Source organism: Gymnoscopelus microlampas, assembly GCF_963454915.1.
Source record: "Gymnoscopelus microlampas genome assembly, chromosome: 3".
In the NCBI taxonomy this organism is placed as follows: Eukaryota; Metazoa; Chordata; class Actinopteri; order Myctophiformes; family Myctophidae; genus Gymnoscopelus; species Gymnoscopelus microlampas.
Window position 1 is genome coordinate 3,901,943 of NC_139940.1, and position 72,089 is coordinate 3,974,031.

The following is a 72,089-nucleotide window of genomic DNA, read 5'->3' on the forward strand; positions in this document are numbered from 1 at the left end:
AAAGTTCTCCTCAGAAGAGGGATGCTAGGGTTCAAGTGGTTAAGGTAAAAAAAAAAAACCTATCACACAAAGATTTGGCGGACCCCCTGTAGTAATTCTGAGGACCCCCTAGGGGTCCCGGACCCCCCGTTGAAGACCCCTGATGCAGCCCATAGCACCCCTGGATATCGGAGCGAGGTACAGGAGTGTTTGTTTGTTTGTTTGGATTTTCTTTCTGATTTATTTTGGGGTCTATTAATTGTTTGTTTATGGTACATTGGTATGTTTGGTATTTGCATTTTGAAATGGGTTATCAATTCTCTGAATTATATCAACTATAAATTCACTATTTTATTGTTGAATTGTACTTTGAAAGTGATACTCAGAAATGCACTGATTTTATTGTTGAGTGAAACTATGACATTATTTAATATGATTGTAATTAGTATTTATTTTCATAGTTTTCACGGTGTTCGAAACAACGCTTCATTCCGCGTTGAAGAAAAATAAATACACCAGTTAGACCATCCACCTCGTCATTATTCAAATCCAAGGGCCGCTATGTCACTTTTACTTCTACACCACTACATCTCAGATGCAAATATTGTACTTTTACTCCACTACAATTATTTGAAAACTTTAGTTACTTTTCAGATATAAATGATTACATGCTTTAACTACTTTAGCCCTATTTTATACCTAGGCTATTTGAAAATAGCCGATCCTACGAGCTTGTAGATCTGCTATTTTCAAACATTTTTTGTACTTTTAGTGTGTGTGTGTGTGTGTGTGTGTGTGTGTGTGTGTGTGTGTGTGTGTGTGTGTGTGTGTGTGTGTGTGTGTGTGTGTGTGTGTGTGTGTGTGTGTGTGTGTGTGTGTGTGTGTGTGCGCGTGTGCGTGCGTACACACCAAGTATACTGTGAGAAGTAGAACAATGATCCTTGTCCTCACAAGAGAAATGGTTGTTTTTATGATTCATTCATGATTTTTAGAGTCCAGATGGAGCTTAAAACTCAGGTTAATAATTCAAGTTATCATCAGGAATTTAAGGCTTAGGGTTATGCTTAATAAATGTATACTTAGTTGTGTGCCGGTGTCTAACACAATGTGGACTTGTAGATCGGCTATTTTCGGCTTCAATAAATGGCATTCATGAAACCACTGTCCTAAAATTAGAGATGGGGATTGTTCATTGCTATTGATTTATTGGTATCAAAATGTACTCAAAGTACCAAAACTAAAAGTACTAAAATGTTTGAAAATAGCCGATCTATACAAGCTCACAACGTAGATCGGCTATTTTCAAATTGGCTAGGTATAAAATAAGGCTAAAGTGGTTAATGTATGTTCTTAAATGTAATAATGTAATGTTTATTTATCTGCAAAGTAATGGCTAGTAACTTAAGTTTTCAAATAATTGTGGTGGAGTAAAAGTACAATATTTGCCTCTGATATGTACTGGAGTAGAAGTAAAAGTACTGAAAATAGGAAATACTCCAGTAAAATAAAAATACCTCAAAATTGTACTTAAGTACAGTACTTGAGTAAATGTACTTAGTTACTTTACACCACTGAATAAAGCCATGTCTTACTTTGCTTCGAGCATTGCCTTTGTGTTCCTTTGTGTTGCTAATGAAGCCTCTCACGTCATGGTTACTTCGCATTATGCAAAGTAGTTACATAGACCGCTAGATGGATCTATCTAGCCATATGGAGAACGTTTCTTTCTGATAAGGCAGCTGACACAGGGGATACAGTAGCCTGGTAAACCATCCCCCTTCCGGAAATACCATTTGCATTTGATTTCAGGAATGCAAATGAGATTTCCGGAAGTGGGATGGTTTACCAGGCTAGGCACTAGTCTAGGTAACCTCGCGTCACCAGTCTTTCCACCTCGGAGGAAAGCCTGGTATGCGTTACTAAAGACCCGTGTGATCCGGTCTAGGCCACGCCTACTGAAAAAAAAATGAAAAAAGAATTCCCTTTCCGGATTGTCGCGATCTGGTTTTGCGGTGCCGCTTTGTTTTGGTTCCCCAATCCCTATTTAAATGGAATAGAATTTCCCCATGGGATAATACAGACGCTAAATAGTCTCCGGAAAGTACACTCACATTTATATTTAAAAGATACGCTAAACCACGCCGCATCAAGGATTTTATTAGGACGGACCTATTTTGGGGTGAAGTCTTTCCGGTCACCTGATGACGCGGATGAAGTGCCTGGAGAAGTAGGGCTACTCCCGCTCCCGACCGGATCATAGACCCGCAAATATTTGCTTCCCAGGCTAGGCACTAGGGACATCTGGGCACCGCAATGTGAAATTTGCTAATCTTGTCAAAAATGTAAAAAAAAAATAATAATAATAATCTCTCTCTCCACTGTTTGAATTGAACATTCAGATATCATGGTCTAATGTGCAAATACATGGTGGACATGGACACATGACGTCACGGACACAAGTCCAGGTTTTACTGCGGACACACAGCAGCGATGGGACCACGCAAAAAAACATCGATTGGCATTGGGACACACAGTGCCAACAGACATCGCATTCGAGCCGCAGCAACAGCAGGTAATTATTTAATTTTGTCACCTTATTTCCTTAACTTGCTAAGAAATCGGGCTCCCTACTTTGCTTACATCAGTGTGTGTGCTGTGTGTGTGTGTGTGTGTGTGTGTGTGGCCACCAATGTTGGTGTAACTGTCGAGCGACGCTTTAGCCAATCAAAGAACGGAACGGGCCTCGATAAGTCACCAATGTTGGTGTAACTGTCGAGCTACCCACCCAAACAAACACAGACAAATGGCTGCGCATGCGCGCACCTTCCCAATTGTGGTAATAGATTAGACCTTAATTTTCGAATGTTTAAGTATGTTCTAATCATGTATACTTTACTTAAGACCATTTTTCAAGACTGATGGGTCAACGTTGACATTACATCCAGTTATTTATGGATCTGAATATGTTCTCCAGCGCCGTAGCGGTAAAAACATGTGAAACACGTTAATGGCACTCAATATTAACATCAGGGTTCTGAAAAAAAAAAATCACTCAGGATTTTTCGTTCTTGGCACTGAGGGCATTCAGAAAAAACTCGGAATAACTCGTTTTGTGGCACTGAGAGAGTTAATAGTGTGTCATTGTCATGACATGACAAATGTCATGTTATCTGTTGCCTAGAGTTCCTGCACCTCCCTGTGGGTAAAGAGAAGGTTTCCCTTGAAGAGCAGGAGAGGAACTCCAGTCTGGTCCAAGAGGAACCAGAAGCTCCACAGATTAAAGAGGAACAGAAGGAGCTCCTTCAAAGACCAGAGGAGGCTGGTGGGTCAACGTTAACATTACTAGCAGTGAAAAGTGAAGTTAATGATGAAAAAAGAGACACATAGCCTCTAGCCGGCACCTCAACTGAACACATGAAAACACAAGCTGATGTAGAGGACTGGAACATCACAACCAACTAGTGATGAGCTCCTCTCTTCACACTGTTCTGAATCTGACATCACTGATGACAGTGACGACTGGGAGGAGACCAGGGAAGGTCAGTCAGCTTTAAACAAACTGAAATCACACAAGACGTATGTAGTAGGACAAACGTTGTCTTTGAGCAACAAGCTGTCCCAGGACCCGAAACCATCACTCCATGAAACTCACTCCATGACGAGTCAAAAACGGAGGAAAAGCTTGTGCTGTACAGTTTGTAGCAAAAGCTTCCTTAAAAACAGTTATTTGATAATACACATGAGGACTCATACAGGTGAAAAACCCTTTATTTGTACAGTTTGTCAACAGAGATTCAGTTCAAATTCTTATCTGAAGTCACACATGAGGACTCACTCAAGTGAAAAACCCTTTACTTGTGAAGTTTGTCAAAAACGCTTCAATTCTAATTCTAATCTGAAGACACACATGATGACCCATAATGGGGAAAAAAACTTTATTTGTGAAGTTTGTGGACAAAGTTTCATGCAAAGACAACGTTTGAAGAATCACTTGAGAATACATACAGGTGAAACACCCTTTATTTGTACAGTTTGTCAACAGAGATTCAGTCATAATTATTATCTGCAGAAACACTTGAGGAGACATACCGGGGAAAAACCCTTTACTTGTACAGTTTGTGAACAGAAATTCAGTGAAACTCATCATGTGAAGACACACATGATGATTCATACAGGTGAAAAACCTTTCACTTGTAAAATTTGTCAAAAAAACTTCTATAGTAATTATAATTTAAAGAAACACATGAGGACTCATACAGGTGAAAAACCATTTACTTGTGAAGTTTGTGGAAAAGGTTTCATTGAAAGACATGAACTGAAGAGTCACATGAGAACACATACAGATGAAAAACCCTTTACTTGTGAAGTTTGTCAAAAAAGCTTCAAAGCTAATTCATATCTGAAGAAACACATGATGACTCATGATGTGGAAAAAAAACTTTATTTGTGAAGTTTGTGGACAAAGGTTCATTCGAAGACAAAATCTGAAGAGTCACATGAGAACTCATTCTTGTGAAAAACCCTTTACTTGTGCAGTTATACAGGGGAATAGATACATAGCTTTAGTTGTAGTTTGTAATAAAGGCTTTGGTCAAAATGAAACTCTTGGGAAATGTGGATCCATACAGGGGAGAAATCTGTAAATTAAAACTTTTTTTCCTTTTTTTTTCAAAGCAATCTGAATCGTCGATACATGTCAAAGACAACTTACTTTTTATCACTCACTCTAATCAAATGTAACAGTGACAAGCTCCTACATACTAGCAGAGGAATCCCACAATCTGATGATGTTTATTAAATTATTTTTTCTACATTATTTCCCGCATGGAAACTGTTTCTGCCCAAATGTTTTTGGGCCCCCAAAATGTTTTGGGTCGACACATAGTATGCACTGCACACACACCGGTGTTGATTTCGTCGACTAAATCTATGACGAAAAATGTTCGTCAACTACCTTTTTCCACTGACGAAAACTGAATAAAAACTAAGCTTCGATGACTAGAACTAGACTAAATATATTGGCAATTTCGGCAACAAATAAAAACTAGACACAAATGTTAGTGAGTGACTAGTGGAGAAGAGATCCAGTAGAACTAAAAGATAAGTCATTTTGTGTTTGGTTGTGCTCTGGTGTTGCTCTCTGACAATAGCAGATATTTTCAGCATGCAACCAAGTGTAAAATCCGCCATTACTACGGCATCAAGGCATCGCCAGAATTCATTTTAGTCGACTGTAGATATAGTCGACTAAAATCTTATGATATTTAGTCGACTAAAACTAGACAAAAACTAAAATATGACTAAAATTATATGGACTTTTGCAAAGGCAAAAATTTGCTGTCAAAATCAACACTGACACACGCTATGTGTGTTTGATGGTGACGTAATACAATTGTTTATCACTAGAAGTTCGGGCCGCTACGCGGCCCGAACGTCTAGCGTGACGCGTCGTTCACTTTGCAGTGCCACCTTACAGGCACCTCACAGTGTGAGAGAGAGTTTTGTGCTCTCCTAAATCCACGGCAGGCTTTGAAAGTACCCACTTCAGAAAGAGGTGACGTGCATCACCTCTCCAATGACCAAAACCCACTATGGAAGCCGTCGAACTGGTGCGATCTGACGGCATCCTAGAATTTATAGGTAGGATGTGATGTCATGTGATGTCATGCTGTCGTGAGATTACGTCACACTGGCGTTGTCATCGTGATGTCAGATTACGTCACACTGGCGTCGCATACATACTGACAACCGACATGGCGCAGGATTCAAATTGTATATATAGATAGATAGATGTATCTGTGTGGGTTAGCAGCTCTTTAGTAGGAACTCATTGTCTCTTGGGCCTTCTAGAGCCCATCTTATACATAGGTTTCCGCGCGACGTCATCACAGAGCAGAATGCGCAATCTGCACATGCGCGGGGTAGAACAAACCCGGAAGCGCCCTTCACTCTGATGTTGTGTTCGGGAGTTAGATAGGCATAATGCTGCTATTATAGGCATAATAGGCATAATGCTGCTACTATATACAAATAAAGGACAAACAGATCCAACTTCCGACAAATCATTTTTATTGAGTAAACAAGATATTACAAACTGCATAATTTAATCTACTTTCATTAAACCCGGTGAAGACCATTTCTTTTATGAATGGACATTTGACCAGAGCTGCTGCGGGTAATAGCGCCCTCTATAGGCTCACCCCTCCACTGCGCGCGCAGCATCCTCTCATGTTTACAAACAGGAAACCTGTCTATTATCTCTGGTTGTTTAGTTCTGTCTTTTGTTATTGTGTCGTATGATGCTCCTGTGTAGTCAATGAATAAAGTTGCCACCTTGTGTTACATCCGTCTCTGGTTCTGATTATTCTGAACCCGTGCTTGTTAGGAGAACCTTATCTTGTCCAGTTACATAACAGTTAATGTATTTAGTAGGATCCTTCACTCCTTTAAGTGAGGGTGGTGTACTTGTATTCATGAGGACAGTGTTTTGCTTTTATAAGTTGTGCCCTGATCAAGAGGTCTAAACACGGGCAGTAGCCTAATTATATTATTATATATTACATTTTATATTCCCTTCTGAGAGACATCTTTAACCTTTTTTATTAAAGTATTTGTTCATGTATTTCTTTTTATAAACATTTAGTGGGTGTGTGTTTATTACCAAGCTGAACGTTGAGGCTACGACTGTAAGCTGTGGTTTGACTTTCAGTGTGTTGTTTAAAAACGAATCAAGTTCTCCAATAAGCTCTTCAGACCTGCAGGAACGGATGCAGTCCACTAGAGGGCACGCTTACACAGGACAGGACACGGTTAAACTAATCTTAAAGGAGACATCCACGCATTTTAAGTGTTATCTTTGATGTGTGGCAAATCACTCACCAACGTAGAAATGCCCATTGAGTTACTCCACAGATCCCCCTGTCGACCCCCACCGTTGGCATAATAGGAGGCGCGAGCATAGCCCAAATTCGCCTATTTTAACAAATGCAAAGTCTGTTTTTTTTCTCCTAGCACTCACTGTGGAGTCCCATGATACCCTTACAGGCGTTGAAAGTCCCGACAAGTTAACTGCTAATAACAGAACGAGCTAACGCTCGTTGCTTGTTTCTCTCCGAACCTGGCAACCTGGTGTTGCCAGGCAGAGAGATAAGCAGCCAGCGTTAGCTCGTTCTGTTATTAGCGGTTAGCTTGTCGGGACTTTCAACGCCTGTGCGGATGTATCCTTTAAGTTTACCTAATAGACTTGTTGAGACACATATCGATCACACGTGTTCATGATATTACTTTAAGTGATGTAGGCTATACACATTTTCTTTCTTCAGGTATTGATCATGTGTTCATGTTATTGATTCAATGGATTTAGGCAATACACAGTTACAGCCATGTCCCCCCCCCCCCCCCCCCCAAAGTGTATGTTTTTTGTGTACAGGATTTTTGCTATTATTGAATTTGAATCCTGAAAAGTTACAGTTTTGGACACTGTAAGTGGTTATAGGTGAATGGTGGAATCCTTCAATCATGGTTGGTGCAGCTCTGATATTTGACCAGCAGGTGGCAGCATGTGCATGTACTTCACATAGAAGTCAGTGCATACTCTGCAGTAAACCACAGTAAAATGCTACTAGAAGGGAAAATCCACCCAGAAGCAGAACTTACATTATGTCTGTGACCATGACAGTGGTGGAAAAAGTACTGCAATTCTTTATTTAAGTAAAAGTACCAATACTGCACTATAGAAACACTGTTAAAAGTAAAAGTCCAGAATGCAAAATGTACTTCAGTAAAAGTACAAAAGTATTGGCATCAAAATGTACTTAAAGTATCAAAAGTAAAAGTACTAAAATGTTTGAAAATAGCTATAAGCTATATAGATCTATAAGCTCACAAGCTTGTAGATCGGCTATTTTCAAATAGCCTATGTATAAAATAGGGCTAAAGTGGTTAATGTATATTTCATAATATCATAATTTGTATCTGAAAAGTAAAAAATAAATGCCTCTGAGATGTAGTGGAGTAGAAGGAAAAGTATAGAAAATTGGAAATACTCCAGTAAAGTAAAAAAATACCTCAACATTGTTCTTAAGTACAGTACTTGAGTACATAGTTATTTTCCACCACTGCACAGGTTCAAGCAGAGAGAGCCTCACTGTAGTACATGGGTTTACCAGGTTCCAAGCAGGTGGACGTCATTCTAGCCACGCCCATGGAAACATGTCACCTCCTCCTGAGTGTGTTGGAGGAGGTGCAGCTAGACAAAAGGTGTTCTGTGTGTTCTGTTCTGTTCTGTTCATTTACAAATGATACGCATGCTGCCTGCACCTAACACAGGCAAGGGAAACACGCACGCACGCGCGCGCGCACACACACACACACACACACACACACACACACACACACACACAGAGAGAGAGAGGCAATGAAATGTACACCACTTTGCCCTCAGGACGTTGGCTTCCATTATTTCAGCAACAATTCAAAGCATAACTGTAAAAAAAACTAAAAGAAAGTCCCCGGCACTTTTCCATCCAAAGTGACGCCCTTGGCTTATATATTACAAATGAGTCAGAATGTGTCCTATAGGCTACAGCCTCCTGCTGTAATGATAAACATGTTGTTTAGAATAGCAGGGCTGTCACGATTACTACTATACTATATTGCATACTATATTATATTATATTATTGCAGTAATGTGATATATAGTGATATTTATGTACTATTTTGTACTCATTCTTGTTATTGTTTTCTTCTCTGTATTTATTTTCAGAACCACATACTCCCATTGACCCATGGTCATATTCACACTCAATGCCTGTATCAATCATCCACCTGCATGTATGTGCCTGTACCATACCTGGAGTGCTGATTTTGACTGCACATTTTGATTTAGTTTTAATCATGTTCTAGTCATCTGAAATGTTTTAGTTTATGTCTAGTTTTATTCGACTAAATATAAGATTTTTGTAGACTAAATCTACAGTTGATTTAGTCGACTAAAATGTATTTTGGCGGTGCCTTGATGGTAATCGTAATGGCTGATTTTACACGGGTTGCGTGCGGAAAATAGCCGATCTACAGGCTCACTGCGACAAGCTTGTAGATCTGCTATTTTCAGAGCGCAACACCCGAGCGCAACCAAACACAAAATGACTTGTCGTTTAGTTCTACTGGATCTCTTCTCCACTCGTCCCTCACTAACATTTTAGTCCAGTTTGTATTTGTTGACGAAATTGTCAATATATTAAGTCTTAGTTTTAGTCATCTTAGCTTAGCTTTTATTTTGTTTTTATTTTGTTTTCGTCAGTGAAAAAAGGTAGTCGACAAACATTTTTAGTCATAGTTTAACAAATAATTGCGATTAACAATGTAATTGTGTTTTTGGCGTTTGAACATTGGAACATGTGAATACAATTTAAAGGTTTTGTTTGGTTTTTAGGCTTCATGATCACAAATTGCACTGAGCAGATATGACAAATAACTTAAAGGTAGGGTAAGTGATATTTTTGGGTTAAAACAAAAAGTATTTTGTTAAAAGGTTAAAGCACTATATTGTGATAGTAATCATTGCTATAGAGTGTTTGTTCAGTAACAGGGGTCTCCCTGTCTCTTCAGCTCTTTAATAAACAGAAAATACATTTTCCGGTTGGTGTCAAAATCTCTTTTTAAGCTTAAATTTTATTGTGTTCCAGTTCCAATTTTGTTTGCTCATTTCTTAGTGTCATCACTTCCAATTTCACTTGTTTAATCTATATCCTGATTGAGTTCTCTGTCCTGATTGGATACACTTGGAAATGAAACAACCTGAAACGAAAATGCATTTTCTGTTTTATAAAGAGCTGGAGAGACAAGGAGACTCCTTATACTGAACAAACACTCTATAGCAATGAGTACTATCACAATATAGAGCTATTTAACACTTATTTTAACCAAAGAAAATCACTTACCCTACCTTTTAAATAATATACAAAGAAATGACTGACGCATTTAATAATATACTTTCAAGAAAATGTAAAAAGCTGATCTATAAGCGTGTTACTGTGTCGTATATAGACGTAGATTAAGCATAGTTTGTTTTGCGGGATGCCAGACACTTATGTCAGCCTATCTGGTGACAGCACGGACGTCAGTGTTGATTTTGACAGCACATTGTGATTTAGTTCTAGTCATAGTCTTTTGAATAACATTCCACATAGTTTTAGTCACATTTTAGTCAATGAATGTTTTTCTCTAGTTTTAGTCGACTAAATATCATAAGATTATAGTCGACTAAATCTACACTTGATTTAGTCGACTAGAATGTGTTTTGGCGGTGCCTTGATGGCGTCCTAATGACTGATTTTACACTTGGTTGCGTGCTGAAAATAGCAGATCTACAAGCTCACAACGCGTCGCGCTGCGACGCGTTGTGAGCTTGTAGATCTGCTATTTTCAGAGCGCAACGCCGAGCGCAACCAAACATAAAATGACTTGTCTTTTAGTTCTACTGGATCTCTTCTCCACTCGTCCCTCACTGACATTTTAGTCTAGTTTTTATTTGTTGTCGAAATTGTAAACATATTTAGTCTTAGTTGTAGTAACCATAGCTTAGTTTTTATTTAGTTTTCGTCAGAGAAAAAAGGTAGTCGACAAACGTCATAGTTTTTTCGTCATAGTTTTAGTCGACGAAATCAACACGAAATTATGTCATGGACATGATGAGGTTTCCACCCGACAGAGACGATGTGAATAACACGTCACCATTCAAAGACAAAGTAACACATTTACTCAAGTAGCCTACTGTACTTACTTACAAACAATTTCAAGGTATTTCTTTGACTTTACTTGAGAATTCCTATTTCTTGATTCTTCACTTAACCCCTGCTCATTTTGCTAGGATTGGATGGCTTAGGGTTGAGGACAGAGTACAGCAACTTGCTATGGGCCTGGTCCTCAAGATACACCACAACATTGGGATCCCCCTGTATTTGTCAAAATACTTTCAAAACGTTAATGAAGTCCACGATCATAACACCAGAGATGCAGCTCCACGAATCATGTTCAACCCAGATTTGGCTCAACAAAGGGAATGAACTCGTTCTCATGCTATTCAAAAAAATGTGGAATGCCCTACCAAAAGGAGTAAAGGAGTGTAAAACCCTACTCACTTTCAAAACTGCCCTTAAGATACACCTTCAGGAGGCTGCAATTCTAAAATGGCCCCTGTCTAAGTCTTAACCTATAAAATGTGTTGTTATACTCCACCCTACATTTCATTTCAAGGTAGATTTCAACATTTATTGCAACACATGGAATACAGTTAAACTTTGCGTTATTAATGGCTCCGCTCTTGGGATCTTCCCCAAATGTTTGCTTAAGCAGCATGCTGAGCAACATCTGGGATCGCTATAAGCTAATTCCTCCAGCTATACAAAGAGCGGGCCTTAATACAGTAACAGATTGACTTGAGTCAGCACACATAAAATCACAATTGCATTTGAACCCCTCTGGGTCCTAGAGGCGGTTCCAGGGGGTCCCCGGCCAAATGATTGATAGTTACCGGAACCAATTGGGCCCTTATGGATCTGTAACTCAGACACCATTTGTACTCTCAGAGTTAGATTAACACTAACAGTGTAAATTAAGGAGTCCCAGAGGTCAAAATGGTATCAAAATGGGGGTCTGTGTATCAATTTTCTTAAACAAAAATAAGAAATACATCGCATCGCTACGCGTTGTGAGCTCATTGTCACTAGTATTTTCACTAGTTTGGGTCCCGGGATGACACTGGTTTTAGATGGGCACTGAGAGCATCTCAATCTACTGTATCTACAACATGTGACACACAAGTTATAGACATGTGTTTTCTTGTCTTGCATCCGTACATTCATACCTGTTTCAACCTGGCATCCCTATTTCGGGGGCATGTCATTACGGGCGAAAAACAAACAAACATTTTTTCAAAATAGTGAAAATAATGGCTCTACAACAATGGCTGAGCACTTAAACCCTATTTTTCAAATATGGTTTAACTGCCAGTGTTACATTTAACATGTGCTCATACAGTAGATGATATTACACAAAAATGGGTCAGAGAATAAGATTCGTTCTGATATCCCTACCGGCAACCCAAATCTGTTGGCCTGTCCACACTGGAACCAGATTGGTTTGATTAAGTCTGAACAGCAAAATACAAAACAAACAAAAAAAACATAGAAATACATTTTTGTGAATGAGATTTGATATGTCTGTGGCCCTTTTCTGCCTCAAATATGGAGATCTGTATAGCTGTCTCTGTCCATGTCCCTACAAGCACTACACTTTGCATTGCGATGCGTTTTGAGCTTGTAGATCGGCTTTTTTCACTTGGGCAATTTCTGAAAATGTTTAGATTTTTTTTGGGGGGGTCCTTACACCAATGCATTGATAATAAAAAAGAAAATGTACTTTTTGTACTTAATCATCATCTGTTTTTACGTCCGTAGACTCCTGTCCAGGACAGGCTTCAGACGCGTCTCCTGCGGGAGACTTTCTCTAAGGAAGTACTCCAGTACTTTAACTCCAAATATGACCAACAACCAGCTTTCACGTGTAGTTGAGTGATATTTGGCCAGCAGTACTTTTACTCAAGTACTGGCGATTGAGTACTTTATCCACTACTGCTGTCTTGGCAACCGTAAGCCCTTACACTACCGGGGAAAGTAATAATAATAATAATAATAATAATAATAATAACACACCAATATATTACTTTACTGCCCAACACAGTCACACAGAAGTAAGGGCTGCTCGGTTTTCAGGGGAAAGTTGCTTTTTACAAACACCCATTATTCTAATAGAATGTGTGTGAGAGGGAAGCAGGGCCTTGTTATGGAAGGAAAATAATAGGCGTGGATATTGTTACCAGGCGTAGAGAAAGCAGAATGAGGTCGAGCATTGATCCACCACCCCAGAACAACACGGTGCTGTCCTGAAGTGGTGTGGCTGTCATTTGAACAGGAACACGGCGGACAGCATGGCGGCGGTCACATGTAGCGTCACGCTGACTCGCCCGCCGCCGCCGTTGCAGAGGTTCCCCTCGCAGCAGCTGACGTCGCCCGTCGTGCCGCCTCCCATCAGCGCCGCCGCCGCGCCCGTCGACATGCACACCGCCTGCGACGCACAGCCCTTTAAGGGGATCTTCATGTTGCCCACCTCGGCTGTGTGTGTGAGAAGAGAGAGAAAACACGAGTCAGTGTGAAACGCTTGGGTTTCTCGAAAGTTTGGTGCCGTCCGTGGCACCCTATAGGGCAGGGTTTCTCAAGTCCAGGGGTGCCGCAGAGTAGTTTGATGATATTTGGAATAGCCAAAGAAATGTTAAATGCGTGCCCGGATTGAACGTGTTAATCTCACCAGAGACACAGTAGTTCTCGTCTCCCAGACAGTGCAGAACGTTCTCACAGTCCTCAGAGTCACAGTAGAAACACCTCCTTCCATTGGGCCTGGAGTCATTTAGGACTGGAAAGGAGACACCAGAGACACGTTATGATGCATGTCTGTGCATTTACACACTCTTACAGTACAATAAAACAAAAAAACATTGGGGGGGGGGGGGGGGGGGGGTACCAGGGGGTCCCCCGGCAAAATGAGTTAATAAAAGCGTCACAATCATTTTAACCCCTTTATCCATATTGTATTACTTTGACTATTCAAAAATAGCAGATACACAAGCACTGTGTGCCGCGCTATGAGCTTGTAGATCTTTTTTTTTTGTATATATATCGTGAAAATTTGTGCAACTCTTTGAATATATGTTTTTTAAAGCGAACATTTGGAACTCAAAATCTGTGCTTCTGGGGGTCCCTGGAACAATATATGGGGGTCCGCGGCCAAATACATATCATTTTTGGGGTCCTTGACATGAAAACCACTGCAATAAAATATATCATTGCTGTCGGGTAGTTTAACTTTTTGAGTTTTTTCCATAAATTAATTCATACTACAGCGTCACACAAAAGCATGTAAGGTAGCAGATCCACAAGTTTGAAATGCAGTGCGAAGGAACACCTTTTTCGAGCTCGTAGATCTGCTACTGTACTTTTGCTGTTTTTGAATGTGAATCCTGAAAGGTAACAGTTACATATGACATAGTAACATATGAGGTTTCCACCCGACAGAGACGTTAGAACCTACCTGGGATGTTCTGTGAGTTGCAGAGCTCAGTGGAACAGCACTGGCTGTTGACGAAGGTTCTGCTGATGCCATAGTTGACTGAGGCTGTGATGCACTGAAGAGGAGTCACACACGCTGTTAGGCTCACATCTGCCATCTGGATGCTACCTGAACACAATACATACACACATCTGTATCACATCTGGATTCAACCTGAACACAATACACACACATCTGTATCACATCTGGATTCAACCCGAACACAATACATACACATTTGTATCACATCTTGATTCCACCTGAACACAATACACACACATCTGTATCACATCTGGGTGCCACCTGAACACAATACACACACATCTGTATCACATCTGTATTCCACCTGAACACAATACACACACATCTGTATCACATCTGGGTGCCACCTGAACACAATACACACACATCTGTGTCACATCTGGAATCCATCTACATACACAACCAGTGTTCTGTTACTGTAGCAGAATACTTTTTTGGGTAACGGAGAAACCTAACGCATGAGTTTTGCAATTACAGTACTCGGTTACTTAGTTACCTTTTCCAAAATAATGGTGTTACTTTGTTACATTTAAAACCAATATTTCCCCGTTCTTTCTGTTGCCACAAAGGAAAAGGAAAATCCATCCGATACGCATGTGCGCTGTTTCCTGATATATCACGAGCTCGTCTCTGTCAACGGAGACTTGCACGGATGTAACACGAAAATCGGTGACCGGGCCGGCAGTCTGTGGTGATTGCGCAAACATTCTATTCAATGGGTCACCGCTTTTGGTGTGACGCGGCTGACGGTATCACTAGTCTTGTTTACATTAATTTGTCGCACATGGCAGAGATTGAGAGAAGACAGAGAGGTTGCCCTTTAGTGCGGTCGTGGAAGTATTCACTCTATTTTTGGATTTATTGGTGAAAGGAGGAGAACATCAAACAGCTCCACAACACTGGTGGTCACTCCGCTAGGCTGCACTCTTGATTTTATGTTTACCAAACGTCCTCACTGAGGGGTTTTAGTCGTTGGTAACGCAAAAATGATCTGACGAGTTACTTTTCTCACAAGGTAATCCTGTAACGTGACAGAACACTTTTTAATGGCAGTAATCCTGTAACGTTGCAAGTTACTTTTTAAAGTAGTGTTACCCAACACTGCACACAACACACATCTGCATCACATCTAGATTCCACTTAAACACACACACACACACACACACACACACACACACACACACACACACACACACACACGCTTGTAGATCTTCCATTTAAAGAAAACATTGACATAACATATTTTCAGATGGGGGTCCGCGAACAAATACATATTCATTTGGAGGGTCCTTCACTGCATGAAAACATTTGAGAACCACTGAGGCAAGCCCAAATAAGCAACTACACTTTAGAAACAATCCCCCAAAAATGCAACCCGCAACTACTAATAATATTGTTTACAAGCGACACTTATAACTACAATAAAAATGTGTTTCGCTAAATTAGACCTGTTGGTGGCGCTATAAAAGGCCAATGTGAAAAGGATGGCATTTCTTCCTCTGCCTAGTGGGAATGTGCGTTCAAAGTTGAAAACGGACCAATCCTGCAAACTTTGGAAACCAATCTTAACCAATCAGGATGGACTATGGAAAATCGGACACATCCGTGTTGATCACATGACCATAGAGATACTGTGCACCGATGTGTGTGATGTTTGGACAAAATCTGTAGGAGTAATATAAAAGAATCGGCCTCCTGGTGGCGCTATAACAGGCCAATCTGAACAATTTGGGGCCTTTCGGCCTGGCGGAGACAATAAGCTGACATGATAAGCTGAGACAATAAGCAGACATGATAAGCTGAGACAATAAGCAGACATGGCAACAATGGTGCTGGTGTATAACCAAGCAGCATGTGTTATGTTCTGATGGGACACTGTGTCCTACTGCGCTATGGTTCTGATACATTGTAACATGTGCTCTACTGTGTTTATGATACATTGTAACATGTGCTCTACTGTGTTTATGATACATTGTAACATGTGCGTACAATGCATGATGTCATCACTCTCGTAGATGCCACACGTGCCAGCTGCTCTAAACATCTTCCCACAGGTATGCGTATAGTGTAATAGGTATAGTGTTTCTATAGACCTTTACTGTACATGTCTATGGGTACGGGTATGGGTATAGTGTTCCTATAGACCTACAGTATACTGTGCATGTCTACTGTAGCAGCATGTGAAACATTGGCGGTGAACCTTTCTTTGAAGATATTTAAAGAAAGGTTCGGATTATATGACTCACCGTGGTGGAAAGTACTGTAACTAACCAAGTACTGCAGCTGAGACCGATTTGTTTGTCTTTACTTTAGTATTCCAATTTACTTATACCTGCGTCCCCAACCAGGAGGTTGAAAATGAACGACTATTGATGCAAAATAAATCTGTCACGATATTCACATAAATAATAATCTGACTAATTACACGATGACCCCAGGCTACAACACTGATGATCGTCCCAGGTGCATCCATGTGATTTTTTTCTTTATTAGGTACTCTATTTATAGTGGCTCATAGGAATAGACTACGTGACAACCAGGAATAGTTTGGTGACCACAGGAGAGACTGTTGACAGCCAGAATGTAGACGGCATCCTGGGAGCAGTATGGGTTGGCGCCCTCAGCATGTGTCTTCCGTGAGGAAGAAGCCCAACAAATCCACGGTGAGGCCTTTAAGGAGGGCCATTCAAGCAAGCCGCAAGTGGAGCCTGCAGTACCACCACGGCCCAAGAAACCATCACGCCAGAAGGAAATGTTTGGATCGGGGGGGAGTCTGGTGCCACGCTCATGGTCCTGGACCTGGTAAGACGAAGGAGGAGCCCGGCCAGGAGGCCATCCACAGAGCCTAGTCCCTCCATGTGCCAGAGCCTCTCCTCTCCCCCAGTCCCGGCAGAGTAGTTCCGGTTCTTTCCCTAAGTTCTTTCCCTAAGAGGACTGACCGCGGGTAGCTACTGGGACGTAAGTCGGGGCTTGATCAACCCTGGCTGGGTCACCTGGGCGAGGGTGTATGTTGTGGCGAGACCCGAAACACCCGATGACCCCAGGCTACAACACTGATGATACGTCCCAGGTGCATCCATGTGATGTTTTTTCTTTATTAGGACTGGGGTTGAGGAATACGAGAAAATAGGCCTATGTTAGAAAATAAATATTCTTTACCTACAGATTTTTTTTTTATCAATATCATCACAATTGCACTGTCTGTCCGTGACTAATACATGTATTATGTTCTGATGGGCCCGCCATATGACCCCCATCCCACACTGAATTCTAAATAGATTTCTGTCATTAACATTCTCTGTAATCTGTTAAGCCTGATTGTTCACTCCTTGAGTCAGACAGACAGACAGACAGACAGACAGACAGACAGAAAGGCAGGCAGGCAGGCAGGCAGGCAGGCAGGCAGGCAGGCAGGCAGGCAGGCAGGCAGGCAGGCAGACAGACAGACAGACAGACAGACAGACAGACAGACAGAATAGACATGTGACCTACCCATGTATGACGTCAGTCTGGTGACTCCACACAGGTTGGACGCTGGACATTCCAGCTGTTTGTCCACACAGGTTCCTGAATGTCCATGAGTGCACTGGAAACATGTCAGCGTGCTTCCTGCATGAGAGAACACAATATGTCAATGTGCCACATCTATATCACTGGAAACACGAGTGTGCTGCTGGCTGTATGACAAAACCACAACAAAACCACCTTAACCACATGGGGAAAAGGAGGGAATCCTGCTCAACAAGGTACATTGTCCCGGTAAACTAAATGCCTGCTATTCTTAGTAAAGTGGACCTGAGTTTCAACCGTACTTTTTCCCCTTTACACCAAATATCTTCAAGATCGGTTATTTTGGGCTGTTGTTCGCCCCAGACTATTGATGCCGGGGTTCAATGGAATTGAATTGACATCCTTATTGACAATGCTCATATTATTTAAAAAGACAAATAAGGGGGAAAAACAGCATACAAAAATAAACAAAACAGTGTGTGTGTGTGCGCACACACGGACTGTGCACCCAAACACACGTGGCATGTGTGCCATGTGGAGGGAGGAGTGCATTGTTGTTCTGTTGCCGGGCAAGATTAATGCAAGTTTAAAATAAAAGGACAGCAATACAAATACATTTATATATTATCAATTGATTTAAGACATATTTTACTTGACTAAAAGGGATGGTTGTAATTAGGTCCTGCTGCTATTCATCCAGCTCTTTATAGACTTAAAGGAAACTATTCCGATTGTCATGTTAATATTGTTCTAATACGTACAGTGAATTAAGTACTAGTAATACGTCTAGACATTGCTCTCCCTTAATGTCCCTAACTCCTTCATGTCAAGATTTATAGCAAAAACAGGAGCAGAGCAGAAAAACAGTGTAAATATTCCCACGCATTGAGTTGCAGATTATACTCTTAAAGTAGTAGTAGTTCACCCCCCCAAAAAATACTTATTTTCTATCAATTACACACCCCATGGAAACTTGAATTCATGGAGATTGTTTAGTTTTTGTAGCATTCCCGATTCAATAATTTGATGACCAGGTGGCTGGTCAGTAGGAGACTCAATTGAGTCTCAAAATTATTGGCTTAGGAATGCAACAAAACACAAAGAATCTCCATGAATTCAACGCTTCGTGGGTGTGTGTAATTGATAGAAAATAATTCATTTCATGGGTGAACTACTCCTTTAACCAATTAAGACCTGAAGCCGATTCTACAAATGCCTTCTAAATCCCAACAGTATTCTGAAAAACCTATGTATCTATATCAGTGGTTCTCAAACGTTTTCATGTCAAGGACCCCCAAAATGATATGTATTTGGCCGCCCGCCGACCCCCATCTCAAAATATTTTGTTCCAGGGACCCCCCCAGAAGCAAATATTTGAGTTAAAAGTGTGTTCGCATACTATAATCATTACAGTCATGTTTACACTAATTCTACAATTCTACATCTGTTGCAGACAGACAACAACGCGCTCATGATAGAAGCGAACATAAAACAGAACAATGCTTTTGCATTGTTGGTCCTATCAAAGCCAGAAGGGTTTGCGCTGAGAAGAACTTGCCTTTGGTGAGAAACGTACTCCACAGGATCAGCGTAACCAGATGCATTGTGACGAGGCCTGAATGGAGGCGAACTGACTGACCCAAGGGCTCCCTGACACACACCTTTATAACTGTAAACACTGAGGGGGGCGTGGCTACCTGACACACACCTTTATAACTGTAAACACTGAGGGGGGCGTGGCTACCTGACACACGCCTTTATAACTGTATACACTGAGGGGGGGTGTGGCCTCCAGTGGCGGAAAGTACTGGAGGTCTTGTGGAGGGAGGGAGTAGAAAGCATACAGTAAAGACACCTCTTCAGCTCACATATAATATGCTAAAAAAGTACTTTAGCTATTATTGACTTTGAATCCTGAAAAGTAGTTTCGGACATAATAAGGTTTCCACCCAACAGACACAATATGTTAATTGTACATACAGTACGCTGAGATGTATTTATTTATTATAATAATAATACATTTTATATTGCTCTTTTCATTTACAGGGAATCCCAGAGTTTCAATCATGGAAGGTTAAAAGCAGGGTTTAAAAACAAACGTGCTTAAACAACAATCCAACACGAAAATGCCTTCCGAAATAAAAATGTTTTTAGGCCTATTTTAAAGGGGTCCAGGGTCTGCGGTGATCTCATATCGATTGGAAGGCCGTTCCACAGGCGCGGTGCTGCAGAGCCAGTCAGTGTGTGTTGACCGCATAATCCACATATAAGGTATAGACTGACACTGGTATAATCTGTAAGTAGGTCCATGAGGAAGATCGAGCAAGACAAAAAAAAAGTCAAGTCACTTGTCCCTGGTATAATCCACAGGTAGGTTTAAGGAACAGCTAAATCCGAGTGCATTTTCGAGGAAAATGCATGTGTACAGCGTGCAAAGTGAAATTGTTGACTTTCTCAGTGAACAGAAAATGACTGTGTTGAATTCCAAAAAGGTTCATTACTCCCTCTAGTGTCAGATTTACCTTCCTGCTATTTGTCTTCAACTCACTCACTCACTCACTCACTCACTCACTCACTCACTTAAGGCCTTTGCACACAGGGTGCGATTAGTCAATCCGTTTTTAACCGCATGCGAAAAAACGCACAAATCGAACTGGGTTCGATTGAAAAAAAAAAACGCATTGCGGCATTGCATCGCCGCACAGGGTGTGCATGAGGTCATTCAATTCAATTCAATTCAATTTTATTAAAGTGTCAAATCACAACAAGTTGTCTCAAGACACTTTACATGTAGAGAAGAGACCCAACATCCCACCCTGAGCAAGCAATTTTGCGACAGTGGCAACGAAAAACTCCCTCTTAATTCAACAGGAAGAAACGTCAGGCAGACCCTAGGCTCTAGGGCGGGGGCCTTCTGCCTCGACCGTGTTGGGGGAAAGAAGAGAGAGAGAAAGGGAGAGACAGAGGAGAGACAGAAAGAGATACAGTGCAAGCAGTAACAATAACAATAATAGCAAATATAATAGTGTAAGATACTAGCATATGATAGTATAATATAGTACAGCAATAGTGTGTATGCAGTATATAATGGAATAATATAAAAATGTTTAAGATAATATAATATGCGGTATAGTGTAGTGTAGTAGAAGTCCACGGTCGTGTCCAGGTCGTGCTCCATGGAGAGAGGCCCGGTCCGGTCCGCAGTCACAGTCTTGAGCCGCAGCTGGGGGTCCGTAGTAACAGTCCATAGACTCCATGGAGAGGCCCAGGCCCGGTCCGCAGTCACAGTCTTGAGCCGCAGCTGGGGGTCCATAGTAATAGTCCATGGACCTGCGACGTGGGTGGTAGAAGAAACTCCGGGGAACGAGTCCCCGGTTGTAGAATTAGTGGCAGGCCTTACTAGAGCGTGAATCCGTACAGGGTTAATTACGATTGTACCAATGGGACACAAACCCACACAACCAAAGGGAGGACGGGAAGAGAGAGGACGAGGGGAGAGAGGAGAAAGGGGAAGGTGGGGGAGAGAGGATGACTATAGGGGGACTGAGTCTATAATAATAATAATAATAATAATAAAACTTTATTTGTATAGCACTTATTTAAACAAAGTTACAAAGTGCTTGAACAGTCAGAAGAGCAATCAAAACAATGCAGATAATGAATTAACAGTGATATATACATTTACAGTAAAACAGAGCAATAATCAACAACATTTATCTCAAGTTAAAAAGGCCATTCTGTAAAAATGGGTTTTTAACAGGGATTTAAAACTCGTTAATGACCTGGTTAATCTTAGTTCTTCTGGTAGGCTTTTCCAGAGTATAGGGGCCTTTATAGAAAAGGCCCGACCGCCTTTGGTCACCAACTTAGCAGTACGAAATTCCAATAGACCCTGGCCAGAGGATCTAAGGGTGCGATCTAAGGGTGCGGCCAGAGGATCTAAGGGTGCGACCTGGCACATAAGGTTACACTTCGGCTATATACACTTCGGCTATAGGCTTTATCATAGAGAAAGGTTTTTAGTCTAGTTTTAAATATACAGAGTGTGTCTGCTTTACGGACTGAGACTGGGAGAAGGTTCCACAGCTGAGGTGCTTGAAACTTAAATGCTCTACCTCCTGTTCTAGTTTTTTGGGGGTTTACTGGAACCGTAAGCATTTTTTCATACTGTGGACGCAGTGGTGTTCTGGCTGGTTTACGGGGCTCGATGAGTTCTTTGAGATATACTGGTGCCTGTCCGTTGAGAGCCTTGTATGTGAGGAGGAGAACTTTAAACTCTATTCTGTATTTAACCGGGAGCCAGTGCAAAGAGGCCAATGAAGGAGTGATATGATCTCTTCTTCTGGTTCCTGTCAGTATGCGCGCAGCGGCATTCTGGACAAGCTGCAGGCTATTTAGGAGAACCATGTGTTCATTTAAAAAATGATATTGTCCGTTTTTTTCCGTGCGGAAAACGCACCCTGTCTGCAAAGGCCTTCACTCACTCACTCACTCACTCACTCACTCACTCACCCACTCACTCACTCACTCACTCTCTCACACACACACACACACACACACACACACACACACACACACACACACACACACACACACACACACACACACACACACACACACACACACACACACACACACACACACACACACACACACACACACACACACACACACACTAATTAACCACACACCATGGCTGATAAATTGTTACCAAGCGACTATCATAAAATGTTGTTTAATCTTTATATCACAGACTGCTGAGTGTCAGAGCTGTAGATGCACTATGGTCAGCCTTATCATTGAATGAACACTTTATTCCACAGTGAGCTCAGTGATGTCAGCAAACCATTACAATCTGATGTGATATCTGTGTATCTGTGTACAGAATAGGGCTGTAACAATACCGAATCCAGCGGCCCATATTGAACCGAAACGGCCCATACTGAACCCAAATGCCCCATACTGAACCAAAACGTTCCAAACTGAACCACCATACCGAACCTAACGGCCCATACCGAACCCACCTAACGGCCCATACCGAACCCACCTAACGGCCCATACCGAACCCAGCGGCCAATACAGAATCCAAAGGCCCATACCAAACCCAAATGCCCCATACTGAACCCAACGGCCCAAAGTGAATAACTGCACAAAAAAATTACAATACAGGGCGCCTGCTGGTCTAGCGGTCCAGGTGCATATCACAAATGCTGGTATTCCAGTATGACAGCATGTTGCGGGTTCGACTCCCGACCCCGACGATCTTTGCTGTGTGTCACTCCCCCATCTCTCTCCCCATGTCCTGTCAGCCCACTATCTTATCAATAAAGGTAGAAAAAGCCTCCAAAAATATATTTTAAAAAATACTAAAATACGGTTTCCACACCTACATATGAAGCTGGTGCACCATACCCATTCACAACAACGTTCAGTGGAGTGTTGGGGAAGAGGAGCGTTCGTTTTTCTTACCTCGACCTCCCAAATAATGAACAGTGAAATAGCTTCTATAATGTTTATCTAAATGTTTTTAGCCACTTTGAAAGGAATGTGCAATGAAAAAATGTAGTATGCGGTAAATGCAGCGGCATTTTATGTGTTACTTCTTTCACCGTACCGTACCAAATAAAATACAAAATTAAGAACTGTGCCTTCAAAACCAAAATACCTACCGAGCTGAAATGTGTACGTACCGTCACGCCCCTACAGTAAACTGACACTTCTGACTGACTATTTCCGCTGTTAATCATACAACAAAGTTTATAGGGCTTAAGAGGTGGTATAGAGATGATGAGTGGTTGATATCAGGGCACACTACTTCCTCATATTACTTCCTTATCACCACATTATTGTGAAATATTAGGTGTGGATCGACATCGCGTTGAAGCACAGCTTACTCCTTCACACATACAGAACCTGAATACTACACTGTCTACACACATGGACATGACAGTGGGGATCTTTTTCTTCCTGGCATTGCTTTCGGGTGAGAACCTTTCAATAACATAAAGTATTTACACACTGATTGTTTTATTTTTTTGTAAAGGATAAAATACATGTTATATTGTTTGACGAGATAAGATGACCGACATATTTCCAATTCATTTAACCTGCTGTTACAATGAACTTTCAGACTCTTCTCTTTTGTAATGTGATGGAATAAATGGCCAGCAATGCGTTTTTTTTAATGGATGATAGATTGATTTAATACTTTATTAACAGTTTTCAAAGTACTATTTTACAATGATCGCTAGAAGGATAACACAAAAAGCCCATACAAGGGCTTGTTTCCATCGTGCTCCTGTATGTTCATATGCAAACTCTCAACTGCTTGAATACATATTTATGTGAAGGTTTTATAATAAAGGAAAGATGTTGCATTCATGCAATGGTTCTCAACATGGGGTCCGGGGAGCACCAGGGGTCAAAATGGAGCCTTATTCTGTAGGTCAGAAAGTGTAATGGACCCTTAAGGGTCATTTTACGGTTGTTGTTTACTCTGGTTGGTTGTTGATTGTTTTAAAGTGGATCACAATGGGGAACACAGCTTTTTGTGATTTACCCCATTTTAAACTGTTGCCAATAGATTATTCTATTCTATTCTATTCTATTCTATAGAGCAGTGGTTCTCCACCTTTTCAGACCGCAACCCCCCAAAATAATATTATTTGAACTGGGGACCCCCACCCTTATAAGCTGGAATGTAGGAGTTGAGGCATTCAATTTAGTTTGACTCGGTTCCACAGATCAATATTGTGAAACTAGCCGATCTACAAGCTCACAACGCCTCGTGTTGCGAAGCGTTCTGAGCGGCTATTTTTTTTAATCCTCTTTCCTATATTATTTGACCATTTGGTCAATGTTTGACCAGTTGAGGTATTAAAAAGGTCTCAAAAGTCATTACATTAAGTCACTTCACTGTCATCTGGGGACCCCACCAAAATAATTTGGGACCCCCCTTATGAAAGGCTAATTTCATGGGTGGAATGTGAACATGGGTGGAAAGAAAACATTTAAATGTAAGTCTCCTTCAAAAGGACCCAAGGTGAACTATCCTTATTTGACATGGCAACATGTATTTAAAATGACACGTTGCTGCAACCCACATTATGATTAGCAGGGTCGTCGTCGTCAGTAGTAGTGTACACACACACACACACACACACACACACACACACACACACACACACACACACACACACACACACACACACACACACACACACACACACACACACACACACACACACACTAATTAACCACACACCATGGCTGATAAATTGTTACCAAGCGACTATCATAAAATGTTGTTTAATCTTTATATCACAGACTGCTGAGTGTCAGAGCTGTAGATGCACTATGGTCAGCCTTATCATTGAATGAACACTTTATTCCACAGTGAGCTCAGTGATGTCAGCAAACCATTACAATCTGATGTGATATCTGTGTATCTGTGTACAGAATAGGGCTGTAACAATACCGAATCCAGCGGCCCATATTGAACCGAAACGGCCCATACTGAACCCAAATGCCCCATACTGAACCAAAACGTTCCAAACTGAACCACCATACCGAACCTAACGGCCCATACCGAACCCACCTAACGGCCCATACCGAACCCACCTAACGGCCCATACCGAACCCAGCGGCCAATACAGAATCCAAAGGCCCATACCAAACCCAAATGCCCCATACTGAACCCAACGGCCCAAAGTCAATAACTGCACAAAAAAATTACAATACAGGGCGCCTGCTGGTCTAGCGGTCCAGGTGCATATCACAAATGCTGGTATTCCAGTATGACAGCATGTTGCGGGTTCGACTCCCGACCCCGACGATCTTTGCTGTGTGTCACTCCCCCATCTCTCTCCCCATGTCCTGTCAGCCCACTATCTTATCAATAAAGGTAGAAAAAGCCTCCAAAAATATATTTTAAAAAATACTAAAATACGGTTTCCACACCTACATATGAAGCTGGTGCACCATACCCATTCACAACAACGTTCAGTGGAGTGTTGGGGAAGAGGAGCGTTCGTTTTTCTTACCTCGACCTCCCAAATAATGAACAGTGAAATAGCTTCTATAATGTTTATCTAAATGTTTTTAGCCACTTTGAAAGGAATGTGCAATGAAAAAATGTAGTATGCGGTAAATGCAGCGGCATTTTATGTGTTACTTCTTTCACCGTACCGTACCAAATAAAATACAAAATTAAGAACTGTGCCTTCAAAACCAAAATACCTACCGAGCTGAAATGTGTACGTACCGTCACGCCCCTACAGTAAACTGACACTTCTGACTGACTATTTCCGCTGTTAATCATACAACAAAGTTTATAGGGCTTAAGAGGTGGTATAGAGATGATGAGTGGTTGATATCAGGGCACACTACTTCCTCATATTACTTCCTTATCACCACATTATTGTGAAATATTAGGTGTGGATCGACATCGCGTTGAAGCACAGCTTACTCCTTCACACATACAGAACCTGAATACTACACTGTCTACACACATGGACATGACAGTGGGGATCTTTTTCTTCCTGGCATTGCTTTCGGGTGAGAACCTTTCAATAACATAAAGTATTTACACACTGATTGTTTTATTTTTTTGTAAAGGATAAAATACATGTTATATTGTTTGACGAGATAAGATGACCGACATATTTCCAATTCATTTAACCTGCTGTTACAATGAACTTTCAGACTCTTCTCTTTTGTAATGTGATGGAATAAATGGCCAGCAATGCGTTTTTTTTTAATGGATGATAGATTGATTTAATACTTTATTAACAGTTTTCAAAGTACTATTTTACAATGATCGCTAGAAGGATAACACAAAAAGCCCATACAAGGGCTTGTTTCCATCGTGCTCCTGTATGTTCATATGCAAACTCTCAACTGCTTGAATACATATTTATGTGAAGGTTTTATAATAAAGGAAAGATGTTGCATTCATGCAATGGTTCTCAACATGGGGTCCGGGGAGCACCAGGGGTCCAAATGGAGCCTTATTCTGTAGGTCAGAAAGTGTAATGGACCCTTAAGGGTCATTTTACGGTTGTTGTTTACTCTGGTTGGTTGTTGATTGTTTTAAAGTGGATCACAATGGGGAACACAGCTTTTTTGTGATTTACCCCATTTTAAACTGTTGCCAATAGATTATTCTATTCTATTCTATTCTATTCTATTCTATAGAGCAGTGGTTCTCCACCTTTTCAGACCGCAACCCCCCAAAATAATATTATTTGAACTGGGGACCCCCACCCTTATAAGCTGGAATGTAGGAGTTGAGGCATTCAATTTAGTTTGACTCGGTTCCACAGATCAATATTGTGAAACTAGCCGATCTACAAGCTCACAACGCCTCGTGTTGCGAAGCGTTCTGAGCGGCTATTTTTTTTAATCCTCTTTCCTATATTATTTGACCATTTGGTCAATGTTTGACCAGTTGAGGTATTAAAAAGGTCTCAAAAGTCATTACATTAAGTCACTTCACTGTCATCTGGGGACCCCACCAAAATAATTTGGGACCCCCCTTATGAAAGGCTAATTTCATGGGTGGAATGTGAACATGGGTGGAAAGAAAACATTTAAATGTAAGTCTCCTTCAAAAGGACCCAAGGTGAACTATCCTTATTTGACATGGCAACATGTATTTAAAATGACACGTTGCTGCAACCCACATTATGATTAGCAGGGTCGTCGTCGTCAGTAGTAGTGTACACACACACACACACACACACACACACACACACACACACACACACACACACACACACACACACACACACACACACACACACACACACACACACACACACACTAATTAACCACACACCATGGCTGATAAATTGTTACCAAGCGACTATCATAAAATGTTGTTTAATCTTTATATCACAGACTGCTGAGTGTCAGAGCTGTAGATGCACTTTATTCCACAGTGAGCTCAGTGATGTCAGCAAACCATTACAATCTGATGTGATATCTGTGTATCTGTGTACAGAATAGGGCTGTAACAATACCGAATCCAGCGGCCCATATTGAACCGAAACGGCCCATACTGAACCCAAATGCCCCATACTGAACCAAAACGTTCCAAACTGAACCACCATACCGAACCTAACGGCCCATACCGAACCCACCTAACGGCCCATACCGAACCCACCTAACGGCCCATACCGAACCCAGCGGCCAATACAGAATCCAAAGGCCCATACCAAACCCAAATGCCCCATACTGAACCCAACGGCCCAGAGTGAATAACTGCACAAAAAAATTACAATACAGGGCGCCTGCTGGTCTAGCGGTCCAGGTGCATATCACAAATGCTGGTATTCCAGTATGACAGCATGTTGCGGGTTCGACTCCCGACCCCGACGATCTTTGCTGTGTGTCACTCCCCCATCTCTCTCCCCATGTCCTGTCAGCCCACTATCTTATCAATAAAGGTAGAAAAAGCCTCCAAAAATATATTTTAAAAAATACTAAAATACGGTTTCCACACCTACATATGAAGCTGGTGCACCATACCCATTCACAACAACGTTCAGTGGAGTGTTGGGGAAGAGGAGCGTTCGTTTTTCTTACCTCGACCTCCCAAATAATGAACAGTGAAATAGCTTCTATAATGTTTATCTAAATGTTTTTAGCCACTTTGAAAGGAATGTGCAATGAAAAAATGTAGTATGCGGTAAATGCAGCGGCATTTTATGTGTTACTTCTTTCACCGTACCGTACCAAATAAAATACAAAATTAAGAACTGTGCCTTCAAAACCAAAATACCTACCGAGCTGAAATGTGTACGTACCGTCACGCCCCTACAGTAAACTGACACTTCTGACTGACTATTTCCGCTGTTAATCATACAACAAAGTTTATAGGGCTTAAGAGGTGGTATAGAGATGATGAGTGGTTGATATCAGGGCACACTACTTCCTCATATTACTTCCTTATCACCACATTATTGTGAAATATTAGGTGTGGATCGACATCGCGTTGAAGCACAGCTTACTCCTTCACACATACAGAACCTGAATACTACACTGTCTACACACATGGACATGACAGTGGGGATCTTTTTCTTCCTGGCATTGCTTTCGGGTGAGAACCTTTCAATAACATAAAGTATTTACACACTGATTGTTTTATTTTTTTGTAAAGGATAAAATACATGTTATATTGTTTGACGAGATAAGATGACCGACATATTTCCAATTCATTTAACCTGCTGTTACAATGAACTTTCAGACTCTTCTCTTTTGTAATGTGATGGAATAAATGGCCAGCAATGCGTTTTTTTTAATGGATGATAGATTGATTTAATACTTTATTAACAGTTTTCAAAGTACTATTTTACAATGATCGCTAGAAGGATAACACAAAAAGCCCATACAAGGGCTTGTTTCCATCGTGCTCCTGTATGTTCATATGCAAACTCTCAACTGCTTGAATACATATTTATGTGAAGGTTTTATAATAAAGGAAAGATGTTGCATTCATGCAATGGTTCTCAACATGGGGTCCGGGGAGCACCAGGGGTCCAAATGGAGCCTTATTCTGTAGGTCAGAAAGTGTAATGGACCCTTAAGGGTCATTTTACGGTTGTTGTTTACTCTGGTTGGTTGTTGATTGTTTTAAAGTGGATCACAATGGGGAACACAGCTTTTTTGTGATTTACCCCATTTTAAACTGTTGCCAATAGATTATTCTATTCTATTCTATTCTATTCTATAGAGCAGTGGTTCTCCACCTTTTCAGACCGCAACCCCCCAAAATAATATTATTTGAACTGGGGACCCCCACCCTTATAAGCTGGAATGTAGGAGTTGAGGCATTCAATTTAGTTTGACTCGGTTCCACAGATCAATATTGTGAAACTAGCCGATCTACAAGCTCACAACGCCTCGTGTTGCGAAGCGTTCTGAGCGGCTATTTTTTTTTAATCCTCTTTCCTATATTATTTGACCATTTGGTCAATGTTTGACCAGTTGAGGCATTAAAAAGGTCTCAAAAGTCATTACATTAAGTCACTTCACTGTCATCTGGGGACCCCACCAAAATAATTTGGGACCCCCCTTATGAAAGGCTAATTTCATGGGTGGAATGTGAACTTGGGTGGAAAGAAAACATTTAATGTAAGTCTCCTTCAAAAGGACCCAAGGTGAACTATCCTTATTTGACATGGCAACATGTATTTAAAATGACACGTTGCTGCAACCCACATTATGATTAGCAGGGTCGTCGTCGTCAGTAGTAGTGTACACACACACACACACACACACACACACACACACACACACACACACACACACACACACACACACACACACACACACACACACACACACACACACACACACACACACACACAGTTCCCAGAACACCTGTACAAACATACAGTAAATGATAGATTGCACCGTCATCACTGAGGCGACCTTATCTGTGTCACTGATAGTTTGGCTTTTAGGAAAGCCAGTATGTCTGTGAAGAGAAGCTAAGCTCTTTCTTCTTTTTTTAAATATTTTTTTATCCCACAATTTTTATAACCCTTTTTTTCACCCGTTGCTGTGATCCTGATCACTACTCTCCCCCCACCAGGGAGCCCAGGGCCGAGCTTATGCCTCCTTCAATGCATGAGAGCCAACTGAGCTTCTTGTCACCTGACAGGGGGGAGTTTCCCTGGTTGGACATAGCGCGTGGAAGGAACACGTTATTACAACCAGTTCCTTTCCCCTCCATCAGGCACCCCGGCTGACCAGGGGGAGGCAGTATAGGGACCAGGATTACTACATGTTTTTGTGAGGGTATTAACTACGCTATGAGAGACACGGGGAGAACATGCAAACTCCACACAGAGTAGGCCCTTTCACCAACCCCACCTAGGGCTAAGCTCTGTGTAAACATTGTGTTAGCTACCAGGTTATCAAGGTCTCCTATACAGCTGTTTTCTTGTCCCAATCCTCATCCACTTTGACACTGGTTGTTTTTTCCCCTTGTTTGTAAAGGATAACATAAATGTTATACTGTTTGACGAGGTAAGATGACCAGTGGTGTAAAGTAACTAAGTACATTTACTCAAGTACTGTACTTATAAGTACAGTTTTGGGTTTTTTTTTTTTTTACTATACTGGAGTATTTCCAATTTTCAGTACTTTTACTTCTACTCCACTACATCTCAGAGGCACATTTTGTACTTTTACTCCACTACAATTGTTTGAAATCTTTAGTTACTAGTTACTTTGTAGATTCTGATTATTATTACAAAACATACATTAACCACTTCAGCTCTGTATACATTTTGACCATTTGAAGAAAATAAAACAGATCTACAAGATCACAAAGATCTGCTATTTTCAAAAGATTTGTATACATTTGAAAACTGGAAATGGGACATTCTGCATAATGAGTACTTTTTACTTTTGGTACTATAAGTACATTTTGATACAAATACTGTTGCACTTTTACTCAAGTCAATTTTGAATTTCCGGACGTTTACTTGTAACAGAGTATTTCTATATCGCAGTATTGATACATGTACTTAAGTAAAAAGGTAAAACATGTGAATACTTTTTCCACCCCTGTGTATCTCCAGCAGGTTTGAGCCAGGGAGCAGGAGGAGTTGCACCGGAGCGTGTGAGCGGAGCGTTGGGAGGGAGTGTGACGTTCACCACAACACTGCATCCAGCAGACACAGCCTTTCTCTCAGTAACCTGGACTTACATGAACGACGCAGGCCACAGGACGGTTATAATAACGTCCACGTCTAGTTCAAATGTAACGGCACCGGGATACGAGGACAGGATCACTCTGATCAGGTCCACTGCGTCTCTGGAGCTCAGGAATCTGAGACTTCACGACAGCGGAGAATACAGAGTCAGTGTCGTACCAGACGTGGGAGTGAGCATAGAGGGAGTTTTCACGCTGAAGGTCTACAGTAAGTATGATATCTCTGCTGTCCGGCAGCAACCAGCTGACTCCAAAATGTTCATTTTTCGGGAAATGACAAAAACAAAACAAAAAGTGGAGTTAGGAGGTTTTGTTCATCATTGATAAGAACAGCTGAATGGACCTCCAAGCAATGGACCTTCAAACCAGCTAACTCCACCCCCCTTTGGTGAACTTAGCTGGTTTAGCAGAACGTTTGAGGATCCAATGGAGTTAGCTGGTTTTGTCAGAAGCGCTTTTTAATACTTTTCATTGGTTCAATATTGTTTTAATCAACACACAGACGTAAAGGGTGTTCAATGGCCCTGATTTATGGAGAAAAAATGCAAAAGCGGAAAAATGGAGTTAGCTGGTTCCTGCCGGACAGCAACGATTATGTTTTATATATCGTCGGAAACTGCGTGGGTCCACGTTTACTTTTCTTTTACTACTTCTTTTACTACTTTGCATTGGTTCAGTATTTATAAAACCCACAAACACCACAGTGCTTTGAAAACCAATGGTACCGTCCTAATATTGTAGCTGATGCCGAGTCAGCAGTGTCTTTTTTTTGCAAATCTTTGAATATATATTTTTTTAATGCAACATTTGTAAAAAAAAGTAAATAAAAAAAAATAAAGAATTGTTCCAGGGACCCCCCCTCCCCCCTCCCCAGAAGCAAAGATTTGAGTTCAAAATGTTGTTTACAAAAATACATATATTCAAAGATTTACACAAAATGTTCAAGATTTTTCAAAAATAGCAGTTCTACAAGCCTGTAGCTCTATGGCTTGTTTTGAATAGCCAAAGAAATCTAAAAAATGACACACAGATGCTTTCCCGGTCTTAATGGGTTAACACAGACGTGACTGAGCACCTGGTGCTGTGACGCTGTTATTAATATTATCATCATTAATAATAACATAGTTTCCACACAGGTTTAACCCATTCATTGAATGACATACTAGTAGGCGGAGATCTCTGATCATCTGTCTGCACCAGTCCTTCTATCATAATGTATTGTTATATTTATGTGTGAATAACGTGGATTACTTTGTCTTTTCAGAAAAACGTGCTGTTATTTCATCTGCTGAGGCTGCTGGTATAACCGCTGCTTGTCTTATAGCTGTTCTACTTCTGGTCTTCTTGATAGTATGGACTAAGAGGTAAGTGGCCTATTATACAGTGGTGGAAAAAGTACTCAAATGTTTTACTTAAAGGCATTGTAGGGAGTTCAGACATAATCAAAGAAAAAAACTGTTGTCAAACACCGCCCCTCCAGCAGTTCTTTTCCCCGACCACCAGGGGGTGACGCAGGGGGGACTTTTTAAATGAGTCATGCCCAAAATAGGTTGCCTTATGCGGATACAATTTGCGGAAATGCCCGACCCTACGGTTCTCTGAATTTATATTTTTAAATAGGCTCTTTCATGATAAATTGACCACATATATGAAGCTAAACAACTAAATTCTATCCAAACGATTTTTTAAAAGTAAATTATGTGCCTCAAAAAAGAAGTTTGAGAGCGTTTTAAAACCGAAAGTAAAAAGTTGATACGGGCACGGACGCGCACGGACACGCACATGCGTGCGTTAATTTACGACCCGGACATAAACAACATGAACATAAACAGAAGGGAAAATACGGATTTCAGACAGAGGACTGTGTTTCAATGAAGGAAAACACCCCAGCATCATTATATAGTGGCTGATAGAGGGGAGAAAATGCAAAAAATATATATATACATATTTTTTAAATTTAGGCTTAATGTTCCCTACAATGCCTTTAAGTAAAAGTATCAATACTGCAATGTAGAAGTAGGCCTACTCTGTTAGTAAAAGGCCGGAATTAAACATTTATTTGAGTAAAAGTGCAGATTGGTATAAACATGTACTTAAAGTACCAAAAGTAAAAGTACTACAAAAAGTTTGAAAATAGCAGATCTACAAGCTCACAATTTTGAGCGATGCGTTGTGAGCGATGGCTACGCCAGCGGTCCAGGCCTATTCAGATTTGTTTTAATGGCAGCGATACAAGCTCACGCGTGGGTGAGCTTGTAGGTCGTCTACTTTCAAGCGACACTATGGTGCGACGAAGGAGGGCATTCATTTACATGCTTAATTTACAAGCGTTGTGAGATTGTAGATTGGCTATTTCCCGCCCAAAGCTTTCCCCATAATACGGATGCCTGGGTTAAAGGGATAATTCACCCAAAAAATGACTTTTTCTCTATCTATTATAGTCACCCCATGGAGACTTGAATTCATAGAGATTGTGTTGTATTTGCACCATTCAGAAACAAGACCTGTGAATGCAGGACCAGTGATGCTGCATCAACTCCTAAAGGTCAGATATTCATACAGTATGATCCAACATGTTTGTCTATTTTCCCACCATGTTATATAGGCTCCATGCACAGCGGACATATTGGAAAGAGATTGGGGTTCTCTTCCTTACTTTCTTCTGGATGTTTTACCCATTAACCCCAAAAACCGGGAAACGCATCTGTGTAACCATGTTATCCATATTCTTTACTTTGGGCTTTAGCTATTCAAAAATAGCAGATCCACAAGCTCAGAGTGCACTAATGAGTGCCGCGCTAGGAGCTTGTAGATCTGCTATTTTTTGAAAGATCTCGAACATTAGTGCAAATATTGCACCAATGGGGGTTTGCACTAATGGGGGTCCCTGGAATAAAACATTTTGAGATGGCCAAATACATATCATTTTGGGGGTCCTTCACATGAAAAGGTTTTAGAACCGCTGATATAGCAACATGTGTTTTTTAGGATTAGGATTTAGAACACATTTGTAGAATATTCAAAGATTTTGCACACCTTTTCACGATTTTCACAAAAAAATAGCAGATCTACAAGCTCATAGCGCGGCACTCTGAGCTTGTGGATCTGCTATTTTTGAATAGCTAAAGAAATCTAAAATGACAGAGATTGAATGGGTTCACAGGTTGTTAACAATTATACTAATTAAGGCTCTGTTCCATTCTGGTCAAACGTTCAGAGTCAGGGTGCTGATATTGTGCATGTTGGCTCACTGGAAACAAAGGGAAACACTGGGTCTTCAAAGTGTGGTCCAGGGACCCTCATGGTCCCTTGAGGGGGTTCCAAATGGACCCATTTATACACTTTCAGAGTTATCCACTGCGCTACACTAAATGGAACAGAGCCTTAAAGGAGAATTTTGGACTAAGGTTTTCTTGCCTTTTCTATGATGTTGTGATATCTTAGGATGAATGGTACAGTAGAAAAATATATAATATATAATATATATATAATATATAATATCCCGGGTTCACCACAGCTTAAAACGCGCGCGGACAGGCCTTGCGTTAGATCGCATATTTTAATAGTTGTTGTTTTTTTGTGAGCTCTGACGTTCATAGTGCGTCTCGCAAGAGGAAATTGAAATCTCGTCCAGCGAGACTTTTTGGTTGCATAGTGTTCTGTCACTATGAACGTCAGATCTCACAAACAAAAAAAAAGCGATTCAAATATACGATCTAGCGCAAGGCCTATCCACGCACGTTTTAAGCTGTGGCGGACCCGGGATGGAGTTATGACATTTTTCTACTGTACCATTCATCCTAAGATATCATAGAAAAGGTATAAAACCTTAGTCCAAAATTCTCCTTTAATTAGCATGATCGGTAACACCTGTGAAGGAAGTAAGGATGAGGCCCAATGTACATACAATATGGCTGCTGTGCATATAGAGCCTATTAAAATATTATCCAGTTATTAAGTAAGTTAAGTAAAGTCCTCTTTATGTGCTTTCACACTCACATCCTGTCAACATGGGGTGAACTAAGCCTTTTAATTCATTTCTACATCTGTGCATTCATTTATTAGGTATAGGCGGGATGCTAAATTATGAGCAATTATAATTGTTTGGGGAGGGAGGGGGGGTTGTCTTCATGATAATACAATGTGTCACAATCATAAAAAGCGATTAAATAAGTCATTGCATTGTCATGTGTCTATAGGATCTGAAGACGTGCATGTATATGAGAATGAATGTGCGCATGAGAAGGAACGAGTGTGAACACGGGACAAAGGTGATCTCCAGATGTTCACTAAGTGAGTATCAACTTTGGTCTCTAAATCAACGTTTTCAGGCCAAGGACCCCCTAGCTGAGAGAGAGATGAAGCAGGGACAGTTTTTTTTTACTTAGTCTGCTCTTTTTTCCCTCTACACCTATAGCCTCTTTGCCAAAAAATAGCCGATCTACAAGCTCTCAACGCCTCGCAGCGCGAGGCGTTGAGAGCTTGTAGATCTGCTATTTTCGGCTAATGTTCCCCTCAGAAAAGTAATTTTAGGGTTCAAGTGGTTAATGTAAAAAAAAACTCACACCCAGTGTGAAGTGAGCTGTTCTATTTATGAGTTATTTATTTCATCATGCATCTCGGTAGCCAATCACAGCACGTCCTGCGAAGTGACGCGCTTACATCTTTTACATGATTATTAATTTCATCATGCGTCTCGCTAGCCAATCACAGCGCGTCTGTGAAGTTTGAAGTTAATTTCATCATGTGTCTCGCTAGCCAATCACAGCACGTCCTGCAAAGCTTAGCCTATGGGCGTGTTTTCCACAGCATGGCGTCACGGCGAAAGACACATTTTCACGACGGAAAGAAAAAACGTTCACCACGGATGGGTCCTAAACCCTCTTATAGAAGCGGTTGCACCGCTCAAAAACTAAATCCTATCACAAAAAGATTTGGCGGAGGACCCCCTATAGTAGCTCTGAGGACCCCCTAGGGGTCCCGGACCCCCTGTTGAAGACCCCTGCTCTAAATGAAGGAATTAATAATGCATGTAACGGTGCATAGAGGAGAGCATTCAGAAGCTATAAATTACATTACGACTTCTAGCATGATCACTATAGTCTTATAGATCTACTTTTTACACACTAAAAGAAGGGACAGCACCCCTCCTTTCTCTGTAAATGTACCTTATTATGATGCAGCTAAGCTTCATCCCAATATGTTTAGCAGTGGTGGAAAAAGTACTCACATTTGTCACTTAAGGTCGGTAGCGCTGTCGCCTCACAGCTAGAAGGTCCTGGGTTCGATTCCCGCCAGGGACGCTGTGGGCGCTGGGGGCGTGTTCTCTCCTCCACGTCATCGGCGCCCATACCCTAGGTGGGGTTGGTGAAAGGGCCTACTCTGTGTGGAGTTTGCATGTTCTCCCCGTGTCTCCTAGGGTAGTTAATACCCTCACAAAAACATGTAGTAATCCTGGTCACTATACTGCCTCCCCCTGGTCAGCCGGGGCGCCTGATGGAGGAGAAGGGAACTGGTTGGAATAACGTGTTCCTTCCACGCGCTATGTCCAACCAGGGAAACTCCCCCCTGTCGGGTGATAAGAAGCGGCCTGCTTGCTCCTCATGCATTGAAGGAGGCATGAGCTTCAGCTTGGGCTCTCCCTAGGCTGGCAGAGGGTAGGTAGTGCCCAGGATTACATAGGCAATTGGCACAGGGTGAAAAAATGTGGGTTACAAAATCGTGGGATAAAAATTATTAAAAAAAAAAAAAACATTTGTCACTTAAGTAAAACATTTCAATGCTGCAATGTAGAAATACTCGGTTACAAGTAGGCCTAAAAGTCCGGAATTCAAAATTGACTAGAGTAAAAGTACAAAAGTATTGGTATCAAAAATGTACTTAAAGTACCAAAAGTAGAAAGTATACTCATTATGCAGAATGCCCCATTTCACACGTTTTCAAATGTATGACAGGTATACTAATCTTTTGAAAATAGCAAATCTACAAGCTCACAATGTGTCGCATCGCGACACATTGTGAGCTTGTAGATCTGCTATTTTCAAATGGCCAAAATGTATAATAGGGCTGAAGTGGTTAATGTATGTTTTGCAATAATGATCTAAATCTACAAAGTAACTATAACTAAAGTTTCCAAGTAATTGTAGTGGAGTAAAAGTACAATATTTGCATCTGAGATGCAGTGGAGTAGAAGTAAAAGTATACTGAAAATTGGAAATGCTCCACTAGAGTAGAAATAACTCAAAATTGTACTTAAGTACTGTACAGTACTTGAGTAAAACCTAGTTACTTTACACCAGTGACGTTTTGTATTGTCTGTAAAGAAAAGCAGGTGTTCTTCCTCTGGATGTAGGCAGTGGACGCTCAGCCATAGAAGACTAAGTGAAGAAAGGAGACACTAAGGTGGAGAAATGGCGGCACTCCAAAATAAGGGATGCAGGATAGGATAAAGGCTTAGTTTAGGCATTCTCTTTATTTACGCTAATATGTTTTGTATTGTTAAGACCTGAAGCCGATTCTACATGTCTCCTAAATCTCAACTGTTTCTATATCAGTGGTGCTCAATCTTTTTCATGTCAAGGACCCCCAAAATGATATGTTTTTGGAAGCAAATATTTGAGTTAAAAATGTTTGCTTTAAAAATAAATATATTCAAAGATGTGCACACATTTTCACGATTTTTCAAAAATAGCAGATCTACAAGCTTGTATATCTGCTATTTTTGAATAGCCCAAAGCTAAAAAAAATAAACAGTACTGGGTTTGGTGATGTTCTATATTGTCTGAATCAACTTTGTTTGTGTTTGTTTATGTGCTAAAAGAGTGACTTTGAGAGTTTCAGCGTACAATGTAAGTCAATGAGGAGCATATTTTGAATTATCAATTTCTAATCAATGGAGCAATTGTTTTTGATTTCTTGTCCACCTTTGGAGTTACATCATGGCAAGGTAAATACACAACCCAAACCTCTACCACAGTGGTCTTGCCCTTTAATGGGTTAAGAAAGGAAAAACGGTGCGCTTCCTCTGCATGCCTTCTTAGTTTAGGCAGTGGGTGCTCAGCTATGTACACAGCTCAAATCAAAAACCACGTGGAAGTGGAAAAAGCAGCACTCCAAAATAAATACTGCAAGACAGTGGCTCAGATGTAGTTTCTCATTTTATTGCGACCGCAGCCTTCCTCCCAGCAGATTAGATTAAAAAGTATTTTTTTTATCTGAGCCACTGTCTTGCAGTATTTATTTGGAGTGCCACTTTTTCCACTTAGGTGGTTTTGATTTATGTTTTGTATTGTATTTGTGCTTTGTTGTACGTATTATGTATTACTGATTAAACGTATCTTTTGTAATAATTAACAAAATAAATATACGTGGAGTGAAAAGTACAATATTTGCCACTGAGATGCAGTGGACTAGATAAATGGAAATACGCTTACTCAGAATTGTACTTATAAGTACAGTGCTTGAGTAAATGTATTTAGTTACTTTCCACCACTGAATATATCATTTTGGGGGGTCAGATTGTTGTTGAATATGTTGGTATCTGCATCAGTAGCATAATGTCTGCATCTGACACCTAAACACATGATTACATTTTATCCGGTGTTGGTAACATGGCAGACTGAAGTGTATGACGAAAGTTAACTGTGAATAAGTTCATGCGCATTTGTTATGTTGTTTCCAGTGTGGGGGACATCAGAAGTAACTGAAAAATATTTGAGCCCCTGTAATGTATTTTATAAATGTGGACTCAAATAAAGACATTGACATATATCACTGAGTGAAACTTTAATTTATAAAGTACAAGTCATACATCAGATCAGCTCAAAGGCCCACAGCCTCACTACTGAGTCTAAACACATGATCTCTAGACTCACTATTCCGGGACCAACATGCAGCAAAAAAATAACAGATCTACAAGCTCACACACAACTCATTGCATCTTGATGAAATATGAATCAAGCTTTAGAGGGTAATGGTCTTTTTGTGTTGTGTTGACAATAAGAAAAAACATAAAGGAAAATTAGACCGGCCTTATTCAGTTTATGCATTTAGCAGAGGCTTTCATCCAGGAGGATTTACAAGTGCATGGTCGCATTAAAAGGCATTAACCCGAGGCAAAGCCAGTTTATTTGTATAGCAAATTTAAACAAGGAAATTCAATACGCTTTGCATAAGACAGTCATTAGACAGACACAGCTTTAAGCTTTAAGACCAAACCCAGTATCTGTATCAGTAGCATAATGATGTACACACACACAGCAATGATGTGTGTGTGTGTGTGTGTGTGTGTGTGTGTGTGTGTGTGTGTGTGTGTGTGTGTGTGTGTGTGTGTGTGTGTGTGTGTGTGTGTGTGTGTGTGTGTGTGTGTGTGTGTGTGTACGTGCATGCATGCATGCATGCATGTGGTTCATTTGCCTAATTTAGGTTGTCCCTGAAGATGTTTTGAAAGTCTATCTTTCAGCCACTGGACACTATAGACTTTATCTCACAGATCAACGACTGGTTTGAACAATAACTCAATATCATTTGTCTGTTTACGACAAACTGCAGCATCACAGTGGTTACAGTCCAGGTCTATTCAACATACTGGCTTTATACATGCATCAATGCAGCATGGTCCATGTCTATTCACTGTATACTGACTGTATACATGCATCAATGCAGCATGGTCCATGTCTATTGACTGTATACTGGCTGTATACATGCATCAATGCAGCATGGTCCATGTCTATTCACTGACACTGTATACTGGCTGTATACATGCATCAATGCAGCATGGTCCATGTCTATTCACTGTATACTGGCTGTATACATGCATCAAAGCAGCATGGTCCATGTCTATTCACTGTATACTGGCTGTATACATGCATCAATGCAGCATGGTCCATGTCTATTCACTGTATACTGACTGTATACATGCATCAATGCAGCATGGTCCATGTCTATTCCGTGTTTGGGATTTCAATAATTGGGTCTTACACAAAATAATTGGGTCTTGAACAAAAGTACAAAGATTTGCAACCGACATGGACAAGCCTTGGCAATGTGTACGCTACAGACATATTGATGACCCCTGGTGTACGTAACAAGGTTTTATTTTTTAGTTTAGTTTATATCATCTCCAAGAGGGAGGGGAGGTTTGACCAGTATCTGAGAGAAGACTTATGAGATGCTTGTGTGAAATCGATTGCCGCTGGTCTTCTAATATCATGCTTATGTATACCGGATAATATATGTGCTCAGACATTTTAGTATTATGTCAATCCTGTGTGTGTGTGTGTGTGTGTGTGTGTGTGTGTGTGTGTGTGTGTGTGTGTGTGTGTGCGTGCGTGCGTGCGTGCGTGCGTGCGTGTGGGGGGGGGGGGGGGGGGGGGATCAGACCGAGGGTCCCTGAAATTAAAAAGGTGGAGAATCACTGCTATTAGAACGAACCACACCATCTTCTCTCAGATGGGCGTCCCTGGCATATATCTTCAAAATGGGGGTTTGTGGGCCAGTTATGTATCAATTTGGGGGTCCTTGACAGAGAACCAGCGCCCCTAGACCATATGGTTCTCAAACGTTTTCAAGTCGCGACCCATCTTCATATTTGAACTGGAACACCCAACACTGACAAGTACTTGAGTTGGGGAATTACATTTAGTTTGACTCGGTTCCACAGATACATCTTGTGAAAATAGCCGATCTACAAGCTCACAACGCCTCGCAACGCAAGGTGTTGTCACGGCTAGTTTCAAATGATTTGTCTCTTTCTTATTATTTGATAATTTGACCAATGATTGACCAGTTTTTATAATAGTATAGTTTGTTGATTACTTTTGATGCAATAATGGTCTTCTTTTTATTACTTCTTTTATTTTATTTTCAGGTATTAAAAAGGTCTTAAAAGTCCTTAAATTGTCACTTCACTGTCATCTGGGGACCCCTCTCCATTAAAAAAATGGGAAAGAATCAGGTGGAGACCCCCCTGGGGTCCAGAGCGTTAGTGAGTTCTCTCTAACGCTCTGCCAGGCGCTCGGCTCTGCTCATAGACGAGGAATTCCACCGCCCTGTGAGGGCTCCACCTGTAGTAAAAAGGAACAAAACCACTTCATTACTCACCGAAACAAAGGCTGTTTTGTGTTGTTGAAAGTCTATTCTCGGAGGTGGGAAGCCTCTCAGCACCCCACCTTCTCTGTAAAATACAACCTTTTGGCCAGAAAAGAAAATATTTCACCGGAAGGAAAAAAAAAACATTGGTTGCTCCACTGCGCCCTCTACAGATCTGGTCAATGGATTTTTTTCTATTGACCAGAGCTAGACTAGAAGCAGCTTCAGGCAGCGGGCTCTTTAAATCCTCTTTACACCCTACAGCTGATGTAACGTTACACCGTACGACATGGACGTTTAGTCGAGTTAACAGTGTTGTCAGGGAGTTAAAACTACTAAACTACATCATATCACGTGACAGTAGTTAGAGGAGAAGTGAAATATCTTCATAAGGAACAAGCTGTTTGTTTGTTTGCATCCAAATATTCTCCATGCGGGTGAGTTTGCTAAAACACTATTAGCTGCTTAGCATTAATGTTTACATTAACATTAACATATAGGCCTAATAGAGCTGATTTGTGTACTTTGTATTGTGTTATTTTATTGTGAGAAGTTATGGTAGAGCACAAACTAGTCATAATAAGATATAATTAGGTTCGTGTGATGTCACTATGTGCATTGAATATGTTGTAATGTGCTGTGTTTGGTTGTGACGCAACATACAAGGCTGTGTGTGTGTGTGTGTGTGTGTGTGTGTGTGTGTGGGTGGGGCCCGTTAAAGCAGTGGTTCTCAAACTTTTTCGTGCCAAGGACCCCCAAATTGACACTTATTAGCCCGCGGACCCCCATTTGAAAAGATATGCCAGGGACCCCCATAATAGAAGATTGTTACGACTCTAGCAGTGATTTTCAACCATTTTAATTTCAAGGACCCCCCAGTTTGACATGCATTAGGCTACGGACCCCCATTAAATGGCATGTATGTCTCTGGGACCCCAATTTATATTGTAAAATCAATGTTAATTTAACTCTGAGAGTGTACAAATGGAACCAAATGGACCCGGCTATTAGGGTCCATTTGGTTCCATTTGTACACTCTCAGAGTTACAGACCCATAAGGGTCCATTTGGTCCCTGTCCATCATTTAGCTGGGGACCCCCTGGAACCCCCTCAAGTACCCCTGGGGGTCCCCGGACCCCACTTTGAGAACCAATGCGTTAAAGGACAGATATTTGTATTATTTAGAAATTGAAATGAACAGTAATTATTAAGGTGCTTTGTGTCAGTGTGTGCTAGTCCCATTCTTGTATACATATTATTTAAAAACAATGTTTTAACAATGTTCTGTTGGGTTGTCACAGCCTACACATGTCATTGTATGAAACCTCATAGTTATTTAAACTCTCACATGTAAGTTTATGAATAAAGAGCATCAGCTATCATCATTAATACAGAATCTTTATCAGCTGACTGATACCTACAATGTTTCCAATCCCTGTCATGAGAAAGACTGTGCTGCCATCTAGTGGACACTGGGCAGAGTAGAGTAGATCAGTGTCCTTCTGTAAAATAAATCACTTTTTCATCCTCGTCACCCCTGAATTACATCGTTACTTTATAGCACCTTACATCATGTCATATTACTTACAGTTACAGTTTGTCATGAGAAAAAACTTGAGAGAATATCCGTTTCCATTTTGGACAGATTGAAAAATAACGTTATATACTTTAAGTCTAAACACTTGAACCTCAGCATCCACTATTCTGGGGGGAACATTCCCCAAAAATAGCAGATCTACAAGCTCACATTGAGTCGCGTTATGACGCGCTGTGAGTTTGTAGACATTCGGTGTACTGTAGATTGTCTGAAGTGATATTGATAAATGCCAAATGTGATCAAAGTATAACTAGGCACCTACTATATGAGAAACCCTGGAGTAGATAAACCATTCTCTCATTAAAGGGACATTATTTAACATAATATAGAAATATTTCACCCTGCTTGCTCAGCATTAATTGTTTCAGTAAATTAAACCATCTCCATTAAAAAAAGAAATAAAATTGTATTGCCTACTCTATTCATATTTCTATTGTAGCCGTTAGTTATGTGTTTGTTTAAAAATGCCACCGGATAGACAGGACCATATAAAACAATTGGGCTGTGGCAATAACTTTTTTAATTAATCACATAATCGAGAAGCAGGTTTTTTAACTATTGTGTGTGTGTGTGTGTGTGTGTGTGTGTGTGTGTGTGTGTGTGTGTGTGTGTGTGTGTGTGTGTGTGTGTGTGTGTGTGTGTGTGTGTGTGTGTGTGTGTGTGTGTGTGTGTGTGTGTGTGTGTGTGTGTGTGTGTGTGTGTGTGTGTATGTATGTATGTATGTATGTATGTATGCATATATATATATATATATATATATATATATATATATATATATATATATATGGTATAGTGCAAAAAATAGTGAAAATAGCAGATCTACAAGCTCACAAATCGTATTTGACTATTTCTTTCTTTCATTCTTTCTTTCTTTCCTTCTGTCTTTCTTTCTGATACTCAAGGCTGAATGTTGGAGGCTCTACAATGAGTTCAACCCCCATGACCTTTACTGACAACCGATGAAGTCTAGAAGAACACATCTCAGGGTAGGAACATGTTTTTGTTTTTTTCTCTTTTCTCTGCTGCTGCTGCTGATTGTGTTGTATGTTGTGTGATTAAGGCTGTTGCTGTATTGTTGTCATATTGTGTTGTATGTTGTGTGATTTAAGGCTGTTGCTGTATGGTTGTCATATTGTGTTGTATGTTGTGTGATTAAGGCTGTTGCTGTATTGTTGTCATACTGTGTTGTATGTTGTGTGATTAAGGCTGTTGCTGTATGGTTGTCATATTGTGTTGTATGTTGTGTGATTAAGGCTGTTGCTGTATGGTTGTCATATTGTGTTGTATGTTGTGTGATTAAGGCTGTTGCTGTATTGTTGTCATACTGTGTTGTATGTTGTGTGATTAAGGCTGTTGCTGCATTGTTGTCATATTGTGTTGTATGTTGTGTGATTAAGGCTGTTGCTGTATTGTTGTCATACTGTGTTGTATGTTGTGTGATTAAGGCTGTTGCTGTATGGTTGTCATATTGTGTTGTATGGTGACGGTGTGTATTAATGAGATTCAAGCTGCTGTTCTATTGTCATATTAGGACACAATGACTGGGTGTCAATATAACATGTTCATGCATGTAAGGTCTTGGTCAACTGACTCTGACACAATGTAGCCTTTGATATTCCAGATGTTCAATTTGAATTGAAGGCTGGTGTGAATCTATATTATGCCTGTTGTGTTGTGACATTAATGTACAGTATGCTACTAGTTGTGTTGTTGAAGGTATTGAGTTGTGACATTGTATGTTGTGTTGTGTTGTGTTGTGTTGTGACGTGACATGGTACAGTATGCTACTAGTAGCTGTGTTGTTGAAGGTGTTGAGTTGTGACATTGTATAATGTGTTGTTGTTGCCAGTGGTGGAAAAATTAAGTAAACGTAACAATACCACCAGGGTATTGGTATTGCCAGGGTGGCTGTATTGACCATATTCACACGGTGGCCATTTTGGAATTTTACATTGAAAGTGCCACCGCCGTGGAAAGCGGGTTGGCACTTCATTAACTTAATGGCAATATGGCCTCTGTGTGAATATGGTCTAATGGTTCATATTAATGGCTTGGTGGCGTCTAAAAGCTAAAAAAGCTAAAGCTCCTTACACACCGGGGGCGAATAATACGTTTTTTTTTAAAACCTTATAAAGTCAATGCAAGCTTCCACGGAGCGAAAAAGCGTCTTTTAATTATTAGGAACGAGTCCGAATTTTGCGTATATTCGCATATAATCGCCGGTGTGTAATGACCTTAAGTCAGTGGTTCTCAAAAGTGTGAGAACCACTGAGCTAAGTGACAAGACTAGACCTGACATCTGGACTTTAGGCCAACGATTATCCAGTCAAACCCCCACATGGTTCAAACATACTGTACCTGTATCAGAGCATCTGATTAAACATGACATCATTATTGATGACCTGACAGCAGAGTGAATGCAGGCCAGCAGCTTTTTATTTATTATTGATTTATGGCACAATGTCACACGTACATTAATGCTTCAGTGCACATTCATAGTAACCTATTCAATCCAAGAAAGCATCTGTGTTATTTTAGAATAAGTGCGGGTCACATGCACACAATTTGTATTAATAATTAATTAAACTACAAAACATCAGTAACAACAACACACTCTACCAGCCTCCAGTGGTGGAAAATAGCAGATCTACACGCTCACAATGCCTTGCGCTTGTAGATCTGCTGTTTCGAAATCTACAAAGTAAAGTTTTCAAATAATTGTAGTGGAGTAAAAAGTACAATATTTGCCTCTGAGATGTAGTGGAGTTACTGGAGTAGAAGTAAAAGTATTAGAAATTGGAAATACCCGAGAGTCAAGTGCAAATACCTCAAAATTGTACTTAAGTACAGTTCTTGAGTACATGTACTTAAAGACGTATGCCAAAATCCATTTGAAAAAAATGCTTTTCACTGTATAAGGTCAAATATTGATATGCGATTAAAATGTGATTAATTGCGATTAATTAATTACAAAGCCTCTAATTCATTTGATTATTTATTTTAATCGAGTCCCAGCCCTAATACAGTATATATATATATATATATATATATATATATATATATATATATATATATATATATATATAGCTAAAATCTAAAATAACACTGATGCTTTCCCTTTTTACATATACTGTAGCAAAGTACATTTTGAATTCCGAACTTTTACCTGTAACAGTATTAGAGTATTTCTACATTGCAGTATTGATACTTTTACTTAAGTAAAAATTGTGAGTACTTTTCCCACCACTGCCTGTCAGTGAGCAGGTTCCCTGGGACAGTGTAATGAACACATAGGGTCACGCCATCTCCCCCAAACCCCGCTTAAAGAAGTAGCTCACCCAAAAAAATGTCCTTATTTTCTATCAATTAAACACCCCATGCATGAAGCCTCGACGAATTCATGGAGATTGTGGTTTTGTCGCATGCCTATAAGCCAATAATTTGATGACCGGGTCATTAGTCAATAGGAGACTCATCACTACTCTTTGGGTCCACCGGTAGCAGTCAAATTAATGGCTTTGGAATGCAATAAAAAAATAATAATAATAATCTCCATGAATTCAAGGCTTTATGGGGTGTGTAACTGAAAAATAAGTGATTTTTGGGTGAACTACCCCTTTAATGTTCCCTGTACCTCTCTGATTCTCATCTGGCAGACTACTGGTTTTGCACAGATGAGATACAATGCATGCATTACACCTGATGTTTAATTATACGTATTAATTAGAGCCGTTATACGTTCTACAAATCACCAAATGTTTTAACAATTAATATCAACTCCAAAGCGACACAAGCGGCAGGGCTACTCAAAAAGGCAGACAGTCTGAACAACAGGCAGAGCTGCTCACTTCCTCTTTAGGAACAGAGAGAAGAAGTCGGTCGCTGGTTCATCTCCGTCCGCAGCACTCCTCTCTACTTGCTGGCAGAAGTCTGGAACGTCCAGCTCTTGGGGGTCAGTAAGTCCAATGACCTGATTAAAAAGGCTGGACAGAACAGAGGAGTTGGTTTAACCACAAGAACCCAAGCGTTCCTGCATCTGGGCATGTGTCATAATAAGCTGACATTTAATGGCACAAGTAGGAGGACGTTAGTCTAAAGGCTTGTAGAACGACTGTTTTTTGGTGAAGAGATTTAGTGGAAAAAGAAGGGGACCAAGTATTAGACCCCTTGGGGACACCAGTAAATGACATATGTATAGTTTGAGAACCACTGATATAGAAACATACATTTTCTGTGATTTTTATTTTATTTTATATTTAATTATATGATATACTATATTTAATAAATACCGTTTGTTTTGCCATTTTCAAAAAAGTTTTATCACAGAATCAAACGTTTTATGGTCATGAATCATGATTCACCAGGACCCTGGATGGCTTGATTCTAGGCTTAAAATAATTGATATAATATTTTTGGAAATGTCAATGGGAAAAATGCATTGACTATTTTGAAGTGGAACCAGAAAATGGCCACCACTGCTATGCCCTATAGGGTTTAAGTTGAGTTTTATTTTATTAATTTAGATTATCAAATTATGTTTTTACACCTTTTCTCTCCCAATTAAGTCCTTATGACGATTAATTCCTCCCACTGCTTAGGTGTGTATGACAGAGCTGGTGCGAAACATAATTTCACACACCTGTTTATCACCTGTAAACCTGAGATGTGACTTTATATCTGATTCTGATTCTTAGTCGTCGACAAAAGTAAAACTATGACGAAAACATTTTGTCGACTACCTTTTTTCTCTGACGAAAACTAGATAAAAACTAAGCTATGATGACTAGAACTAAGACTAAATATATTGACAATTTCGTCGACAAATAAAAACTGGACTAAAATGTTAGTGAGGTACTAGCGGAGAAGAGATCTAGTAGAAATAAGACTAGTGTAAAAGACTCAAAACTGTGACGCGTTGTGAGCTTGTAGATCGGCTATTTTCAGCATGCAACCGAGTGTAAAATCGGCCATTAGGACCCCATCAAGGCACCGCCAAAATACATTATAGTCGACTAAATCAACTGTAGATTTAGTCGACTATAATCTTATGATATTTAGTCGACTGAAACTAGACAAAAACTAAAACATTTCAGGTGACTGAAATATGACTAAAACTAAATGGAATTTTATTCAAAAGACTATGACTAAAACTAAATCAAGATTTGCTGTCAAAATCAACACTGGTGTAACAGGTCGAGGTTGGCTAAATAATGTTCTGTACATATAGAGCAGGGGTCTTCAACGTTTTCAGGCCAAGGACCCCCTAGCTGAGAGAGAGATGAAGCAGGGACCCCTTACTCTATGTTGTATAAAATTGTGTTTCAGATTAAAGTTTTTATTTGCTTTTTATTTAGTCTGCTCTTTTTTCCCTCTATAGCCTCTTTGCCAAAAATAGCCGATCTACAAGCTCTCAACGCGTCGCAGCGCGAGGCGTTGAGAGCTTGTAGATCTGCTATTTTTGGCTAATGTTACCCTCAGAAAAGGAATTCTAGGGTTCAAGTGGTTAATGTAAAAAACTAAAGATCACAAAAAGATTTGGCAGACCCCCTGTAGTAGCTCTGAGGACCCCCTAGGGGTCCCGGACCCCCTGTTGAAGACCCCTGGTATAGAGTAAACGTACCTCACTAGGACCCAGCCATACGGTTTATATTGATAAACGGTAGACACTGGAATGCATCCAAACTCAGTGACAGTCATCGCGTATTTTCCTGGAGGGACAGAGATGGGAAACCAACGTGAGTAATATTACTTAGTTAGCCTGGTGTGTACAGTGGTATACACATGAGACAGATAGGCACACTATTGTCTTGAATTGCCATGAATTCAAGTCTCCATGGGGCAACTAATCGATAGAAAAAAATAAATGTTTTGGGTGAACTATCCCTTTAAGCACATATAGAATGTAGTTATTTTTTTTTGAAACCAGTAAACAACATTTAACATTGCTTATGTGATGAAACGGAAACGTGTGTAGTACCTCTGTTTTGTCACAAGATGGGGCACTTTCCTAACTTAAAGTGTACTGTGTATGGCTGAAATTAAGTATGTGATTTTTGGATGCAACCCTGGCATCTCTTGCTCTCTAACCCATTCATGGGCAACTGGCGGCCCGGGGGCCACACGCGGCCCCCACCTTCACTTAATGCGGCCCACAGGTTAATATGGGATTACTGATATATTATTGATTTCAGCTGTTACAATTCCAAACATGCAAACATGACCCACTTTAATTACGTCAGTCTATATTAGTAGCTTAAATGACTATTTTGTATGTATGTATTTGTATCTAAGTTCATAAAGTTAACATAAGTATAACTAAATGCATTTGAAACTAAATAAAATGTTTTTTTTCAGGATTCTAATTCAAAAATTACATAACAATTATTCACGATTCCAATTCAAAAATAGCAGATCTACAAGCTCAAAACGCGACGCGTTTTGAGCTTGTAGATCTGCTATTTTTGCTACTTTTGCGTGACATAGAATGGCGAAGTATGGTCTTCATTAATTTACAAAAAAGGTTAAAATAAGGAGATAAGAGGTCTGCCCGACAGTATATGCAATGTGGCCCTCTGGAGTGAGTGAGTGAGTGAGTGGGGAAATATCGTGGCCTTCTCCATCACCCCTGCTCTAACCTGACTTATCGGGCAGCGTTCCCCTCCAGCTGTTGATCAACAGACCCTGACCAGGGCCTGAGGAGCTGCCCATCACAGCCTGACCGTTGAAGGAGGCGTCCTGCGGGACCCCCATGGGGTGGAAGTCCGTCTTCAGAGCATGATGGGTGCATTTCCGGTTGGGCTCGTCGATCAGAAACACGGTGTGCTGAGGGATGACATTTATAGGAAGACAAACGGTCATATGCAAGGGGTCATCACCATGCTTTCTTGTGACGCACATGTCCTAATGTTATTTTATATATACATAATACAACATAGCAATAACTAACGCTAACTAACACTTTGCACCTCAAGTCCATGTCTATGCACTGTATACTGGCTGTATACATGCATCAATGCAGCATGGCCCAAGTTTTTTTGATTGATTGAATACTTTATTAACAGTTTGCCAAAAAAAAAGGCACGGTGGCACAGATTTATACAAAACTAAAAAAAGTGCTCCTCGGAGCACAGGTCTCCGCCAGGTCAGGTATGTTATTGTGGCCTCCTGGTGGCGCTATAACAGGCCAATGTGAAAGTGGTGGCATTTCTTCCTCAGCCTAGTGGGAATGTGCGTGTAAAATTTCCCGAAAATCGCAAGCTGAGTGCATAATTTGAGGCATTTTGTTCAAAACGGAGCAATCCTGCAAACTTTGGAAGCCAATCTTAGCCAATGAGGATGGAATATGAGAAATCGGACAGATCCGTGTTCATCACATAGATACTGTGTACCGATTTGCATGACGTTTGGATAAAATCTGTAGGAGTAATATAAAAATATTTTTTTTTGCACAAATCGGCCTCCTGGTGGCACTATAACAGGCCCATGTGAAAATTTTGGGGCAGAGGTTCTGAATTGCCATCCAGGGAGTGTGTGTGCACAGTTTCGCAGCGATCAGGCCAACGGTGCCGAGATTAGCTGTCAACAGACGGACGGACACACACACACACACACACACACACACACACACACACACACACACACACACACACACACACACACACACACACACACACACACACACACACACACACACACACACACACACACACGGAGGGACAGACAGGGGGTAAAACATACTCTCGCCATGCCTTTCGGCCTGGCGGAGACAATAATGCTAAACGGATAACCCAGATAAGCCCTCAGGCTCGTTTCCATTGAGGTTCAATTCATCGAGACATTTAAAGACAAACGGTAACATATAATAATATGCAAAACATCATATGTGTATGAGTAGTAATAAAAACATAAAGTTATGTACAGTAAACAGATGGGGGGTGAGGGGTGGTGGGTCATTTCTGGTGATGAGCTTAGACTTTTTACATGGGCCAGTTATAATTTGCAGCTTCCTGTAGGTGCTCTTTTAGAGCGGTTTTGAAGGAGGGTAAGGAGTCACACTTTTGCATGACTGTGTGTAGGACATTAGACATTCTGGTGCCATAGCAGTATAGAACAAATTTGACCCCATTTGTGTGCCGAAACTGGGTTCAGTAAGCAACTTTAATGATGGAGAGGGCCACTATATTTCCACATTCACTCCAATTTTTTTTATTGGAATCCTGAAAAGTAACATTTTTATTTCATTTCAAATGCATTTAGTTATACTTATAAGTCTTTGCCACGGTCAAGCACTGCTCTAATGTTTTCATGTTGATCTAATCAGTTCTTTATCAGCAGATATTATTATGAAGGACACATTCCACGAGGTATGTTTCATTTGTTATTTAATACTCAACTACCCAGATAATTAGTTTGCTTTTACCTACTGCAGGGGTCTTCAACCTTTTCAGGCCAACGACCCCCTAACTGAGAGAGAGATGAAGCAGGGACCCCCACTATATATATTACATACAACAATTGTGTTGCAGATTAAAGCTTTTCATAGATGTTGGATTCATGTTAATGTGTCTTTTCAGACATTTAACAACTTAAACCTTCAATACTTTCACTCTGTACTTGGTCTGCTCTATTTTCCCCTCGTTGCCGAAAATAGCCGATCTACAAGCTCACAACGCCTCGCGCTGCGTCTAAAGTTGTCCTTAGAATAGGGATGCTAGTGTTCAAGTGGTTAATGTACAAAACAATGATCCTATCACACAGAGATTCGGCGGACCCCCTGTAGCAACTCTGAGGACCCCCTAGGGGTCCCGGACCCCCTGTTGAAGACCTCTGACCTACTGGGTAACTAACTATTAGATCCTCACTAGTTAACTTGCAGTAGGGACTGAGGTGTCTATGAAACACAACTTCCTCCATGCAAACAGCAGTAACTATATGCAGCAGTATTGTGAAATGTTACACAGACACTTACGCAACCACACATACACACACACACATACACACACACACACACACACACACACACACACACACACACACACACACACACACACACACACACATATACATACACACACACGCACACACACCCACACATGCACACGCACACGCACACACGCCCACGCACGCACGCACGCACGCACGCACACACACACACACACCCACGCATGGACCCACGCACGCACACACACAGTGGTGTAAAGTAACTACGTACATTTACTCAAGTACTGTACTTGAGCAGATATACAAGCTCACAACACGTCACATTACGGTGCGTTGTGAGCTTGCAGATCTGCTATTTTCAAACATTTAAGTACTTTTACTTTTGGCACTGTAAGTATATTTTGATGGCAATACTTTTGTACTTTCACCCAAGTAACATTTTTCACACATGTCACCTTTCACTTGTAACAGAGTATTTTTATATTGTGGTATTTCTACTTTTACTTAAAGGACAACTCTTTGTTTTTTATACAACCACGGTTTATGTTTTAGCTTGTAATTAAAGTAAATTAAAGATGAGTATTCTTTACTGCTATTCTTACTGCTCTCTATAGTTTTTTGCAATATTTTTTACAGTGGGCGGGGGCATTCGGGCAGGTGGCTAAATATGTATTTTTTTACACAATATCCCGGCGATTTACAGTAGCTCTTCTAGCCCCCAATAACTCACATCTGGCCATCAAAGACCACGGGACATTTTTTTATTGTGTAAAAAAAGACATATTTAGCCTATATAGTCTTTTTTTTTTTACACAATAAAAAAGGTCCTGTGTAAAAAAATGAACACTCCTCTTTTATTTACTTAAATTACAAGCTAAAACATAAACCTTGGTTGTAAAAAAAACAAAGTTGTCCTTTGAGCAAAATATCTGAGTACTCCCACGTACCTCTCTGTAGAGCAGCAGAGCATCCATGGTCAGGGTCTTGTTGTCTTCTTGTCCCCACTCCTTGATGCGTTGCCTCTGTCCCAGAGCGTCGTACCAGTACTGTCCATACGACCACAGCTTGTCATTCTGGGTGCTCTGAGGGAACACATCGATCACTTTGATCTGAGTCTATAGGGTACACTTCATTCATGTCATCCATTATTAAAACATTTAGCGATAATCAGAACACACAAATGGCAGATTCAAGCTCCACAACGTGTTGCATTGTGAGCTTGTAGATCGGCTATTTTCGGTATTTTTAATGCGATACATACCACTGTACGACAAAGTATAAAATAGGACTTAAAAGGATTGCAAGTCACACTGCATGGAGACTTGAATCACCCTGCATGGAGCCAATAATTTGATGATCAGCGGTTCCGGTAGGAGACACAAAAGAGAATCTTTGTGTCTCCTACCGGAACCGTTGCCGGTCATCAAATTATTGGCTCTTGAATGCTTGTAGATGGGCACTTTTCTGTGTTTTTATGCAATACATACAGTACCACACACAACATAGTGTTGAAGAGAAGCAGCACTCACCACAAAGAGTGTTCCAGTCATAAGAGCTGGACTAGCTGTGAGAAGAAGAGACATGTTAATTCACAATGAAGCTGCATGTTTCATACTGTGAATTAGTTGTTTTTATTCTACAACGATGAAGCTGCGTGGCTCATACCGTGAATTAGTTGTATTTATTCTACAACAATGAAGCTATGGCTCATACTGTGTATTTGTGATGGAGTATACAGCAGAATATAACTACACATTCCTAGAGTAATACAGCCTGTATTACTCAAGGAATGTGTTATATTACACCTGTATTATACAGGTGTAAACCAGGTGTGAATAGCTTCTTATAAATATGTGTTTTTCATGAATTAATGCCTAACTTCTAATCTAGAATTAAATGAATGCCTTACTTCTAATCTCACACATCGCTTGTAGATGTAAATATTTTTGCTATCTTTGAAACTTTTTTGAATAAGAAAGCGGTTAAGTGTGTCTGTGGGTTTTATTATAGCACCAATTTAGTATAAAAAAAGTATTGACAAGAGCTTGTGACCAAATAATAACTGTGAGTTGTGACGTGTTGTGAGCTTGTATAGATGTGCTATTTTGACACAAAATAGACTAGACTAGTCAACTGCATCAAATGAATTGCACGTCCTATCGGCAAAATGTAAACATCTCATGATTTTATATATGTAATAATTATGTTAAATAATCTGTGATCACAATTAATTACATTTGTCTATAAATATAGAAACAATTTTGACTGCATATTGTATTTTGCTTCTACCCTGACAAAAGAAAATCTAAATTTGATGACCTTGCAGCAGATGTATGTTTGTTAGAGAATTAAGACAAAAGGTTTGGCATAATGTATATTCATTTGCTCAAAAAACAATTAGTGCATGTTTTGGCAGAAAGGTTGCCGCTAGAATAGGGATACTACTAGTATTAAAAGGATATCAATACGTATAAGTTCAGTGCTATTGTACTCACAGCATCGATGAGGCTGCTGGGCCAGACAGGACAGAGACAGCAGGCTCAGCAACACAATGAAGTTCCTCATGTTTCCTCACACACACAGCGTAGCAACGTAGAAACACACACTCACACCTACACACCTACACACACACACACACGCTGCAGGGTTAATGTCTGAGTAGCCAGAGCCTCTTCCTTTATAAACAAGACACTAAGGCGCTCCAGATCCGGAGCAGGTGCCGGTGTTTATTTCCAGCCAAGGTCTTTAACCCATTAAGACCGGGAACGCATCGGTGTAATTTTTTAAGATTTCTTTGGCGATTAAAAAAATAGCAGATCTGCAAGTTCATAGCGCGGCACCGAGTGCCGCGCTATGAACTTGTAGATCTGCTATTTTTGAAAAAAAAATAAGTGAACATTTTTGCAAATCTTTGAATATATATTTTTTAAATCGAACGTTTTTAACTCTGTTACAACTTCTGGGGGTCTCTGGAACAAAATGTTTTGAGATGGGGGGGTCCATGGGCAAATACATACAAAAAAAAACCTGTTAGGATTTAGAAGACGTTTGTAGAATCCAGAAGCAAAGGTTTGAGTTACAAATGTTCGCTTTAAAAATATATATTTTCAAACATTTGTACACATTTTCCATGATGTTTCTCAAAAAATAGCAATTTCTGCAAGCTCATAGCGCGGCACTCGGTGCCGCGCTATGAGCTTGTAGATCTGCTATTTTTGAATAGCCCGAAGAAATCTTCAAATGGCACACACATGCGTTCCCGGTGTAAATGGGTTAAGGACATGGTGATAAGAGGCAGTAACACAGCATGTGACTCTGACAGCATGGGTATCATAAAAAACACATTATAGTGTAACATAGACTCCGGTCCATGGCCTCTTTGCACCGGCTTCCTGTTAACTTTAGGGTCCATCTCAAGGTCCTGGTGCTCACTTATTATATAGAGCTCTGCATGGTCAGGCCCCAGAATACCTAACCGACCTGCGGTCCCACGTTATGCAGTGGTGTAAAGTAACTAGGTACATTTACTGAAGTACAATTTTGAGGTGCTTTTACTTTACTGGAGTATTTCCAATTGTCTATCCACAAGTTTCCTAGGGCATCGTGGGCATCACTTCCTGTGGATTTGATCAGGTACTGTATCAGGGATCACAAATCGACAGAAAGTGATGCCCACCATGCCTATAGGAAACTTGTGGATACTTTTACTTCTACTCCACTACATCTCAGAGGCAAATATTGTACCTTTACTCCTCACACAGTCATTTGCAACACAATGGCAAGAATAGGAATACCACAATAACGCAATGGTGACTATGAACCAGCAACATATTCCACGTACCCAAACCTGTTGGAGGCTGCTTTTCCCACCAAACTGAAATCTGCGCTTAAACAGCAAGGCTACAGGCTGTGTTGTTGAACACATACAAAGCTCGTAAAAATGACACGACTCACTTGCCCAGGTGGTGTCAATAATACCAATCACCGTAATAGTAACAAATTTCAGAATCACTGCGATGCCTGTTTCGGATTCCGCACGTTAAATTATATTAATTCATTTGTTTGTCTATTTTCTAACTGTAGTATTACCGTGCGGTACATGAAAACTCCTGTTACAGTCATGGATCAACTTCAACCTGGTGTTTGCACTTTCTCCATTTACGATCCGTACATCTATATAAACGTTCAGATTTCAAATATAAAGTGCTTACCCCATGGCCACGGATGTTACAATTATGCACGGGACTCTCAAAAGTACCCGTATATTCTGTATTGTTCAATAAAAAGCATTTTAATCCGATTGGTTGCCATTTTCTCATAAAGTTTTAATGTATCAGAGTGCAATACACCTCCCAACCGATAGGGTCACACAGTTGAAAGCATATGGAGAAAATGTGGCAGAAATGGCCACCAATCAGATTAAAATGCTCTTTTATTGAACAATACAGATGATACGGATACTTCTGAGAGCCCGTACATAAATGTAAGATCCGTGGCCATGGCATAAGCACTTTATATTTGAAATATGAACGTTTATGTAGATGCACGGGCCGTAAATGGAGAAAGTGCAAACACCAGGTTGAAGTTCATCCATGACGGTCGTGACAGTCGACCGTCGTGTATCCATGGCTATACTCCCGTGTTTTTAGCTCATTGAAATAATGTCATGCACATTTTTGCAGTGCATAACCTACTGCAGGCCTTGTTTTAGAATAGATTTTGAAGCTCTTGCTCGTGAAATTATCGATTATTTTAAGGGGAAAAGCCGTCATTTAACATGCAAGTCAAGGGGTGAGAAGCAGAGATTGCCAGGCGCTGCCAGGCCTGGGTGTGACTAACTTTGCGCCATCAGTCACAGAGTGGAGTGGGTGGGGCTTAGCGAAGGGTCCATTGTACAGGCGTATTCTGTTCTAGCTGCTTTAATACCTTTTTGTTTGTTTTGAATCTCTCTGTACGTGAAGCACTTTGTGAGTTCTCTCTGTGAGAAGTGCTAAAATGTACTTACTTACTTACTGTATGTACTTTATCCAAGTGGCTCTCCCCAGGCAAAATGGGTTAACTCTTTAAACCCTCAATACTTAGTAAACTTGACCTTTGGCTCGGTACTTGGTCTACTCCCCCCCCCTGGCCCTCTTCACCAAATAAACAGAAAATACTTGATTTACAAGCTCACAACGTGTCGCAGCACAATGCGCTGTGAGTTTCTAGATCTGTCATTTTCAGTTCAGGGTTGCTAGGGCACAAGCAACCCTAGCAAGTAGTAGTATACTGTAGCATCCACATTTGACCACTTCACCTCCGTTTTTAGACTTCAGCTATTCACAAATCGCCGATCTACAAGCTCGTTTGTGAGCTTGCAAGAAACACACACAGTTTCTCTTATGGGGGTCCCTGGCACAAATAGTTTTCAGATTAGGGGTCCGTGGCCAAACACATATCAATGTAGGGGTACCACCGCACACACTATAGATGAAATGTAAATAATGAATGTTCCATATGATCAGGATAAACCATTTGACAATAAAGGTAAAATAACGGCTTGAATTCAGTTATTATGTATCAGCTAGTTGGGTTTGGCTACTGCACTGGTTCTCAAACTTTCTCATGTCAAGGATCCCCCAAAACAATGCGTATTTGACCACGGACCCCCATCTGAAAATACATCTGTGCCATGCAGGGACCCCCATACGATCTCTCGTCCTGCCTGGTGTTTACTGAACGTTACAGATATGTGTGTTAATAATAATAATAATAATAATGGATTTTATTTATAACGCACTTTACATTTACAGGAAATCTCAAAGTGCTTACAGAAGGCAGTAGCATAAGAACAGAAAACATCACACCAATTAAAAGAAAACAACTAAAAACAATTAAAACATGGGGCATAAAGCCTAGAGGTAAAACCAGCTAAAAAAATGCTTTGCTAAAAAGGTGAGTCTTTAATCCTCTCTTAAAGCAGTCGACCGACTGTGGTGCTCTTAGGTGGACAGGGAGGGCGTTCCACAGTTCGGGTGCGACTGAGCAGAAAGCCCGGTCGCCCATGGTGCGTAGTTTGGCCTTGCAGGTGTTGAGGAGGTTGGTGTTTGAGGAGCGGAGGTTACGGGTCGAGGGCTGTAGGGAGACTAGGTCCTTGAGGTATGAGGGAGCGTTGCCGTGGATGCACTGATGTGTCAACAGGGAAATTTTGTATTGGGTCCGGAAAGCAACGGGAAGCCAATGGAGTGAACGGAGGATGGGTGTTGTTGAAATGATTAAAAAATATTCCAAATTGTTTAACATTTTATTTTTCAAGATTGTTGGAAAACAGCAGATCTACAAGCTCACAACTGAGCCTCTAGATTGGTTATTTTCAAATAGCCCATGTGTGTATAATATAGGGCAGGGGTCTTCAACAGGGGGTCCGGGACCCCTAGGGGGTCCTCAGTGTTACTACAGGGGGTCCGCCAAATCTTTGTGTGATATGATTTTTTGTTTTACCATTAACCACTTGAACCCTAGCATCCATTTTCTGAGGAGAACTTTAGCCAAAAATAGCCGATCTACAAGCTCACAACGCCTCGCGCTGTGAGGCGTTGTGAGCTTGTAGATCTGCTATTTTTGGCATAGAGGTATAGGAGTAGAGGGAAAAAAGAGCAGACCAAGTAAACAAAAAAAGTTGAATCCTGAAACACAATTTCATACAATATAGAGGGGGTCCCTGCTTCGTCTCTCTCTCTCAGCTAGGGGGTCCTTGGCCTGAAAACGTTGAAGACCCCTGCTATAGGGTTAAAGTGGTTAAACTGATTTTGATGCTATATTAACCCATTTTGCAAGGACCAAGAGTCAAATGCAAAAGTGAAAAACGCTGGGGGTGCTGTTTTTCCTTTCTCTTGACCCCTCAGGACCAAGAGACCCTGAGGGGTCCCCGGACCTCACTTTGAGAACCACTGGGCTAATAATGTACATTCAGTGTGTTAACTTTATGTAAGTTGACCACTGAATGATGATGTTAAAGTTTAAGGTAGGACGTTGAGGAAACAGTGTTGTATTCACAGACAGAGGTAGGCTTTTAGAACATCTGGACTGGAGTGTTGGTTGACTGGAGTGGAGAGAGCATCACATTGCACTGGGAATGACATCATTCTGTCACATGACCTGGAGGTTGTCCCCGGACCACACTCCATGTTATGTAACGCCTGGGATTCAAACCTAGGTCTCCAGGCTGCGCGGAAAGGGACACCAATAAAGCCCAACATCTAATCCACTAGCCTAAATAGCGTACATGGGCAACTGGCGGCCCGGGGCCCACATACGGCCCCCACCTTCACTTAATGCGGTCCGCAGGTTAATATCAGAATACTCATATATTATTGATTTCAGCTGTTACAATTCCAAACATGCAAACATGACCCGCTTTGATTACTTCAGTCTATATTAGTAATTAATGCTTAATGACTAGTATTAACATGTTATTGTCTGTTTTATGTCCAATGTATTTGTATATTTAAGTTCATAAAGTTAACATGAGTATAACTACATGCATTTGAAATTAAATAAAAAGGATACTTTTCAGGATTCAAATAAAAAAAATAGCAACACAAAATTGCAGATCTACAAGCTCAAAACGCGTCGCAGTGTGACGCGTTTTGAGCTTGTGGATCTGCTATTTTTGCTACTTTTGTGTGACAGAAAAAGTTAAAATACAGAGAGTTTCTGTACGTTATATGCAATGTGGCCCTCTGGAGTGAGTGTGGAAATATAGTGGCCCCTCCATCATCAAAGTTGCATCACCCCTGCTAAAGGGGAGTTCCCCCCCCCCTCTCGGCCAGGGGAGATATTAGGCTTATGGACATCAGGCAGAGGCTCTGAGAGTCACTCTGCTTCTCTAATGTGAACATTGTTTTCTTACTCAACAGTAAACAAACCAACATAACTTTAGCACTGCCACCCAGGATTGGAATAGTCTAACCCAGGGGTCTTCAACGTTTTCAGGCCAAGGACCCCCTAGCTGAGAGAGAGATGAAGCAGGGACCCCCTACTCTATATTGTATAACATTGTGTTTCAGATTAAAGTATTTTTTTTTACTTCGTCTGCTCTTTTTTCCCTCTACACCTATACCTCTTTGCCAAAAATTGCCGATCTGCAAGCTCTCAACGCCTTGTAGATCTGCTATTTTCGGCTAATGTTCCCCTCAGAAAAGGAATTTTAGGGTTCAAGTGGTTAATGGTAAAAAAAAAACAATATCCTATCAGAGTTGGCGGACCCCCTATACTAGCTCTGAGGACCCCCTGTTGAAGACCCCTGGTCTAACCCCATCCCTCAAAAAATGCAGTTGCGCTGGGCTCATTTAAAAGAGCCTTAAAAACTCACCTTTCAGGAGGCCAAAAGAGGAGGTAGTACCATTTTCCCGTTAGACAGCCAACCCCCCTTTTTCTGTATTATTTGTATTGATATTTGAACTGTGGTGCCACTATACATGTCTATGAATTGAATACCAAGGCCCTCATTATTGGAAACAAGTCCGCAAGGACTTTCATGAACGGACCTGTTAGACAAAGTATTTTAACTGTAATTTGGCTGTTTTCCATGTTTTTGCCTAATATTCAATAAAATATTCAGTAGTAGTAGCCTATATGTGTACAGTGTGTCAAGGCCATTCAATTTAGGCATTATCATTATATTTTGTAACTGCTTTTCTACTGTTATGGCAGTACTATGGAATCATTTACACTAATAGAAATGTTTAAGAAAATGTAAAAAATGCAATATTTATAACATTTTATGATCTAATCTAAATGCCCCTATAGCTGCACAATAGCGTATGTTGAGAGTCAATATCTCATCTGCTTTTAGAAGCTATTGAAAATACAAATTACAAATAATGTTGACGCCCCCTAGTGGCACTGTGGTTGAATATCTGTCAGCTCTCCACGATAATCAAAAGCTTAAGACTTAATGGCACTTTTGTTAAACCACGTGAACCCCCAGCATCCCTATTCTGGGGGGAACGGTCGGCTAAAATAGGCGATTTTCAAGCTCACAACGTGTTGTGAGCTTGAAGATCTGCTATTTTTGGCAAATCGGTTTGTGTAGAGGGAATTAAGAGCGTATGAAATGCGCTCTTATGTGATCTTATGAATGAAAATGTATTTCCAATCACCAGTGTTTGCCAGATTTTATTAAGGGACACAAGCCCAAAAGAAGCCACTAGGCCGCATGACAACACGCACAGGGGGTCCCCAAAATGACTATAGCATCTAAATCAGTTGAACCACGTTAACCTTATATACATCGGCTATTTGAAAATGGCCGATCTACAAGCTTACAACGTGTCGCAAATTGAAGTGTTGTAGATCTGCTAGATCTGCCATCAGCTTGCTATTAAAACAATGTAAACATTAAAATATTAACACAAATCTTGTAATGGGGGTCCCTAGCACAAAATATTTTCAGATAGGGTTCAGCGGACAAATACATAACAGGTTGGGGGTCCTTGACATGAAAAATTGTGAGAGCCATTGGTTTATCAACATTAGATAGGAAGCACAAATAAGCAACCACCAACCAGTAATATTTACAAGCAACATGTCATGCAGTGTCAGCAGTTGGAGTTCGCCACCTCCTGGATGTGTCGGGTTAGGACACCTACTAGTTGACAAGTAGCACTGCAAGAAACTCATAAGCCCAAATATCTCCCCTGAACAAGCAGGGATTTCCTTTACCATCCCGGGTAGGGCATGAAATGTATGGATTGAAGCTTATACCTAAACAGTTCATGTAAACTTAACAACAGACTTAAAGGGATAGTTCACTTTCAAAAAAAGATTTTGGTCATGTTATCGTCTACTCAGGCTTAAGAGAGCACCCCGGACAGTTTTTAAGTTGCTTGATTCAGCATTTAGATGTTTGATATTCATTGTATCAGACACGCCCCCCTCCTATACAAACCCATTGTAACTTCAAACTCCATTTTAATCATGATAGATTAATCGAAAACACCCGTCCTTGGTTCTGGTGACTCAATTACTTCATTTATTTTTCCTTGACATGAAAAGATTTGAGAATCACTGGTCTAAAGGACGTTGGACAGCTTATCAGGTATTTGTGACACATGTGTATTTTCACATGATTAGATATTTCTAATGTTTGTAGTTGTTTGAAATACATATAATGTGGATGACACCTGTGTGTTGTATTTTATATAATTTATATACATAGCTGATTTGGATAAAGGGAAATGTATTTCACTCAGGGTTGTATTTCTGCCCAGGACACTGATTCTGGTTGTTGTTCATTTTGGGACCCAATGACTGTGTGGCAATCTAGAGTGTGTCTGTTGAGTTGTGTAATGTGTGTGCAGAATCTACCTGGGCTAAGACAGTGGTTCTCAAAGTGGGGTCTGGGGGGACCCCCAGGGGTCCTTGAGGGAGTTCCAGGGGGTCCCCAGCTAAAGGATGGATAGTTAGGAACCAAATGGTCCCTTATGGGTCTGTAACTATGAGAGTGTACTGTATACAAATGGAACTAACGGGTCCATTTGGTTCCATTTGTACACGCTCAGAGTTAAATTAACATTGATTTTTCAATATAAATTAGGGTCCCAGAGATAGAAATGCCATTAAATGGGGGTCCGTAGGTCAAATCCCCATAGTTCAAACATACCTGTATCAGAACATCTGATTAAACATGACATCATTATTGATGACCTGACAGCAGAGTAAATGCAGGCCAGCCGCTTTTATTTATTATTGATTTATTGCACAATACCAATCACACATACATTAATGGTTCAACACATTCATATAAACCCATTCAATCCGGGGAAGCATCTGTGTCAAAAAAGATACATTTATGAGGTCAGTTTTGGCTATTTTAATGTTGTTTTGACAGGCAGTGGATAGCTTTAAAGCACAGCTCAAGACCTATTTCTTCACTCTTGCTTTTGGTTGATTTTTACTAGGGCTGGGACTCGATTAAAAAAATTAATCTAATTAATTAGAGGCTTTGTAATTAATTAATCTAAATTAATCGCATTTTAATCGCACATCAATATTTGACCTGAGAACAGTGAGAAAATGTGTTTTCAAATGGATTTTGGTAAACGTCTTTAAGTACATGTTCTCAAGTACTGCACTTAAGTACAATTTTGAGGTATTTTTCACTTTACTCAAGTATTTCCAATTTCTAATACTTTTACTTCTACTCCACTACATCTCAGAGTCAAATATTACACTTATACTCGGCTAAAATTATTTGAAAACTTTAGTTACTAGTTACTTTGTAGATTTTGATTATTATTATTACAAAACATACAGTAACCACTTCAGCCCTATATCGGCCATTAGAAAATAGCCATCTACATGCATTGTGAGCTTGTAGATCTGCTATTTTCAAAAGATTTGAGTACTTTAACTGTTGGTACTTTAAATACATTTTGATACTTTTACTCAAGTACATTTTGAATTCCGGACTTTTAATTGTAACATAGTATTTCTACATTGCAGGTAGAGTGTGTTGTCACTGTTGTTTTATCGTCGTTTAATTAATTAATGAATAAAAATAATCTGCGCGCATGTGACCCGCACCGCATCGCCCAAAATTGAATATGAACACAATTTTATACAATATAGAGGGGGTCCCTGGTTCATCTCTCTCTCAGCTAGGGGGTCCTTGGGCTGAAAACGTTGAAGACCCTTGCTCTATACAGTATACCTCTCTGATTCTCAAAATCATCTGTCTCAGACTACCGCTGCCAAGTTTGGTTTTGCACAGCTGAGACACAATGCATTACACATGTTTAATTACAGCAATTAATCAGAGCCGTTACGTTCTACAAATCACCAAAGGTTTCAACAATTAAATCAACTCCAAAGCGACTCAAGCGGCAGGGCTACTCAAAAGGCAGACAGTCTGATCAACAGGTAGTCTCGCGTAGCCAGACAACTATTCCACAATCCCTGAACGCTATATAGAGTCTGGAACTACAACTACCGAAATCCGATTGAGGAAACTGGCACTTCCGTTCACGAAAATATATTTTAAAATATCTTTACATTTTCTTTTTTAATTTCCATTTCTGCCAAGCAGCAAGCTAAATATACTTAAATGATTTCGATGTATAGTCGGATAAATTTGCGCGACTGTGAAGACAAAACGGAAGTGGGGAGGAGGCTTCATATCCGGCTTATATTCTAATCATGATCAGAGCTTCCGAGTCCCAGACTGTATGACCGGAAACATTTGAAAATTGTGGGAGGCAACAGTCTGGCCACGCGAGACTAAACAACAGGCAGAGCTGCTCACTTCCTCTTTAGGAACAGAGAGAAGAAGTCGATCGCTGGTTCATCTCCGTCCGCAGCACTCCTCTCTACCTGCTGGCAGAAGTCTGGAACGTCCAGCTCTTGGGGGTCAGTAAGTCCAATGACCTGATCGAAATAGCTGGAGAGAACAGAGGAGTTGGTTTAACCACAAGAACCCAAGCGTTCCTGTTCTGGGCATTTGTCATAATAAGCGGACATTTAATGGCACAAGTAGGAGGATCTAAAGGCGATCTAAAGCATTGGTTCTCAAAGTGGGGTACGGGGACCCCCAGGGGTACTTGAGGGGGTTCCAGGGGGTACCCAGCAAAATGTGTTAATATAGCATCACAATAATTATGACCTTTTATACTTTGGGCTATTCAAAAATAGCAGATCTACAAGCTCATAGCTATGAGCTTGTAGATCTGCTATTTTTGAAAAATCGTGAAAAATTGTGCAAATCTTTGAATATATGTTTTTTAAAGCGAACATTTGTAACTCAAATCTTTGCTTTTGGGGGTCCCCGGAACAAAATATTTTTAGATGGGGGTCCGCGGCCAAATACATATCATTTTGGGGGTCCTTGACATGAAAAAGTTTGAGAACCACTGATCTAAAGGCTTGTAGATCGGCTGTTTGTTTTTTGTGTGTAGTAAACGTACCTCACTATGACCCAGCCATACTGTCCATCTTGATAAACGATAGACACTGGAATGCATCCAAACTCAGTGAGAGATACCACGTATCCTGGAGGGACAGAGATGGGAAACCAACGTGAGCAATATTACTTAGTTAGCCTGGTGTGTACAGCACCACTACACTGTGTGTAACGGTACACACATTGGATAGATACTAGACCTACTGTACCTACAGTATATGCGGACTGGACAGACAGCCAGATGCACGCACACAAGCACACAACCCATCACACAGGCACCTCAACACTAACACATAAAATTCAAAAATTAGCATGTGAGACTTGTTAGTGTCTGAAAGCTTAGTAGCTACTCAATAGTGTGTGAAATGCATGCTAAAGTTGTGAACATGGCAGCAGTTACATGGTGTACAGCGACCAAACCTAGGTCGTGACATAAATTATGCTTCTCTTAAAGGGATAGTTCACCCCCAAAATGGCTTGAATTCATGGAAAGAAAATATTTCACCGGAAGGAAAACATGTTTTTGGTTGCTCCACAGTGCCCTCTACAGATCTGGTCAATGGAATGTTTCTATTGACCAGATTTTTCCTTTCGGGGAAATATTTTCTTTTCTGGCCAAAAAGTGTATTTTACAGAGTAGGTGGGGTGCTGAGAGGCTTCCCACCTCCGAGAATAGACTTTCAACAACACAAAACAGCCTTTGTTTCGGTGTGTAGCGAAATGCTTTTGTTTATTTTCGCTACTGTTGGAGCCCTCGCAGGGCAGTGGAATTCCTTGTACAAGCGCAAAGCCCAGGGTCTTCCAGGGCGATAGAGGGAACTCACTGACGCTCTGAACCAGGGCTACCCCTAACCCTAGACTAGGGGTCCTAACACTCTACAATCACCCCTGCTCTAACCTGACTTATCGGGCAGCGTTCCCCTCCAGCTGTTGATCAGCAGACCCTGACCAGGGCCTGAGGAGCTGCCCATCACAACCTGACCGTTGAAGGAGGCGCCCTGCGGGACCCCCATGGGGGGGAAGGGCTGCTTCAGAGCATGATGGGTGCATTTCCGGTTGGGCTCGTCGATCAGATACACGGTGTGCTGAGGGATGACATTTATAGGAAGGCAAACGGTTATATGCAAGGAGTCATCACAGTGGTGAAAAGTAACTATGTACACGTACTTAAGTACAAATACCTCAAAATTGTACTTAAGTACGTGTACATGGTTACTTTTCACCTTTACTTGAGTATTTCCAATTGCCAATACTTTTACTTTTACTCTACTACGTCTCAGAGGCAAATATTGTACTTTTACTCCAAATTATTTGAAAACTTTAGTTTACTAGTTACTTTGCAGATATACATTATGATATTATGAAACGTACATTAACTACTTTACCTATTTTATACATAGGCTATTTGAAAATTCTGGTGTCTATTCACTGTATTGTCATGCATCAATGCAGCATGGTCCATTCTATTCACTGTATACTGGCTATGTCATGCGTCAATGCAGCATGGTCCATTCTATTCACTGTGTAGTGGCTGTATACATGCATCAATGCACCAAGTCTATTCTGTGTTTGAAATTTCATTAATTGGGTCTTATCAGAACCAAGCTGTATCAGTACAGGCTAAATGCCAAGTCTTTGACTTTGCCACGGCCAAGTACTGCTCTTATGTTTTCATGTTGATCTAATCAGTTCTTTATCAGTAGATATTATTGTGAAGGACACATTCCACGGGGTATGTTTCATTTGTTATTTAATACTCAACTACCCAGATAATTAGTTTGCTATAGACCACCAAAGTCCTGACGTCACTGCCAGTAGAGGGCGTCTTCCTCAGGTTCATGGCTTTACTTTTTGTGTTGATATCCTCATTGGGGAATCTTAGCTTCATATAAGAACTGTGTTCCAAAAATAAACACAGCACCCTGGCGTTTTTACTTATGGATATGAAGCATCGACTGAAGGTGTAAATGTACACATTTACCCAAAGAGTAACACAATATAAACACTAGAAACGAGTCAAACAACCCAAAGACTACATTTACCATGAACGCGGCTGCTGTGGGGACAGTGATATCAGACCCGGAAGTAGTAGTTCTTGAGACTTTTAAGGCAGAATGAATTCCATTTTTGCCAGAAACAGGCTGCATCAAATATGAATGAATATCATAAACGATGCAGAGCCACCACCCTGACAAAAACGCCAGGGTGGTGTGTTTATGTTTGGAACACAGTTCTTATATGACGTGATCTAAGATTCCCAAATAGGGATTTCAACACAAAAAATTAAGCAACAAACCTGGGGAAAAGCGCCCTCTAGTGGCAGTTACGTCAGAATTTGGTGCTCTATTACGGTAGCTACTGGGTAACTAACTATTAGATCCTCACTAGTTAATTGTGTTGCAGTAGTAGTGACTGAGGTGTCTATGAAACACAATGACTTCCTCCATGCAAACGGCAGTAACTATATGCAGCTGTATTGTGAAATATTACACACACACTTACGCACCCACGCGCACACACCCACGCACACACACACACACCCACGCACACACCCACGCACACACACACACACACACACACACACACACACACACACACACACACACACACACACACACACACACACACACACACACACACACACACACCCACTTGAGCTTGTAGATCTGCTATTTTCAAACACTTTCGTACTTTTACTTTCAGCACTTTAAGTATATTTTGATGGCAATACTTTTGTACTTTTACCCAAGTAACATTTTGAACACATGACCTTTTACTTGTACCAGAGTATTTTTATATTGTGGTATTGCTATTCTTTTACTTAAGTAAAATATCTGAGTACTCGCACGTACCTCCCTGTAGAGCATTAGAGCATCCATGGTCAGGGTCTTGTTGTCTTGTTCACCCCACTCCTTGATGCGTCGCCTCTGTCCCAGAGCGTCGGACCAGTACTGTCCATACGACCACAGCTTGTCATTCTGGGTGCTCTGAGGGAACACATCGATCACTTTGATCTGAGTCTATAGGGTGCACTTCATTCATTTCATCCATTATTAAAACATTTAGCGATAATCAAAACAAACAAATGGCAGATTCAAGCTCCACAACGTGTTGCATTGTGAGCAAGTAGATCGGCTATTTTCTGTATTTTTAAAGGGACTACACCATGATTTTTTTTGGGTCTCCCCTACCTCTCTTCTATCCCCACAAATACCCCACTTTGAACACTCAGGCTTTCACAGCAAATCTGGGGTTTTCTGTAAATTGGTCTCAAAACAGGCCAAACTGATTTGCACCCTGATGTGACGTCACGTCAGGGTACAATCCCTCCCGTTTTTCAGTTCCAACCAAATATATATATATATTTTTTTTCTTATATATTTTTTTTTACTTTTTCCACACAGAACCAGGAGATAACATGCATACAAACTGGTTCAATAGCGCCCCGTGCCAAACAGGACAATATGGTATTGCAGGTGAAAGTGCTTTATAAGCCAGAGAGAAGTTTGTTGGAATGAGTATATCTGAGGCTTGATTTAGGCTCAAACCTTTTGAATTTTTTTTGAGGGACATAAACAATATGATATTAATTATTATTTTTTAAATTCATGGTGTAGATCCTTTAATGCGATACATACCACTGTACGATAAAGTATAACATAGGGCTTAAAAGGATAGTTCACCCTGCATGGAGACTTGAATTCATGGATGTTTTTTGTTTTTGTCTCATTCCTAAGACAATAATTTGATGACCAGCGGACCAGGTAGGCAGCGGTTCCGGTAGGAGACACAAAGGAGACTCTTTGTGTCTCCTACCGGAAACCGCTGCCGGTCATCAAATTATTGGCTTAGAGAATGAGACAAAAACAAAAAAAATATCCATTAATTCAAGTCTCCATGGGGTGACTAATCGATAGAAATAAAGTAATTTTGGGGGTGAACTATCCTTTTGAAACATTTATCGATAATCAGAACACACAAGATCTTGTAGATAGAGCTATTTTCTGTGTTTTTATGCGATACATACAGTACCACACTGTACGATCAATATTTTAAAAAAAATCACCTTGATTCATTGATCATGTGTTTCTCTCATACAGTATAGTGTTGAAGAGAAGCAGCACTCACCGAGATGGCTCCAGTCATAAGAGCTGGACTAGCTGTGAGAAGAAGAGACAATTAATGTTAATTCACAATGAAGCTGCATGTTTCATACTGTGAATTAGTTGGTTTTATTCTACAACAATGAAGATGTGTGGCTCATACTGTGCATTTGTGATGGAACATACAGCAGAATATAACTAAACATTCCTAGAGTAATACAGGTGTAAACTAGCTTCTTATAAATATGTGTTTTTCATGAATTAATGCCTTACTTATCTAGAATTAAATTAATGCCTTACTTCAAATCTCACGCATCGCATCATGATGCATTGTGAGCTTGTAGATTGGCTGTTTTTTTGCTATCTTTGAAACATTTTTGAATAAGAAAGTGGTTAAGTGTGTCTGTGGGTTTTATTATAGCACCAATTTAGTATAAAAAAGTATTGACAAGAGCTTGTGACCAAATAATAACTGTGAGTTGTGACGTGATGTGAGCTTGTATAGATGTGCTATTTTGACACAAAATAGACTAGACTAGTCAACTGCATCAAATGAATTGCACGTTCTATCAGCAAAATGTAAACATCTCATGATTTTATATTAGTAATAATTGTTAAATAATCTGTGATCACAATTAATCTGTCTCTAAATATACAAAAAAAACACTGTTTGACTGCATACTGTGTTTACTGACAAAAGAAAATCTAAATTTGAATACTATGTATACAACAGATTACATTGCAGCAGATGTAATTAAGACAAAAGGTTTGGCATAATGTACAGTATATGTAGTGCATGTTTTGGCAGAAAGTTTGCCGCTAGAATAGGGATTAGTATTAAAAGGATAGCAATATGTATAAGTTCAGTGCTATTGTACTCACAGCATCGATGAGGCTGCTGGGCCAGACAGGACAGAGACAGCAGGCTCAGCAACACAATGAAGTTCCTCATGTTTCCTCACACACACAGCGTAGCAACGTAGAAACACACACTCACACCTACACACCTACACACACACTGCAGGGTTAATGGCTGAATAGCCAGAGCCTCTTCCTTTATAAACAAGACCCTAGACGCTCCAGGTCCGGAGCAGGTGCCGGTGTTTCTTTCCAGCAGTGTTCTGAAAGCCCAGGACTTTGAGGACATGGTGATAAGAGGCAGTAACACAGCATGTGACTCTGACAGCATAGGGTATCATAAAAAAACGATTCCATGGCCTCTTTGCACCGACTTCCTGTTAACGTTAGGGTCCATTTCAAGGTCCTGGTACTCGGTCATGGTCAGGCCCCAGAATACCTAACTGACCTGGTCCCACATTATGTGCCAGGGAGAAGCGGTGGAATACTGCAATGTAGAAAATCTAGAAATACTCCATTACAAGTCAAAGTACAAACGTATTGGTATTGAAATGTACTTAAAGTACCAAAAGTAGAAAGTACTCACTTTGCAGAATGTCCGATTTCACAAGTTTTGACATCTTAAATGTATACAAATCTTTTGGAAATAGCCAATCTACAAGCTCACAATGCGTCGGTCGACATTCAAAACGGCCAAATTGTATATGGAGCTGAAGTGGTTAATATATGTTTTGTAATAATAATCAGAATCTACCCACACGGAAAGAAAATATATGAACCTATATTGCCACATATATGTTCAACATATATGCCAAATATATGAAATTGGCCCCCTACATATATGTCTCTCAACATATATGCACATATATATCCATATATGCACATATATATATGCACATATATGTGCATATATATGAATGCTGCATATATGCCCATATATGTACCTATATATGCACATATATGTGCATATATATGAATGCTGCATATATGCCCATATATATAGGGGGCCAATTTCATATATGCATTATATATTAATATATGCTAAATATAGGTAATATATGTTTATTTACACATATATGTTAAATATAGGTCATATATGTTTATTTACACATATGCAGTATGTTAAGGATACATAAATACAAATATGCATACCTACATGAATTAAATAAAACACAATATCTAGATGTTATTAAACATTTATTCAAAATCTCAATTAAACATAATCACAACAGAAAATAATTGGTTGATCTTAGACAGGAATAATAATTTCAATTATCTGCCTTTCGGCGATGCCTGAGCAACTTGCTGTTGATGGCTTGACCCAGCTGGCCTTTAGTTGCGTGCGGTCACTTCTTCATTGTTGCCTCTGCAAAGAGACCAAAAGGACATGAGACAACAGTGGAAAAATAAAGACTCCAAGTATATACGTTTTGCTACACCACCTGATTTAGTGTACATGAGTTTCCTTGTGAGTTTATCGGCTGATAGCCCAAAGCCTTTATTCAAACAGTATCTATTTTATTAGTTTTTTTTCATAAACATGCAATTATTTTGAATTGTCTGAAAAGTGAGTGCATTTATGAGTCCAAGACACCTTCTATATTTACAATAATTGGTTAGAATTGTGTAATAATAATAATAATAATAATAATAATAATAGAATTATGTAAGTGTGTCTTGTCGAATGATCTCATGGTATGTTTGACATCTAAAAAACTAAATAAATGATAAAACTCTACTAAAATATGACCTAAGACGGCAAAGCAACATATTAAGAATGTCATTCATATAGTGGGGAATGGTCCAAATGTTTTGCACAAAACTTACACTCAAAGCCAATCGAAGTCCATCAATCGCTTCAGGAGGGAGGAGACAGGAGGATATACCCACTTTTCTGGCTGAGCAGCTTTGTCGTTTTAGTGCCGATGGGTTGATCACAACGAAACATCTGAAATCAAAAATCACATATGGAAAAGGTGCACTCATAGCTGCTCTACAAGAGAGCACATTTTTCGAGTTACATATGATGGTTCTACTTCAAGCAGAAAGTTACCTTTGAATGAATTCAGGCGTGCTCCTGTGCACCAGAGTGAAGTTGTAATAACTGGAAAAGCTGCCAGTCCAGCCAGTAAGTTGATCTGT

At 40.4% G+C, this 72,089-nt stretch overlaps 4 protein-coding genes across 4 annotated transcripts; 1 reads left to right on the forward strand and 3 right to left on the reverse strand.

The window, feature by feature from the left end:
* Nucleotides 1-12,939: 12,939 nt before the first annotated feature.
* LOC311039207 (urokinase plasminogen activator surface receptor-like) lies at nt 12,940-19,287 on the reverse strand (the record flags this gene model as incomplete). Its single annotated transcript, XM_084048874.1, has 5 exons — nt 19,249-19,287; nt 17,673-17,789; nt 14,125-14,267; nt 13,345-13,449; nt 12,940-13,151 (listed from the first exon to the last, which is right to left on the reverse strand). Exons 2-5 carry the CDS (start codon nt 17,678-17,680, stop codon nt 12,940-12,942), a joined length of 468 nt encoding a protein of 155 aa, XP_083905000.1. The 5' UTR covers nt 17,681-17,789; nt 19,249-19,287.
* A 12,108-nt stretch (nt 19,288-31,395) lies between these two features.
* On the forward strand, nt 31,396-37,836 carry LOC311038256 (uncharacterized protein). Its single transcript, XM_084047656.1, has 5 exons — nt 31,396-31,628; nt 32,685-32,784; nt 33,916-33,965; nt 35,620-35,713; nt 37,744-37,836. The coding sequence occupies exons 1-4, from the start codon at nt 31,415-31,417 to the stop codon at nt 35,676-35,678; spliced, it is 423 nt and encodes a 140-aa protein (XP_083903782.1). The 5' UTR covers nt 31,396-31,414; the 3' UTR covers nt 35,679-35,713; nt 37,744-37,836.
* A 9,114-nt stretch (nt 37,837-46,950) lies between these two features.
* Nucleotides 46,951-54,611, reverse strand: LOC311039215 (ependymin-like; the record flags this gene model as incomplete). Its single annotated transcript, XM_084048886.1, has 6 exons — nt 46,951-47,089; nt 48,727-48,814; nt 49,742-49,928; nt 52,994-53,128; nt 53,576-53,610; nt 54,542-54,611. 6 exons carry the CDS (start codon nt 54,609-54,611, stop codon nt 46,951-46,953), a joined length of 654 nt encoding a protein of 217 aa, XP_083905012.1.
* A 9,717-nt stretch (nt 54,612-64,328) lies between these two features.
* Nucleotides 64,329-70,041, reverse strand: LOC311039222 (ependymin-like; the record flags this gene model as incomplete). The annotated part of the gene is made up of 6 exons (XM_084048900.1): nt 64,329-64,467; nt 64,991-65,075; nt 65,885-66,071; nt 67,839-67,973; nt 69,115-69,146; nt 69,972-70,041. The coding sequence occupies 6 exons, from the start codon at nt 70,039-70,041 to the stop codon at nt 64,329-64,331; spliced, it is 648 nt and encodes a 215-aa protein (XP_083905026.1).
* Between the last annotated feature and the right edge of the window lie 2,048 nt (nt 70,042-72,089).

Bases quoted from the DNA above. Each gene is read 5' to 3' on its own strand.
- LOC311038256 (XM_084047656.1), top strand. From the start codon at position 31,415: ATGAACGACGCAGGCCACAGGACGGTTATAATAACGTCCACGTCTAGT. The intron at 31,629-32,684 runs GTAAGTATGATA...TTGTCTTTTCAG, and splicing joins TTTCACGCTGAAGGTCTACA to AAAAACGTGCTGTTATTTCA. The intron at 33,966-35,619 runs GTCAGATATTCA...ATGTGTCTATAG, and splicing joins TGCTGCATCAACTCCTAAAG to GATCTGAAGACGTGCATGTA.